Source organism: Pangasianodon hypophthalmus, chromosome 6, assembly GCF_027358585.1.
Source record: "Pangasianodon hypophthalmus isolate fPanHyp1 chromosome 6, fPanHyp1.pri, whole genome shotgun sequence".
NCBI lineage: Eukaryota > Metazoa > Chordata > Actinopteri > Siluriformes > Pangasiidae > Pangasianodon > Pangasianodon hypophthalmus.
The window spans coordinates 17,608,069-17,680,157 of NC_069715.1; the positions used below are offsets into that span (position 1 = coordinate 17,608,069).

General features: G+C 38.3%; 2 protein-coding genes across 4 annotated transcripts; both read left to right on the forward strand.

Annotated features, from left to right (window-relative positions):
• The first annotated feature begins 378 nt into the window (after window positions 1-378).
• sec11a (SEC11 homolog A, signal peptidase complex subunit) lies at window positions 379-11,614 on the forward strand. 2 transcript variants are annotated; one of them, XM_026935550.3, is made up of 6 exons: window positions 405-706; window positions 1,145-1,254; window positions 4,250-4,399; window positions 10,889-11,008; window positions 11,085-11,142; window positions 11,238-11,614. In XM_026935550.3, exons 1-6 carry the CDS (start codon window positions 656-658, stop codon window positions 11,286-11,288), a joined length of 540 nt encoding a protein of 179 aa, XP_026791351.1. In that variant the 5' UTR covers window positions 405-655; the 3' UTR covers window positions 11,289-11,614. The 2 variants fall into 2 exon arrangements, with proteins under 2 accessions (XP_053091016.1, XP_026791351.1); XM_053235041.1 differs by lacking the exon at window positions 4,250-4,399 and having other exon boundaries at window positions 379-706.
• A 39,059-nt stretch (window positions 11,615-50,673) lies between these two features.
• On the forward strand, window positions 50,674-70,970 carry kti12 (KTI12 chromatin associated homolog). Of its 2 annotated transcripts, XM_026935202.3 has the most exons (9): window positions 50,683-51,002; window positions 66,779-66,830; window positions 66,971-67,023; window positions 67,225-67,280; window positions 67,389-67,468; window positions 67,746-67,905; window positions 68,536-68,598; window positions 68,785-68,853; window positions 70,460-70,970. In XM_026935202.3, the coding sequence occupies exons 1-9, from the start codon at window positions 50,852-50,854 to the stop codon at window positions 70,601-70,603; spliced, it is 828 nt and encodes a 275-aa protein (XP_026791003.1). In that variant the 5' UTR covers window positions 50,683-50,851; the 3' UTR covers window positions 70,604-70,970. The 2 variants fall into 2 exon arrangements, with proteins under 2 accessions (XP_053091037.1, XP_026791003.1); XM_053235062.1 differs by lacking the exon at window positions 68,536-68,598 and having other exon boundaries at window positions 50,674-51,002.
• The last annotated feature ends 1,119 nt before the right edge of the window (window positions 70,971-72,089 follow it).

A 72,089-nucleotide genomic window follows, 5' to 3' on the forward strand; every position in this document is an offset into this window, starting at 1 on the left:
GGAACTGTAGAAGTTCAGGAATTGAATTATATTGTTATTTCCGTTGGCATAGTGGGTAGCATTCAAATAAAAACCTCCGGTCACGCCCATTTCCGCCCATTTCCGGCCTAGAATATAGATAGGACTATCTAGAGCACTACATAGATAGAAACAATGGCATTGCCATACTGGTTGTAAAATTTCTCTTTACCAATTAAAAAAAGATTTATAAGGAGTCAAAAAAGGTAAACCACGGACTATTATTTCAGCCGTCTCCTCCGGATGCTGCGAAACAGGAAGTTGTCATCCGTTCCTAGGAAATATGCTGCATATGACTTGCCTCGTAAGTGGTAATTCGCAGGTTGGAATGACGTCATTTTCGACCTCAGCGAATTCGACATACGAAGTGCATAAAAAGCAAAAGGGCAAGGAACTCGTAGCTGAGAGGACTATCGTGAGTCGACGAGAAGGAATTTCAAGTTGATAGGGAGTTTTCTTCACTGGTTCAAGGTTGAGAATTACAAGTTGCAACCGCGAGTGGAGCGCAGTAATAGTAGTAGTATAATTTTGCTGTTTTCTGAGAGGCAGTCAATAATTGAACTAATAAGCTTTGATTAAATATATACATACATATATATATATATATATATATATATATATATATTTGTTTGATAAAATGCTGTCTTTAGACTTTCTCGACGATGTTCGGCGAATGAATAAGCGCCAGGTGGGTACGATTCGCTAGCGGAGCAGCATATTGATACACTGAATCACTTGGAACACGTCAGCTCAACAAATAAGCGCCTAAATCTAAACTCTTGTGTATAATGCACGCATTTTGTTGCTTCTCTCAATGAGATACGTCAAATCGACTAATTGGATTTATTTAAATAATTGGTGGTTACAGTTGCAAAAGTTGCAAAAGATAAGACATTATCACAAACCTCGCTTGAAGTAGGAAATTAGCTTACTGACTATTTACCGGACAAGTGGATTATTATGGCTGATAGTCTGGTTTAACGTAATTGTTTGCTTCATATAGAGTTTAACATATAACTATGTGCCATATGTGGAATGCCTAAGGATTAGCTGATGCTTTTTGTCGTCAGCCAGCGCAAAAATGTTCACAAGAGTGCTATAACTGAGAAATTGATGTGCCTTTCAGCTGTACTACCAGGTGCTGAATTTTGGCATGATCGTGTCTTCGGCCTTAATGATTTGGAAAGGCCTGATGGTTGTGACTGGAAGCGAAAGCCCAATTGTTGTTGTTCTCAGGTAAGGGCATTTTAACTCCTTTGAATACTTTTGATGACTGTGGTCTAGTCTATATTGCTCCCGCAACAAAATGGCCATGTCTATGACTGAATAAGGTGTATTCAAATATGTTTCAGTCGTTAAAGAGTAATTACACCCCAAAACGTTTTCAGTTAACAACTGAAAGGAATTGTGTTTGTAAGAATAAATCCAGAGGTGGGCAAATCATTAATTTGTTAGCTAGCACACCTGGCCAACGAGAGTTCCAGTGTCCTGCCCAATCCAATATTTTGGTTGCCTGGAAACCTAATCGGTTAAAATAAAAAGTGGTAGCTGGATGTAATGTAATAACGTTAGTTATAAGTACATTAGTGCTAGTTAAGTGCATTGATGCAGCAGACTAAGGAAACGAATGAGTGTGATCTTGTAGCACATCATGTTTGCGCCATTGGCCAGTGTTAGGTTAATGCATGTTGTGCTAGCAGGAGAGTTACACAGTATATGACAGCTTTACGCTGGACCGTACACTAGAGATCAAACCACAGACAATGTTTGTAGCAGTGGTGCAACAGCTCTAGTAGTGGTGGTTCAAAATTCATTCTGTTTAAATCTGGAATCAAATCCACACAGCATGAGTAGTTTACAAATGTTAGGATATTTAGATATCCTAACTGACTATTTACTGGACAGTTGGTTTATTATGGCTGATAGTCTGGCTTAATGTAATTGTTTGCTTTATATAGAGATTAACATATAACTATGTGCCATATGTGGAATGCCTAAGGATTAGCAGATGGCAGTCGTGGCCTCATGGTTAGAGGCTCGGACTTGTAACCCGAAGTTCTGATAGTTACATCTAGATACACTAGAAAACATTCCCTACACAATTACAGCCACCTCCACCAGCCTGGACTCTTGACACAAGGCAGGTTGGGTCCTTGGATTCATGCTGTTGGCGCCAAATTCTGACCCAACCATCTTCCTCAGCCGAAATCGAGATTCCTCAGACTAGGCTATGTTTTTCCAGTCTTAAACTGTCCAGTTTTGGTGAGCTTGTGCCCACTGCATCCTCATCTTTCTGTTCTCGGCTGACAGAAGTGGAACCGGATGTGGTTTTCTGCTATTACAGCTCATCCACCTCAAGGTTCAACATGCTGCGCATTCTGAGATGCTTAAACTATAGAGACAGTTGTGCATGAAAATCCCAGGAGATAAGTAGTTATAGAATTACTCATACCAGCCCTTCTGGCACCAACAATCGCACCATGGTCAAAATCAGAGATCACATTTTTTCCCCATTCTGATGGTTGATGTGAACCAAAGCTGCTGGCCCATATCTGCATGATTTTATACCGTGCACTGCTGCCACATGATTGGCTGTGTAGATGATTGCATGAATGAATAGGTGTACAGATGTTCCTAATAAAGTGTTCAGTGAGTGTACAGTCATGGTAAAATGAAAGTACACCCTCGTTCAAATCTATTTTTATTTGTTTTTAATTGTGTGGTCCTCACCAACTTCTATAAACAAACAAACAACCTCAGGTGACAAAAAAAAGATTTCAGTATGTAGTGATGCTTTCCAAAAGTAATCCAACAAAAAAACAAGGTGGTAAAAACTGTACAGTGCACCCTGTAATTCAGTAACATGTACAACCACCTTTAGCAACAATACCTTGAAGTGAGATACAATAGTATATTTTACTGCAGGATCACTTTAAAAACAAGCCATTTAAAATGGTTAAATACCACATTTGTTGTTTCGAGATGGTATGAATGCTAATAACAAATCATTATAAAACTGGACCGGAGTAGGCCTTAAAGTAAACAACATGGCTGAAGGCTGATTTTGGCAGTTTTACATAGAGTGAGATCAAGGTCTCTTTCTGAAAGAAAAGGGCTTGGTTGAGAGTGAACAATCGCTGCAGTGGGAGCATGTGTCTTATTAATTATATTAATATAAATTGTATTATTAATATAAAAAACATTATTACTATTATTTATTAATAATATTAAGATTGTTCTGCCAAAAATTTAAGTGATGATTGATAGCAAATTTATTTGGCAAACTAATTGAAAATTACATGTTTTTAATTGAATTCGCATATGCAGCTTTTTCTGTAGTTTTGGGATTTGGGGGAGGGTTGGAGGGGGATCGTCCCCACCTTCAATTTTTTTTTTTATTTATTTATTTTTTTTTTTAATTCATATTTTGCAAATTCAAGTAATGAGAATCAAATCAAAATTAATTTTTCAAAAAGTTTACTTCTGATTCATGCTCATTTCGCTTTAATTTTTTTTTTGCGATTTTTGCGATTTTTTTCTATTTGAATTTTCTCATGCAGTTTTTTTGCTTCTGGAACCTTTCTTCTGCTTTTAGAATCTATTTTTTGCTTCTAGAATTTTGGCACTTTTTTTTAATTATTTTTTTTATACAGGGGTGGGTCTTAAAAGGAGGTGTTTACGTTTGGTCAACTGATTTTGGAGTGGGAGATACTCTGAACATTAGCCATTCCCACCAAATTAAAGGTGGAGCTGCCACTGACATAGTGAAATGAAAGGAGCCAAGTGCTCAGCAGCAGAGAAACTGTTGTAGTTGCATTAAAAAGCTGACGAAAACATATTGGTAGCTACTGAATTGTTTGTAGATGCATTCATGCATATTTCTAACTAGGTGAAGACTCTGAATTTGGTTTCTTATTCACCTGCTTCTTATTCTGATTTTCTGTTTCAACTTTGTGCCTAATTTCTATACCATTATCTCCTCATTATGAAAATGTCTCAAAGATCTGACAGTTGAAACTAAATATAACATACTTTCAAAATACTCAACATGAAGAATTTTTTCATATTGTGAGCCCCACCACAGGGGTGTAATTACTCCTTAAACCCGAAATTAAGTATTAACACATGGATTTAATAAAAATCCCACAGAGGCTGTAATGAGGTTACAATAAGGGACCAAAGTGAGATGTAGTTGTTGTGGAAAAAATACTATATTCTCATTGTGATTCAGTGGCAGTATGGAGCCTGCATTTTACAGAGGAGACCTCCTATTCCTCACAAATCGAGTTGAAGATCCAATCAGAGTGGGAGAAATTGTGGTGTTCAGAATCGAAGGCAGAGAGATCCCCATTGTGCACAGAGTGCTCAAAATTCATGAGAAGTAAGTAAAGTCTTTGATGCTAATTTTCCTGTCTTTGAGTCAAAAACATATGCAGTGCAAAGGTGTCAATGTCTTTGCTTTTGCTGTATCATTTAGAAGTTTTACCTTTGCTATGCCATATTTGATCCAAATCTTTTGCCAGAACATGATGGCACACACTTCTGATGTATGGACCTAGTAATGTGAGTTTTGGACTGTGATGCTACGCACCTCAGAAAAATAATAATAATAATAAAAAATATAGCTGCAAGCAGCGACTGGTGGGTTCAAGCACCAAGGGTGTGGTAACGGTTGCAGGACATGATAATGTGGTATTAGTGAAGACAACTCATGGTTAATGTCATCTAAAATCAATAAAAATGTGTGTTATATGAGTGTCATTTCCTGTTACTGATAGTAGGGGCTATGTTAAAGGCATGAGGAACAGTATATTAATGCCTCTGAAAAATCAGCTCAATTGTATGATGCACTGTGAAATAATTAAGAAATACTTTGTGTAAACAGTGTCATGTGTTAATAAATTGTGTTGCCATGACATTGCAATTTAACATTTAATCAATAATATAGAATTTTTGTGTTTTCAGTGCTGTCAGTTTGCACTCACAATTGCAGTGTGTGTGAGATATTTTATGATTATTTTTGGTGGAGAACCTCGTGTTCTATGTCCAGTTGGCAGCACTATGATCATGTGTCAGTATGGGTGTTTATACATTGCATATATGAACTTTGAGCTACACCTGACAACACATTGCCATGGCATCACTGTTCAAAATATCATAATTTCTTTTGCAATTAAACATCATAAATATCTTAACATCATGCCATCCAAATGAGATATTAATGTAATTCACCCTTTTTAAAGAGTATTAAAAATTTTGAATTATAAGCCCCACTTCTTGTTGCTAGGTTGTGGTGTTATAACAATAAATCAGGAATCTCATGTGTATGTAACTATTTCCCCTCATTTAACATACTGTACATGGTAAGAATCTGATGAAACATCTAGAAGGAGTATTGAAAATAGGGCTGTTTTTTTTTTTGTTTTGTTTTGTTTTCAACTTAATGAATGATTCTAGATTACGATTTAAATTTTTTTTTTTCTTACATAATGCAATTGAAAATTATGCTATTTATTTATTTATTTTTAATTATTAGAAGGGACTGCGGAAAATGTAGATGTGCAAAAATAGTAACAGCACCATCTATAGCAAATAGTACAAACAATGGTTCTTTTATAAATAAAGGATATTTAACAAAAGGATATTTTAAAAAAGAAATCATTGTTTACACTATTTGCTTTAGATGGCGTTGTTACTATTTTTTGCACAACTTAGTGAAACCTTCTTTCTCGACAGAGTAAATGGGGTCCATGTCTTTTGTGACATGAAATGCCACCGCAACTGAGAACTCAACTTGGTATTCCTCTCAAATTTAAATTCCTGCACCAGCATCAGAAATAAACAAAGTAAAACTTCTTACCTTTGAATGAGTTATACTGTATATACAAGTATTAGCTTTAGAATAATCAACATAGACATATTCATTTGTTAAATCTAAAACACTCATATACAGTTCGCTGTTTGAGAAAGAAAATGTCACTCATCCGAGTTAGCTGCCTAGCTTGTTGCTAACAAAATACAAACATGGGGGATTCAGTTTTCCTACTTCGTCTGTCGAACGTGCCAAGGTCGAAAATGATGTAATTCTGACTGGCAAATTACCGCTTAGGATGTTATGCAGCGTTGTATTTTACAATAACATGTTTGTCTGTCTTTTCAAGCTTGTACCAATTCCATATCTTTGAAGTGGTATTTGAATCTTTCTTTGCTATGAGCTCAGTCCTCATTGAAGTGTTGCTTGATTGTATAAGCATTTGGGAGAAGCGCAGGATGTAGGAGGCATTTATCAGGTTAAGAAGGCTGTGTTTTTCCTTCGTATTGGTTTAAACTTTTAAAGCAGATACAGTCAGGTGCATAAGTATTTGGACAATGACACAATTTTCGTAATTTTGCCTCTGTACACCACCACAATGGATTTGAAATGAAGCAATCAAGATGTGATTGAGCCACGAAAGATCTGGAACCAAGATTAACCTCTACCAAAGTGATGGAAAGGCCAAAGTGTGGAAAAAGAAAAGATCTGCTCATGATTCAAAACATAAAAGCTCTTTGGACAAGCACAGGCGGTACTGTCATGGCTTGGGCTTGCATAGCTGCTTCTGGAATAGGCTCTCTAATCTTTACTGATGATGTAACTCATGATGATAGCAGAGGAATGAATTACGAAGTCTACAGAAACGTTCTCTCTGCCAGTTTACAGAGAAATACACTGAATCTAATTAAGAGGGTTCACTTAGAATCAGGAAGAAGTCTGTGTTCACGCTGCCACCACAACCTCTGAACCGGCCAGGGAAGAGAGTGCCAAAGAAACACACAAAGTCAGTGTTTGAGTAGCAAAGCTCTTCAAAGATTACAGAGGCTGACAGGGAGTATTTATAGTTATCTATATGCAATATGTGCAGAAGCAAAGGCGTCAGCAGAGAACAAAAGTGACTTGCTATGCTATGTACACTCTGTGAAAGGTTGACGTCTTTCACAGAGTGTACATAGCATAGCAAGTACTTCCATTTTCAGGGACTCAAACGTATTTGGACAATTGACTGACAAGAAGTTAATTGACCAAGTGCGGTCCATTCCCTCGTTACTTCAAGACAAATGAAGCAGATAAAAGGTCTGGAGTTGATCTACAATCAAGAGACGCATTCCTGAATGTAAATACAGAGGGTTTACAACAAGGTGCAAACCACTGGTAACATTCAAGAACAGGAAAGCCAGATTAGACTTTGCCAGAAAACATCTAAAAAAGCCTCCCATGTTCTGGAATAAGATTCTTTGGACTGATGAAACCAAGATTAAATTGTACCAGAATGATGGGAAAAGAAAAGTATGGCGAAAGAAAGGAACAGCTCATGATCCAAAGTATACCACATCATGTGTCAAACATGGTGGAGGAAGTGTTATGGCATGGGCATGTATGGCTGCCAATGGAACGGGCTCACTGGTGTTTATTGATGATGTGACTGCTGACAGAAGTAGCAAGATGAATTCTGAGGTGTATAGGGCTATACTCCCTGCTCACATTCAGCAAAATGCTACAAAACTGATAGGACGCCACTTCACAGTGCAGGTGGATAATGACCCTAAACATACTGCGAAAGCAACTTTTTGAAGGCAAAGAAATGGAATATTCTTCAATGGCCAAGTCAGTTGCCTGATCTCAACCCAATAGAGCATGCTTTTCACTTACTGAGGACAAGACTGAAGGCAGAAAGACCCACTAACAAGCAGCAACTGAAGGTGGCAAAGCATCTCTAGGAAGGAAACTCAGAATTTGAGTTTTGAGAACATGGGCTCCAGACTTCAGGTAGTCATTGACAGCAAAGGATTTTCATCCAAGTATTAAAATTATGGTTATATTTACAATTGTCACTTTGTCCAAATACCTTTTAGCCCCTGAAAATTGAGGTACTTTGTTGAAAATGGCTGTAATTCCTAAATGGTAAATGCCATATTTTTTGTGGAACCTCTTAAAATAAAGCTGAAAGTCTACACTTCAGTCACATCATGATTGTTTTATTTCAAATCCATTGTGGTGGTGTATAAAGGCAAAATCACAAAAACTCTGTCATTGTCCAAATACCTGACTGTACATTACAGCAGAGGGAAATTCTTTTCTTCACATATCCCAGCTTGTTAGGAAGCTGGGGACAGAGCACCCTCAGCCATGATACCAGCACCCCTGAAGCAGAGAGGGTTAAAGGCCTTGCTCAAGGGCCCAACCATGGCAGCTTGGCGGTGCTGGGGCTTGAATCCCTGACTTTCTGATCAGTAACCCAGAGGTAAAGTACCCTCAGTTAGCTGGTAATGAGTTCTGAGTGCATTATTCTGCATAAATGTATGGTTATGTACACTGTTTATAAGAAAGTTAAGGCCTTTTAGTCTGACATTAGCCTTCATGTATTAGTGATTGTGAGTGTATGGGAAAGTTATAATAACGAAACGGAGACAGAAGTTTCTTATTGTATTTCTTTATTTTCTTACAGCACTTACGGTGGCTAGTTATATTCTTTGCTTAGCTGACTTCATAGTAGCTTTAAATGTTATAAGCAATAAATACTTCATGAACCATTAGTCAAGTCTCAAGCCATCATTTGAATAGTCAATGCTACACAAAGTGTGGAGAAAGGAGGAATCTGCTCATGATCCAAAATATACAAGGTTATTGATCAAGCACATTGGAGGTAGTGCCATGAGTTGGGCTTGCATGGCTGCTTCTGGAACAGGCTCACTAATCTTTATTGATGACATAACTCAGGATGGTAGCAGCAGAATGAATTCAGCAATTTACAGAAACATTGTCTGCCAATTTACAGAGGAATGCATCCAATCTAATTGGATCATTAGATCCTTCATCAAGCAGCAAGAGAATGACGCAAAACACATTGCTAAGACAACAAAGGACTTCATCAGGGGAAAAAAGTTGTAAGTTTTAGACTGACCAAGTCAGTCACCAGACCTTAACCCAATTGAGCATGCATTTCACCTCCTGAAGAGGAGACTGAAGGGAGAAACCCCCCAGAACAAACAACAACTGAAAGAAGCTGCCGTACAAGCCTGGAAAAGAATCTCAAATGGAAAAAAATGGTGATGTCGGCTTGATGCAGTTATTGCAAGCAAGGGATATGCAACCAAATATTAAATGTCTATCTGTTCCAATACTTTTTCTCACCAAAGGTGCCATGTTCTAAGTTGTTTAACACATCTAGATGTAAATATCAAGAAATGAAAGCTGAAATTTTGATCTACCATCTCATTCTCATTTTCTGATCTCAAACCCAAATGTCTTCACTGTATAGCAGAAACAAAAGAATTGGCCATGCTGTCCTAGTACTTTCAGAGGGTCTGTATATCCACAGCAACTGCTTCTGGCACAGGTGTGGTTGTAGCCCATACCATCCAACAGGTCAGCAGGTCATCCAGATCGATCCAGGGCCACGGTCACTATGACTGTTGTCTTTTATACCAGAATAATTCTTTGTCAAATGCAAAGGGTGGAAGGATAAATCTGGAGACAGGATCTTCCTTTCCTTGAAATTCCTTGAATTTTCTTTGACAATGTCCATTGTTAAAAGCACTCTTCAAATAAAATTAAATTGAATGTTTTGTTTTGTTCTTGTCACATAACTTATCTCCCTTCTTGTCTAACTAAATGTATGAAGGCCTACCCAATATATAACAAATAATATTTTTAGGTTATTTATGCAATATCATATTCAGAGAGGCTTAGCTCATTGTATGGTAAATGGACTTTGACATGACACCTTGTACCACTTACATCTCTTTACACACATTCTATCCACTTAACTTATTGCATGATATCAGGTCAGAACACAGTGGTACAGAAAAACTCACAAATAATAAGAATCAGCATAATGAGTATAAAACAGATTTTAAGCGTAAGAGAAAGTAAAGAAAAATTAAATAATTCCACACTACCCAAGAACTGTGCATGTCTGGCAAGGAAATTAGTCCTGGCATTAACTTTTCCTAGCACATTCAGTGCCGTACTTACTCCACTTGGACTATTGTCCAAGACCTAGCCAAAATTAACAGAGGTTCTAGGTGAAATAATCCCATAAACAATAATTTATACATATTTATACATATTTATACATACATAACATATTTATATATCTGTTCATGAACAACTTTCCAATTCAATATCAAATTCTCAAAGTCAGGCCTATATTTGTTATACTAGTTTTATTTTTCCCACCCAAAAGTAATTTGTTTAATGTTCTCCAGAGTTTTTATCGGATCATTTTTGTATGCTTTTAGCTTATAAGTATTATACGTAGTTTTTGCTTCCTTAATACTTCTCTGCACTGAATTTTGAAAATTTTTAAAAGTATTGTTCTCTTTAAGATAGACAGTGCCCTATTCCTTAAACCAATATCTTCTATAATGGTATGCTTAATCCTAGGACTGGACCTTTGTTTAACTATATATGCTTAAGTGGGGCTACTCTATTCACAACTGAACGAAACATCTAAATATATTCTCATCCCTTGTCAACAGAGAGTATGCTTAATATGTTTTGCCAATTTATTAGTTTATTAGTGTTTAGGTGTTCTTTAAATGTTTCTACATTATAGTCCTTGAGTACTATGGTGCATACTGTGGTGCATACTTAAGAAAACTATGGTGCATACTTAAGAAAATACTATGAATACTATGGTGCATACTTAAGAAAATACATCTGTAGAGCTTCCTGGCACAAAATGTGATGTAGTGGTCACTAGCACCATAGTGAACTATGTGAACATTACATCTAATTAATGTATTGATAAATACTTTCTCCATTGATTTTTTTTTTTAATTAACAGGGTTTTTTATTAAACCACATTTCAATTGTATTTGTGTTCTTTAGGGAAAATGGGGACATCAAGTTCCTGACAAAAGGTGATAATAACTCTGTGGATGACAGAGGTCTATACAAGAGGGGACAGCATTGGTTGGAGAAGAAGGATGTGGTTGGCAGAGCAAGAGGGTAGGCTTGTTATTTATTTCATACAAACATTCTTATATGTGGAATTCAACCATTATTAATCATTTTCCCTCTTTAGGTTTGTGCCTTACATAGGAATTGTTACAATTTTGATGAATGACTACCCTAAGTTTAAGGTGGGCATATCTTTGATACATTTAATTCAGGGTGAATTTTTATATATCTTTTAAGTTGACATTGCATTCTAAAAATGTATTTTGTTTTTATACAGTATGCTGTTCTGTGCATGCTGGGACTCTTTGTTTTGGTACACAGGGAGTAATCCCCCTCCACCAAGGACGACGTGATAAAGCAAGGCAGTTCCAACCTCCCCAAGCCAGTGTTTGCTAGTGTGTTAAATCTGCTTATGCAAAAAAAAAAAAAAAATTAAAAAAAAGTTACAGTCGATAATTGCTGTTAAAGCTTACAATAACAACACTGGTAATATTTGTTTTTGTTCGTCTTGCTATAGCCTTCCAAAAATCTTTTTTTTAGGTTTTCTTTGTTCTTTCTGATGTGCTTTCATCATATGCTCCAGTCTCACACCTGTTTCTACAGCTCAGACTTTTCTATTGAATTAAAATAAATAAATAAAAACAACTTCTCTTATTTGGTGTTCATCTTTTTTTCAGGATTTTGCAATAACAGAGCTAGCATTTCTATATCTTTTGGAATAAAATAAAACTTTGCCCACTGTCATTATGACCTTTGTATTCACAAAAGAAAAGAAAAATGATTAAAGAAAATAAAGCCAGACTTCAATTTTACTTGGGTTGTGGATATAATTCTTGCATTACATTAACATAGGGCTAACATTAAATATAAAATTGCATTTCACAATTGTTTTGGACAGTTTTGTCCAATTTTGAAAAGGGGTGGCAGCAATAGAGAAAAAGTGTTGCATACAAGCCAAAAGGTGGTCATGTCTTCTTTAGTTACTGCATATAAACATTTCAAGCAATTCACATTCAGGTGGCACTGGCCACTAGTAGTAGCAATTGGTTAATTAAATTAAAAGAGTCATTTTCAAGGAAACTTTACTGTGTTTGTGTTTCTTTGTAACATGGATGCTATAAAAAAAATTAATTAAAAAAAACACTTGTTAGCATTTTTATTCCTATACAGCTTAGCATTAATTAATTAATTTAAAACATTTCAGAAAAAAGTAATACCTCCAAGCTGTTGCACGGCATGGATTCCACCAAACATTCTTGCCTATGTTGACACAATTGCCTTGTATAATAGCTGCATATTAGTCAGCTGCACTTCCATGCTGCAAATCTTCCATTCTACCGCATACCGAAGCTGCTCTATTGGATTCAGATCAGGTGACTGGGGAGTCCATGAACTCATTGTCATGTTTGTGGAACCAGCTTGAGGTGACATGTTTTGTGTCATGGCACATTATCATGCTGGAAGTAGCCATTATAAGATATAAGTATTATAACTAAATTGTGGCCATAAAGAGATGCACAGAGACAGCAGCAATACTCTAATAGGCTATTAACCGGTGCTTATTTGGTATTAACGGACCCAATATATGCCAAGGAATCATTCCCTAAACCAGGGGTACTCAAATATGAATCTTAGCAGTCCACTTACCAAATTTCCACATAACTGAAGGTCCAAAGAGGACAAATAAGTGAACAAATTCCATGCATCCCAAAAAGTATAAGATCAGGCTGATGTACTACAAGTTCCCAAACTCTAGAACTATGTACAAAAAAACACTTAATTTAGTGGGAGAAATAATCTCTTGTTTCTGTTACCAAAGGTTTAAGCTTGGGATCAAAACATGAAATGGCCAGGCGGAGACACTGTTGTAAGCGTTCATTTGTGAGCTTGCTGAGGTATGAATTCTCCACCACGTTCATAGTTGAAAATGCAGATTTGAATTTTTATTGAAGCAAACATAGTAAGAATGTGAATGGCCACCTTCTGCAGGAAACGAACATTTGGATCATGGTTTGGAACATTACAGAATCACAGTGAGCTTCCTGCAGAGCAAAGTCTTGAAGTTCAATCTGCTCTGTTTGCAGAGAAGCAATATCGGCCCATTGTGTATTCTTTGTGTATGTGGATCAGGGTGGTGATATTTCAAGTGCTGCTCCAATCCCCTCTCTCTCTCAATCATTGACACTGCTCCATCAATAGTAATTGATACTACTTGTTTCAAATCTATACCTCTCTCACTCGGCACCTGCATTAAGGCTACATAAAGGTCCTCCCCTCTTCTGTGGCCATGGAGGTTTATCAGCCCTAAACATCTTCACAAAATCACTTCATCTTTATCATAAAATCGAACAAATACAATCAGCTGTGCATTGAAATGAACCTTATCTTTGTTATATTATGGCTAAGTTGTTTTAATAAGTCAGTTCTTCAGCCAATTCTTCCATTCTTCTTGAATCTGAACAGGGAATTTGACTTATTTTCATTTTCATTTCATCTTTTTGTTTTCCATCAAGTATGGCAAAAGAGTGGTTTTCACTGTCAATTTTCGTTTTCTTAGTACTGAGCCATTTTGAACACGCCATTTTACATTTTGAACGTGATATTAGCCTACTGTTGCCAATTAGCTAAACAGCTTTTAACTTTCAATTCAATTCAATTTTATTTGTCTAGCACTTTTAACAATTTTCACAAAGCAGCTTTACAGAAATATTTAAATTCAGGATATAAATTTGAAATGTATAAATTTATCCCTAATGAGAAAGCCAGAGGCAATGGTGGCAAGGAAAAACTCCCTGAGACAATATGAGGAAGAACCCTTGAGGAGAACCAGACTCAAAAGGGAACCCATCCTCATCTGGGTGACACCATATAGTGCAATTATAAATAATATCCTTTTATAACTGTGTACTATGTAAGGTTTTACAATTTAGACTGAACTGGCCACATATTCCACCAAAATATGTAGTGGAAAACTAGCAGATCAGCTCCGAATGGGGAAATTTTGCAAACTTAATATTTCAACAGTTGATGTTAATGTATTTATTAATTGTGCATGGGATATTACCTCTGTGGCCACTGGCAATAATATCCTAAATATAATGAAAACACTATATAAAGAGCCCAGTAACAAGACCAACAGTTTAAGACAGTAAATTATAAGCACAGAGACACAAGACACTTGCCTTTAAAATCAGACAAGACTTTATTACACAGAAACTAATCTAACACATAAACACACATGCACACACACAAATGTCAACAAAGAAGGGTTTTGAACAGAGAATGAAAGAAATTTCAAGTTTCTAGCACTGTATGCTGTTTCTCAGACCATGACCTGAACGAACCATCAACTTATCAATTTAAACTTCTTCTTGTTCTTCAGAAGGGCTTTAAACTTTGTATTAAATGCACAAATTGTCTGGAGGGGTTTCCCGGCGATGTGGACTCACCAGGGGTCTGGTCAGCTTTTGAGTGGCATCTTGGGAAGCCAATCAAGATTATGAATGGAGCAAAGACTCACCCGGTGGAGTTTCGTAGGCGAGTGGCAGAACAGTGGGTGGTTCACTTTGGTGCAAAGGCTGGAGTCGGAGGCTTTACAGGACCCAGTCTTGTTGCGGAGTCTCAGAGCAAGCATGATTTCCTCATGATGTTGAGGGGCAAGAACTTCTGAAGCTCTTGGTTGACGAGAACTGCTAAGTGACTCTAATCCAACCCCAAAAATGTTCCCTCCAATCAAACATTGTCTTAAGGTGGGGTGTAAGCCATATTCTCCGCCTATGACATTAATCATTCAATTGTTTCTGCAGTCATGTGGTTTCAAACTTTTTCATGATCAAACTTTATATCCCAAATATTAACATATGCCAATTAACACATGACATTCTATCTAAATTTCCTTGCTCTCATTTTCAGGAAATCAATCAAGGAACACATACATACCAACCAAGACGTATGTTGGTTGTTGTTAATGTACTGATTAACCATAATGCATTTATGGTTGAGAGTCCTTGGGTGTTATCCTGTGATCCAGCAATCTGGTCTTGGCCAATAGTCTAAATCAGTAGGTTTGACAGAGTTCCTCTTGGGCTGAGTGGGTTCATCTTCCGGTCAGGGAGGCATCCAGTGTCTAATATCCTTTACACATTCCTTAACTTTATTAAGCTGATGTCTCTTATCTGGCTTTGCTGAAACGTACAACTGTGTGTCATCAGCTTAACAGTGGAAGCTAATACCATGTTTACGAATAATTTTATCCAGAGATAGCATTTACCCAGAGTTAGCATCTAAGTTATTAAATAGTTACTTTTTACAGTACTTAACTATGTAAAACTATTAAACTAACCACGTCTCAGTTATGTTTGTTGTCATGGACACTTCTTCAGGCTCTGTGATTGGATGAAATGAAAGTACAGCATGCAAAGTTTCACAGGGATCGTGAGGAGTTTTTTTTTATTTTTCGCTTTGAGATTTTGTACTCGGTCTGTCATAAGATGCATTTAGGTCCGGACCCGGACCAGAATTCACCTCTTGAGTACCACTGGCCCAATACCAGCGTGAACTGTGGACACAAGGCAGGTTGGGTCCATGGATTCATGCTGGTGATGCCAAATTCTGACCATACTATCTTCTCTTGACGCTTTTCCAATCTTCAACTGTCCAGTTTCAGTAAGCCTGCACCCACTGTAGCCCCAGATTCCTGTTCTTGGCTGACAGGCATGGAAGCCAATGTGGTCTTCCAGCACTGTAGCCCATCTGCTCCAAGGTTTGATGTCTTGTGTGTTCTGAGATGTACACAGCTATTATAAAGTCATTTCACTGTGGCATTTTTAAGAAAGATGAATTCAAACATCAGAAAATGCTCACTATTAATGTGAAAGTTCCTTTTTTTAGAGACTGATAAGCTAAATTCCTTTAAATAGAAAAAATAATAGTCTTTTGTTGTAAAGTACCTCCTTTAGGATGCATTATTATGATGAAGCAATTTCACTGTGGTGATTTTTAGGAAATATGAATTCAAACTTAAGAAAAAACTCAATCATATTGTGAAATTTCCTGTTTTTAAAAAAGCTAAATTCCAATAAGTAGAAAGAATAAAATATAGCTGCATGCAGCAATTAAGGGGGCAAAGAAATTTCGGTCCCCACCCTTGGGGAGAAAAAAGGGGGAAAATTTTTAAAAGGGGCTGTTTATCGTCTTCAAAAAGTAGTTGATGTGCAACTCCAATGGTAGGCATCAAGTTGGGGCTTAGGCTTCTTCTAAAGCATTTATCAAGGGTCCCCAGACACTGTGAAATTGTTTTTTTGATTTAAGCTTGTTAGTGCATAGTTGTTCCATTTGTATGATGAAAAGCATCTTAATTAACCATCACTTTAAACTAAGGGTCCAGAGTCTTCCAATTTAAGAGTATTATCTATATGTCTGCAATCATTACAACCACTAGGGCCTGTTTTTGTGTAAAGCGCAGGGTGGTTGCCATATCAGAGCAACCCAAAAATTGTTAAATCATGATTTGGTTGAATATTTTTTCATACACTTTTGAAAATCATTTGAAAATATTAGACCATAAATCATGCAGCATAGGGCAGAACAAAAATAAATGTGAGACAGTTAATAACATGTTATTAGCATACAGTCGGGTCCATAAATATTTGGACAGTGACAAAATTTTCTTACTTTTGCCTCTGTACACCACAATGGATCTGAAATGAAGCAATTGAAATGTGATTGAGGGTAGATTTTCAACTTGAATTCAAGGGGTTTAACAAAAATATTGCATTAATCCTTTAGGAATTACAGAATTTTTTTACATAGTCCCTCTATTTTCACAGGCTGAAAAGTAATTGGACAAACTAGCATAATTATAAATATAAGGATTATTTTTAATACTTGGATGCAAATCCTTTGCAGTCAATGACTGCCTAAAGTCTGGAACCCATAGACATCAAATGCTGAGTTTCCTCCCTTGAGATGCTTTGCCAGGCTTTTACTGCAACTGGTTTCATTTGCTGCTTGTTTGTGGATCTTTCTGCCTTCAGTTTTGTCTTCAGTAAATGAAAAGCATGCTCATTTGGGTTGAGGTCAGGTGACTGGCCATTGAAGAACATTCCATTTCTGTGCCTTAAGACGCTCTTGGATTGCTTTCACGTTTTGGGTCATTATCCGTCTGTACTGTGAAGCCCAGTCCTATCAGTTTTGCAGCATTTGACTGAATTTGAGCAGAAAGTATGACTCTATACACTTCAGAATTCATCGTGCTACTTCTGTTAGCAGTCACATCATAAAAAAAAAAACATTCTATCTGGTCAAATGGTTTTTGGGCATCCAAAAAGATGATTGCTGCCATAGTGTTCTTTTGCTAAAATGATGCCACCATTGCCATCAACGGTTGTAGACATTTACCTCGTAACATATGAGTGAAAATAAAAGCTAGACAGCCCAACAGAATAAGATAAATAAATAAATAAATAAATAAGCCATAATGTGGAAGAACCAACAATTCTGATGTTGTATCCAAACACAGATCACCAGAAAACACACCCTCCAATCCCACTCCAGTTAGCTTCCTGAAAAGCATTGAAATCCACAATCTAAATAGAAGTGCAAAACAGATGATGATTATGCTCAACTCTGCACTTAAGCACTTAGCAGTAAAAGAATATATAAGCACACCATGTCTACAATACATTCAACATGAACAAACAATAAACAAAGGTTTAAAGCAATAGCCGACCTTACGACACATAAGGCTCTTGATAATGTCCTACTCAGCTCATTACAGCTTACTGTCCACAAACTTCATGGCTTCTCCATGGCTTGTGAAGATCTTCCACTGTCTGCTGTGTTGGATATAGAGCTTTGCAGGAAAGCGAAGTGTGTGTGCCATCTTCAGCTTCACCAAACTCATGCCATTGTTCCATCATGTCAGCATAGTCAGTGTAGTCCAGAAAGATGTACACTTTGTGTTCATTATATTTCGAATTATGCTCTCACCAGAAACTGCAGTATCAGTTCCTTTTCCTGATGAAATATACTCCGGCAATAATTGTGTGAGTCATCCCTCCCTCTGGTGGTTTCAGTTGAAGAATGCAATGCACACAATCAATGATCAGTGGATCCTGAAATTGTGCTTTGCTCAAGAGTTTTGGAACAGAGCAGTGACAAATTCAGTTGGTCTCCCCTTTTCTTCCCCTTCTGGAATGCCGACTAATATTGTTTTGGTGAGATCGGGCTTATAAATCAGTAACTTTCAGTCTAAGCGATATATTTGATTTCTGCATTTCAGCCAAAGTTGCTTCTAGTTAGCTAATTCTAACTTTGTGGTCATCCGTTTGCCATTCAATAGTTTCCATTTTCTCTAACAGGACTTGTTGAGGTGCTCATAGAGACTGGATGGACTGCTCAAATTTGTTAAACCCATCGTTGATAGTTTGTAAGATCTCATATCTTCTCTCAAATAAGCGGTAGCTCCTCATCACCCAAATGTAGGCTAACATTGTGGTTAACGTCATTAGCCGACTCTAGGTGCTCTGGTTCTGCATTCAAGAAATGGTTTTCTGAACTTAGTTCTGCCTTTATAGATGACCACACCCAAAACTCAACAGACCTCCTTAGGACTTTCTCCTGAATGGGCCTGAATCAGCCCATTCTCCTGAATGGGCCTATCAAATTTTATTTAAGTGCATACAAAGAATCATAGGTAATAACTGTTTGAGTGAATTAGACTCTGCCCCATTAGAGGCAGGTTAATGGTTAGAGGCAGGTCTTAAATCTCAATATGTTTTACTCAAAAGTAGGTTTTACATACTATGCAAATTAGCAAAAATGTAAGTAGGCAGACTTAAGTGGTTCAAATTTTAAAAATGGGTAAAATTAACCAAGGAATCAGTAGAAACAAGAATTTTGTCTCTAGACCTCACGGTACTCAAGATATGGCTTAAAAAAATTAAAATGGGGCACTTTGCTGCGCTATAGCACCACCATTAGGCCAATAGGGCTCTTCTTTCTTTCCTGAGTAGAGGGACTGAGTACTACATACTGGTCAATGTCTGTGGCATGTACAGTTTGGTCTACATGTCCTCCCATACCTTTTTTCCTTTCATTCCTGTGAGGAAAAAAAACAGACTTCAAATGGCCGCTACGTGGGAACCGCGCAACCGATCAAAAAGTTGTATACAAGCATACCTTTCCCAACCAAATGGAACAATTGGGCATTGGTCCAAAAATGCTGAGTGGTGCTTGCCCATGCAAAATTCACCACCAACAAGCAGCTGCACATGCCGGTCAGTAGGGGTAGCTAAATGTGTGTAGGTGTTTGTTGAAGCATAACTAATTTGACCTATATTGGTAGCCGTAATTGTTATATTTTCTTGAGTTTTTAATATAATAGGCATTATTCCAGTCCGTTCACGTGACCTCACTAGAATACCAATAATGCAATTTGCCTCAGTCAGCCAAGCCTTTCAATATGTCACGTCTATGTTGCCATAGTTTTTTGATTGCACTTATTTTGGGGGTTGATCTCACACAGCTGACGTCACTAGAATACCCATAAACTCAATTCTCCTTAGTCAGCCAAGTGTTTTGATATGTCATGTCTATGTTGTGGTAGTTTTGTGATTTCTCTTTTTTTTTTTTTAAATTATGCTTTAAACGACAGATACAGAGCAATACAACAGACGTTATAAAGCCAGGGTAACAAAGGATAAAAGAAAAGAAAAGAAATTTTTTTTTTACAATCATAGACATGCATGAACTTTATATTACTTAAAGATTTTGAAGATAGAACACAAACGGACAGTTTTGATTGCCTTTCTATTAAAGTAATTTTCCAACTCTTTATAAAACACTGTAAAACAGGGTTTTTTGTTAGAAAAATTACACGTATAATGTGAAAATTAACCAACAAAATAAATAGATTAATAACAAAAACTTTGTTTTTCACATTATCATAATTAAAATATCCAAAAACTACATTTTCAAAATGCAAATTAAAATTAAAGAGTATCTTTTCTTAAAGGCATCATACCATAACGTTTTAACATAACTACAGTGCCAGAAGATGTGGGGTACAGTTTCCAAGTGCAAAGAGCAAAAAGAGCAATTAACATCAATATCCTTCTTAAACATACTGAGAAAATGTTTAACAGGATAGAATTCATGAATTATTTTGAAAGAGATTTCTTTTATCTTGTTTGTAACAAAAAACTTGTGAGGTAATTCAATTCAATTCAATTTCATTTGTATAGCGCTTTTAACAATGGACATTGTCACAAAGCAGCTTTACAGAAATAAATGGATTCACAAAGAAATATATTGTAAATATGTGAATTTATCCCTAATGAGAAAGCCAGAGGCGACGGTGGCAAGGAAAAACTCCCTGAGATGATATGAGGAAGAAACCTTGAGAGGAACCAGGCTCAAAAGGGAACCCATCCTCATCTGGGCGTAACGGATAGTGCAATTATAATTAAATCCCTTCTATTATTGTGTACTATATGGAGGTAATAACCAAATACTTTCCCACTTAGGTTTTCTAACAAATTTAATTCAATAAGCAATAGAGCAAGACTTGGTAACAACCTGTTACCATTTCCTGTGTGGGAAATTTTCCCATTAGGGTCTAAGGGCCGGAATAATGCCATTTTCCAGACATTTCCAGCAAAAATTCCAAAACCCGATGTGTATATGCCAGGTCTTGTACCTAAGATGTATGCACATTTTTGGCCACATGCGTGAAAAGTACACATGGGAACACTGACTGTCACAGACTAACTGTGACCCAGGACTTTTATTTTGAAGGGACTGAGTATGGGCTTGTACGCACACAAACCACCATTGTGCACAAACTAAATGCCGGCAAAGATATACTATCCTTACATATTTTTGTGTTTGTAGCCCTGGTTTGGTGTTGTCACCCCATTAACTATCCCACATTGCTAGTTTCATTGTTTGTAGGTGTATTGCTGTTGCTTGTTTAAATGTTTAATTGATTCATTCTGTTTCTATAATGTAACTCAAAAACAGCACACGAATACCTTATACATCATGCATTTATTTGATTTAATTCAGTAAAGAAGTTAACTTCATTATATCTCAAACCGCTGTACATACCTCCTGGTTCCCTTCTCACTTGTGCAATTGGAAAGCAGCCATATTTAAAGCTAGCATTTGCAAGTGAGAAGTGTGGAAGCAAAATTGTGCTTAAGTAATTGGGCCTGTACTCTGGCATAGCCAAGTTACATAGTGGACCTATTGTAAGACATTGGAGTTACCTCCTTTTTATTATATTTTGAATTATCTTTGGACTGTTACCTCTGTATGTACACATTTTTGCATGCCTTGGAGTACCACATTTTTGAACCTTGGGGAATAAACCACTCTGAACTGTGCATTTTCGTACCCTGTCGTCTCATTAACACCAATGGCCGCAGGTTCACCCTAACAAGTGGTGTCAGAAGTTTTTCTTTCCTTTTGCTGCCATGACACCTAAAACAAGGAATCAGCCTGAGGAATGCACAGTGCAGGAAGAGGACCAAGGTGCATTATGAGGAACTCATGGAGAGAGTGGGCCATTTGTCGACATTTCTGCTGCTGGAGGAGATGCTGCACTCACAACTCTCGCAAGGATGTTCCAGTCGTTCATGCAATACCAGCAAGAGCGGGATGAGAGCCAGGAAAGAGAGACAGCACAACGAGAGCAGCACTACAAAGTTCTCAGCCACCAGGTCACCCAACTACAGTTGGATATGGAGCATAGCCGAATTAAAAATACAGCTTCAGACGGTGCACTGTCAAGAGTGTTGGACCAGGAGCCACGTTTGGCTAGGCTTGAGGACACTGATGATATTGAACATTTCTTGACCACATTTGAAAGACTGGCTTGTGTCTACCAGTGGCCGAGGGGAGACTGGTCTATGAGTCTCATACCACTACTCACAGGCAAAGCCAAGAGTGCTTTTGTGGCCATGAACCCTTCCCAAACACAAGACTATGACCAACTTAAGCAAGCCATACTGAGGAAATATGAAATCAGTCCTGAAACATACCGGGTGAGGTTTTGTTCCCTGAGCACCCCAACGGATGAGTCACCACGGGAACTCTACACACAGCTTAAGGACTTGTTCTGTAAGTGGGTCCAGTTCAGCCAAAATAGTAAAGACCACGTTGTGGAGATAATCGTGCTGGAGCAATATCTGAGGGTACTGTACCCAGAAATACGGACATGAGTCAAGGAACACAATCCAACCACTGCGGCACAAGATGCTGACCTAGTAGAGGCCTACATTGCTGAAGGAGAAGCTTCCAATATGCAGGCCTACTACCATCATTTAGGGGTAAGTCTGAGGGGTCTGGGGTGAGCTCAACCTCTCAAAGTCATGTTAAGATCCTGAAGCCTACACTCCCAAAATCTGCATCCCCTGTTTCCACCTTACCACTCAAAGCTAAGCAAGAAGTTGTGTGTTTTAACTGTGGAGAGCCGGGACATACTAGGCCAAACTGTCCACTTAAAAAGCCCAAGATTGCTAGTCTTTGTTATGTCCCAAGGCCAGTTCAGGCAGCATCTTTCACACATGACACAGAGCCAGTGATCACAGTTCTGTTGAATGGTAAACCACTATCAGCTCTGGTTGACACAGATTGTGCTCGAACTTTGGTCCAAGCCAGATATGTTCCCAGAGATAGCTGGAGTGAGGATGAAACTGTGACTGTTGTTGTGTGCATGGTGATAACACTGAGTTACCTACAGGTGAAGTTTATATTGAGGTGCATAACCAGCCATACTTGATGAAAGTTGGAGTAGTCCAGAATTTGCCATATCCTGTTTTGTTAGGCACAGATTTGCCAGTGTTGGCTGAGTTGGTACTGGAAACAGCATGGTGTGGTGTAGTGACTAGAGCACAGACTAAGCAGAAGGTGCAATCTACATGTCCATCAGAAACTGTTGGAGCTTTGCAGATGTTGCCTTTTTACTCAGAGGACGTGCTAGGAGAATCCAGACCTACTGAGGAGGTCAGGCTGCAGCAGCATAGAGAGTTGGTGGGGAAGTTAATGGAGACCTTGGAACCAGATGATTTGCAGGCAGAGGAACCTGAACTGAGTGAGAGACAGCAATCTAGCAAAGCTCCAGCAAGAAGATTCCACCTTAGCTGATTATTAAGCTTGCGAGTCAGAAGGAAAGTGGCACCACTTTCCTAGATGAGACATTTGCGTTGAAAAATGGGCTTCTATAGAGAGAGTAAGGAAGAGGGAACACAGTTAGTTGTACCCAACATGCAGAGGGAGGAGGTGTTAGCACTAGGACACTCCATCCCATGGGCAGGCCATTTAGAGTTTATGACATTGATGTGGATTGCTAAGAGGTTTTATTGGCCAAGAATGTACAGCAATGTTAAAGAGTATTGTAGGTCATGCCCTGAATGTCAACTAGCTGTTGGACGCATACCTGCTTATGCTCCACTTATACCACTGCCCGTTGTTGACACACCTTTTGAAAGGATAGGAGTGGATATTGTTGGCCCTCTGAAGAGAAGTCAGGCAGGAAATAGATTCATTTTAGTCATATGTGACTATGCAACAAGGTACCCTGAGGCATACCCACTTAGAGAAGTCACTGTTAAGCAAATATCCACAGCACTCATAAAATTCTTCTCACAAGTAGGCATATCTCAAGAAGTCCTCACAGACCAAGGTCCCAACTTTATAAGCCGCACATTACAACAGGTATATCAGTTGTTAGGGATTAAGAGAGTGTGAACCACCCCTTACCACCCACAGTCTGAAGGTTTAGTTGAATGGTTTAACCAAACCCTGAAGGTAATGCTCAAGAAATTTGTCTCTGAAGCAGGAAAAGACTGGGACAAGTGGCTGCCTTTCCTCTTCTTTGCCTATCGAGAGGTACCACAGGCTTCAAAAGGGTTTTCGCCTTTTGAGCTTTTTTATGGCCACCATGTGCTAGGACCCTTGGACGTGTTGAAAGAAAGCTGGGAAGACATAATCAAGCCCAATAAGCAAAACATCCTCAACTGCATCCTCAAGATGAGAGAGCAACTTCAAAAGACTCACTGCTCTTGCACAAAAGAATCTACTACAGTCTCAAGCCCAGCAGAAAACCTGGTATGACAAGGCAGCTCGAATACGCAGCTTCCAGCCTGGTGAGGAGATTCTGTTACTGCTACCAACGTCAGAGAACAAGCTGGTCGCAAAGTGGCAGGGCCCCTATCAAGTCCGGCAGAAAATAAGTCCAGTGACCACCCTAACACTGACAAAAGTAATAGCACACCTGTGCCAATGGAGCCGCATGTTTTGAGGTATGTTTTGTGACGGTGATGCAAATGGTGCAGGATTAGTTATGCTCCAAGAAAGAAATAAAGAAAAAAGAAGAAGAACTAGAACTTATATTTCCTGAAGAAATATAAAATTTCCTGAGTGGTGCTTGCCCATGAAAAATTCCACACCGACAGGCAGCTGCACATGCCAGTCGGTAGGGGGAGCTACATGTTTGTACACATTTGTTGAAGCATAATTAATTTGACCTATATCGGTAGCCTTAATGATAGTATTTTACTTTTTAATTGTTTTAATAATAAGCTTTATGGCAGTCTGTTCGTGTGCACATGACATTACTAGAATACCCATAATGCAGTTATCCTTATTGAGCTGAGTGTTTTAATGTATCACGTCTTTGTTGCAGTAGTTTTGTGATTCTACTTATTTTGGGAGTTATCATGCAAGTGACATCACAAAAATACTCATAATGCTATCCTCCTCATTCAGTCAAGCTTTTTGATATGTCACATGTCTATGTTGCAGTAGTTTAGTGATTCCGCTTATTTTGGGGGATAACGTTCATGTGATGTGCAGGTGACATCACTAAAATACCCACAACACAATTCTCCTCTTGAGTTGAGTATTTTGATATGTCACATTTCTACGTTGCAGTAGTTTTGTAATACCACTTATTTTGGGAGTTATAGTGCACGTCACGTGGCGTCACTAGCATACCCATAATGCAGTTCCCCTCACTGAACCAAGTGTATTTAATTCAGTTGAATTGAATTCAATTTAATTCAACTGTTCACTTTAGGACTGCATTTCCTATGAACAGTTTTGCACTTGAGTCACATGACGTGCATGTGATGTCACTAGAATACCCATAACACAAATCTCCTCACTGAGCCAAGCGTTTTGATATGTCATATGCCTATGTGGTGGTAGTTTTGTGATTCCACTTATTTTGAGGGTTAACATGCAGGTGACATCAATGAAATGTCCATAATGCAATTCTCCTCATTGTGCTGATCATTTTGATATATGACATGGCTGCATTAGTTTGGTGATGCTAAGTTTATGGCTCGTTGGATCCTGCTTCTCATCTCTCACTGAGTGTGTAGGGGGTAAATTTAATTGTGAATTTCAAGACACATACGTGGGAATGGTGAGAAAAGTAATCACACACCTCCTGATAATTCCAAGTGATTTGAGGTTGATCCATGTCTGTGAGTCAAATGGTGCAGGACTAGCTAGGTGCTGACTATGGGGATAGTAAATCTAAACAGTGTAAGGGGACCAAGCCAATGGGGCAAGAGAATACAGGGTTTTTTCCAAAGTAATAAACAGGTTTTATTCACAAAGAATAATACAATACAACAAGTAAAAAGTAAATAGACCAACTGAAATAACTTAAATTAGGTCTATAAACTGAGGTAAACCAAATGGAATGAAACTAAACATAAAGCACAACTGAAGCAAGATAGCAGAACTAAACTGACTTAACACAAAAACTGACCTAACACAACTGACAAAACAGGGCCCATTTATACACGCAGACATTTCCACAATTAATAAGGAGGGGGTAGACATTAAACATAACAAAATCATTACAAACATTTATACATAACTGGCTAGCCAAAATGACAAAACAGACAATATACAAATGTACAATTTAATACAATTTAATACAAATTTACAATATACAGTTTAAGGCAGGAATAAATAAAATTAAATAAACAAATGAACATATAAACATGTCCTCAGCCGATGATGTTAGCAGGCTTGGTAGGGTCTGTGGAACAGAAATTCTCATCCTGTGTTGCAGTCTGGCAATTTGCCCGTGGGGCTACACATTGGAAGCCACCAGACACTCCTGCTGACATGCCCATCATAGCATCCTTTTCCCTGCAACCACAGTAACTTAAACAAACTCAGAAAAAAATTAAAATCAATAGGTAAACAGAAACATAAAATTTAGACATAACAAAATATAAGTGTAACAAACTAAATGGTGTGCTAGACCTGCTAACATGGAACAAAAACATTCCTAAATAAGAAAATATTGCTAAATAAAATGAAAGTTAATGTTAACCAAACTCACAAGTGTTGTGTTTATTGCTATGGGATATGGAATGACCATAAACCAGATGAGTGAATATATAAGGAAATACTAAACAAAGGATATTCAATGGATAGATGTTCACTTTTTAATGTGATGGTGTAGCTCCCACCATCACACTCCTCCCTTCGGGCATCTAGCTGGTTTCCCAGTCACTTCTGGATGGTGAACCGGAAAGGCTGCATGGCTAGGTAACATTGTGTGATCCTCCCATTGGTGTCTTGCATCTTCTCCAGCCAGTGTAGAGATTTATGGTCAGTTTCCAAGGTGAACTCCCTCCCTAGCAGTTAATGTTTCAAGGAATCCAGGGCCCGCATCACCACTAGGCACTCTTTTTCCACCACAGAGTAACGGTAGTACCAGACCTCTCTTGGAAAAAACTTGTGACTGAGAAATGCAGCTGGGTGCCAGTCATCAATAGGATCCTGCAGGAGCATGGCCCCTACCTCCATCTCTGAAGCATCCGTCTGCAAGACAAAAGGTTCTTCAAAATCAGGATTGTAAGGGACAGAGTTCTCACTTAGGGTCATCTGGATGTCATGGAAAGACATGCCATTCTTTTTTTAGTCCACTGGAGTTGGTTTGGACACTTGGGACCCACCAAGTGTCCATCAGGATTGCTGCTCTACTGGAGAAGTGTGGGATGAACCTGCGATAAAAACCAACCATGTCAAGAAATGCTCTTAACCATTTCCTGGTTTGAGGTAAAGAACAGTCTCTGATTGCCTGGACCTTTTCTACCTGGGGCCTTATCTCCCCATTGCCTATTACAAAACCCAGGTACTCAGTCTGTGTTTCCATTGCAGCGGTTCTTCCTCAAAATCCCAGGTTTTGGCACCAGTGTAACGCCTTCCCAGATTCCGGTGGGTAATGAGGAAGCTGGAGGCAGGCTTGGGATAACTCAAGGGTGAGCTTTATTTTCTTTACTTACTTTTGCTTTTTGCTACTCAAATTTAGCCATGCACACACACATGCAGCTCTGTGCTGGTTGGCTGTCTCTCCTGAGGAGCTCGTCTCTCCCCTTTTTATCCTCGCCACAGCTCACTGCAACACAGAGCATTCATTAGTACAATTCCCCGCAGGTGTGCAACCCTTACCACTCATCTTCTCTGGCTCCACTCTCCATTCGCGAACTGATGCTCGAGCATGCCCCCGCTTCAACATAGGCATTCCCTCATCTTCAACACTTAAGATATTACATTGACAGGCTCAGACTTCTCCTGGCCTCCCTCCCAAATTGCTTTGAGTAAGGTCAAAGGTCCCCTAACTTCATGACCAAACAACAACTCAAATGGGGAGAAGCCTGTCGATGCCTGTGGCAATTCTCTATATACAAAATGTAGATAGGATAGCCATTGATCCCAGTCTTTACCTGTGTCACTGATGAACTTACAGAGCATATGTTTGAGCATTTTGTTTGAATCTTTCAAGTCCATCTGTCTGTGTATGGAGTTGTACGTAGGCTTTTGATCCCATGCAGCTTGTAGACCTGCTTCAACAGTGTGGACATAAAGTTTGTGCCCTGATCACTCAAGATTTCAAGTGGAAACCCCACTCTTGAGAAAAGCTGCACTAAACAGGATGCCACATATTTTGCTTCTGGATACCTTGTAGCATAGTGTAGGATTCTAAGTGAACAGCCAGCAACAAAACCACAGAAACCTAGACCAAACTTTACGCAAGAGCTCCACTCAATTTTCCCACAGGAGCCATAAAACAATGGAACCACACTTGCAGACCCTAAGGAAACCAAGTTAATGTCTGCTAATTTCAGCTATCCTGTGAACAATAGGGCAAACATTAGAACATCCCTGACCAGAGGTCCCTCAACCATAAATCTGATAACCTAAGGGGTGACTCACCCAGGGAGACCTCAAGAAAGAGTTAATACAGGTTGAGGACTGTAATGAGACCATTGTTGTTGATTATTAGCAGTGTGTTAACAATGACCAATATATGTCTTGTTTGGTATGTGTGTGTTCTTGAATGATTTTCTGAGAGATGAGAGTGAGGAAATTTGAGTAAAATATTGTTAAATGTACGTGTTGATAGTTGGGACTAAAAGTTAGAGCCACACTCCATAAAAAAGGCACAAAATTACAATTAGACAAAGACAATGAGTAAAGTTGTCAACTTTGGGAGTCTACTCAAGTCCATTGAGAGGAGTCGGGGAGTCAAGTCATCCATTAAGAGTCACCAAGAGATCCAGAAGTTTTTGCCCCTCAACATCAGGAGGAGATCACACTTGCTCCAAGACTCCGACATCAAGACTGGTTCCTGCAAAACCTCAGACTCCCATCTTTGCAGCACCAGTAACCACTGTTTCACTCATCAACTCTCTTTTGCATCCTGCCTACAAGACTCCGCTGGGTACGCCTTCACTCCATTTGCCATCCTGACTGGTCTCCTGAGATGCCACTCAAAAGCCGACCAGACCGTTGGCAATGAGGGAATCCCCATTCAAAGAGATAACACAAACGCAAATACATTTCCTCCAGATTCAAAGTTTAAAGCCCTGCAAAAGAAAGAAAAGAAGGTTAAATTGATTTGTTGATGGTTCATTCAGGTCATGGTCTGAGAAATAGCATTCAGAGCTAGAAACTCGGGATTTCATTCATTATCTGTTCAATTATCTGTTCTTCATTGACCTTTGTGTTTGCGCGTGCTTATGGTGTTGATGTGTTAGATTAGTTTTGTGTTTTAGAATAGTTTAATAAAGACTTGTCTGATTTTAAAGGCAAGTGTCTTATGTATCTGTGCTTATAATTCACTGCCTTAAACTGCCTTAAATCTTGTTACTGTGCTCTTAATATTGTTTCACTATATTTAAGATATTATCGCCAGTGGCCAGGGAGGTAATATACCATGCACAATTAATAAATACACTAATTTCAGCTTATTGCTGGATGAATAGTTGATTAGCTATTAAAATCTTAAGTTTGCAAAATTTACCCCTCTGAGCTGATCTGCAAGTTTCCCCTACATATTTTGGTGAATGATGCAGGCAGCTTAATCTCAATAGCTAATTTCCTGCATATTTTGGTGGAGAATGCGGGCAGCTTAATATAAATAGTTAATTTCCTACAATAGTCTGTGATGACTACCCTGAACCAGTTACCTGCTTGACTCCTCTCCACTGGTCCAACAGTATCCATACCTAGCCTCTCAATGGGCATGCTGACATTTGGCAATGGCTGGAGGGGGACCCTACTAGGACATCTGGCAGAGACCTTTTGACACTAAGGGCAACTTCTGCAGAACAGGGCTACATCTGCTTTCAAACTGGGCCAGTAAAAGCATCTTTTGATTCAATTGATGGTTTTGTGTTTCCCCAGGTGGCCAGCCCAAGGAATAGCATGGCCTCAAGTCTCAAGACAGTTTCTCAGACACTCTGTGTTTGTTGCTGTACTGCTCTCTGCTGGTGGTAGAGAATGTCTTTCTGCAGCAAATGCTTTTCTTTATCACTGTTTGTCTGATTGCCTGTTTCACCTTCCTTTGCCTTTCCCATATGAGGAACTAGACAGGCATCATTCTGCTGTAACTCAATAATATCAGATGGAAGTTTCAAGCTTACAGGTAAGTCGCATTCAGCTTCAAAGCTTTTAGTTGCTCTTCTTGCTCTTCTTTAGTTGTGCCCTGGTAACAACTGCATTGCAGTTCTGTACTGGTTTCAGCAGATCAATGAGTATGGAAAGCTCATGCCCCAAGACTATGGGAAAAGGTAAGATATCTGCCAACCCAGTGTTCAAACAGTAAGTCTGGCCTTGCACTGAAATATACATATCTGCTGTGGGAATTAATTTTTCATCCCCATGTACACAACAAACAGGTAACAGGCTGAACAAACTTGCTGTTTATCAGGGTCTGATCTCTTCCCATGTCTGTAAGGGAACTCAGTTCCTTTCCTCCAACTTCAACAGTTGTCCTTTGAACCTGTGGTTCAAAGGACAACTGTTGAGCTTGAACCACGGGTTCTTTGAGCCTCACATACAGCTCTTTGGGAGTCTCTGATGGAAAAATTCCCCTCACACGGAACCTCTGCCTGTAAGTACCTTGTCAAACTTTCTCAAAATAGCAGTTTTAACTCTATTATAGTCAAGGGATTCATCAATGTCCATAATAATAATAAGTATAGGCAATTATAATAGTGATGCTTGCATTGCATTGCAAAAATTTCCCATTATTGTCTGTGGGGCCGCAATAAGGCCAATTTACAGCGAAAATTCCAAAACGCAACATTTATATCCTATGTCTTCTCCCTAAGACGTATGAGACATAGTGAGTATGTCCAAGGCCTTAGCCACAGCCTTAGAATCTACCATTGAATATGCCTTTCAAGTTTTGTGCATAGCCATCTAACATATCATGTGTTATAGCTGTTTGAGTAAATTAAGCCCCGCCTTGGAATTATTGATTTGTAGGTAGGGTGACATGATTTAGAAATATTAACTGATTTTTATTCAATATTGATGGATAGACTCTCCTGAGTGACTTGACACCACAATTTGAAAGATCTGGCAAAAGTACTAGGAATAGTTTTCAATAAGTGAAAAAAATTAATACCACAAACCAAAAATTTTTAACCCTATGAAAGGCCTGCTTAAATTTTTTTAATTGTTTTTTAAGTGACCAGGTCATCATTAACAATACTCCTACCAATTATGATAAAGCAGTGATGGGCACGTTCAAAACACTGCTTCATGAAGCTTCAAAACCTTTACGAATCATTTCTTTCGAATCAGTGATTCGGAGCATATAGCAAACTGGCCAAATCATGTGATTTCAGCAAACGAGGATTCATTACGTCATACTGTTTCGAAACGTTTTGAAATTTTGATGGTTCACTGCTAGGGAGTGTTGATCTCAAGGTGAACCAATGAACCAGTGTTTAACATATAATTTTAACTATTCTCGACTCAGTTTTATTATGTAGATTTATAAACCTTAAATGACTCAATAGTGTTTGTACTGATACATGGTTTAAATGCTAAAACGCTGGAACAACTTCTTTTCTTAAATAAAAATTCCTAATGACTGAATTGTCTTACTTTATTTTACTTTACTGTCTTACTTTGTTCTTGTCACACAGTCACATCATTTCCCTTTCACACACAGGCCTATATAGTTTAACACAAAATGTGTAAAAATCTTGTTGAGATTCTAACTGACTAATAACACTTTCTCTTTGACTGCTAGTTTGTATAGACAGCTTTAATGACAAACCCATGTATGTGTGTATAATTATAATAATTATAATATGTATGTATAATTAAAAAGGGAGAGTGATAGTTAATTGTGTCTAAATGGCCTGATTAGCCACGCCTGTAACTAAAAACACACAACACAAGCACTAATATTTAATGGTATTTTTTTATTTGTAAATTTTAAAACATTACTTTTATGAAAACATTTGCAATTGTTTTGTAAAAGGTGTCATTATGCTTGGACTGAGTTCTCGTTGCATTTACGTTCTCACTAGCATGTGGCACCACCATGTGGTGTTTGAAGTGCTTTGAAACAGTGAATCATTTTGCGAAATGTTTGAGTCCTTGGTGGCCATGTTTGTAGGCCGCATGGTGTTATGGGTATTGTAGTTGGATGCTGCTTCCGGCATTGATATGACACCCTGATATTCATGTTTTGTTGTTTTATTTGTAAGCAGATAAATAATAATAATAATAATAATAATAATAAATATAGCTGCAAGCAGCGATGATGGGCCCAAGCACTAAAGTGCCATCGCCACCCAGTGGGTGTATGAAAACAGTGCATAGTGAAGCGAGTGCTGTAGAGTAACTTGTTTTGTGCTGATGTGTTACGTTCAGCCCAGGTCTAACGCTTTACAACAGCTTCCATGTCCAAACATACAGCTAATATTCGGTGAGATAATGCATGAAGAAGATAAGAGATATATGTTGTTATCCTTATTAATTGTAGTGAAGTAATGTATAGTGGGCACATGTATTTTAGGGGGTGCAACATAGCTGTGTTTATGTGCCTTTCTCCTAGATTGTGATTTGATTTGATTTGAATTATAATGTAACATCTATGCAAAGATTAAGTGTAACTATAGCTATATAGTAGATGTCTTTTCAAAAAAATATTGCTTTTCAAAAAATCCACATTAAATCCAAAATGACCTACTTCCTGTAGGGCGGAGCTAATGACTGTCATTTTGAAAGCTGTCAGGCTTGGTGAGAACAATATATGTAACGAGTTTGGTGACTGTAGGTAAAACCCCACCACTTTAGTCAAAAGGGGGCACTACAGGGCCCCCCATCCATGCCCATGTCTTAGCTTTGGCCTATGCCTAACGGTCGACAGCTCTGACGTGTGTGCCGACTTTCATGAAGCATGGTAAGAGCCTCCAAAATACCCGAAAAGAGTATTAATGGTTGATGCGTTACCATGCCAACACTATTTAAGATATCAAAAATTATAAATATAAGAGGATTATTGGTGGTCCTATGACTATGACTCAAAATAGCTACATCCATGTGATCAGCCCCCAGTACCAACATACAACCCAAATTTCATTTAAATCACTCAATGCAATCAGAAGATATGAGACACTTCCTGTTTCCCTTTTTTCACCATAAATTTATTGCCTCACCATGGTGAAACCGTTCAAGATATCAAAAATCCCTTCACAATTTAGCATCCTCAATGTCTTGGCTTGTCTTAACTATACTGTTTCTTTCTTTTTAAATCAATAATTTTGCGCTATCGTTTTCATCTGTTGTATTTTTCACGTTCTCTTCTACCATATTTTCATTTTTTTTCTCTCGAAGAGCGCTTTTGTATTTTGTTAAAACAGCGAGCGGAGGCCATCCACACCGGATCCACGTTGTCTAAAATAATATCAACAAATCTTTGACTAAGGTGCATTAAACAACATGTCAAACATTCAGCTTGTTCAGTGTGTTGAGTGCAGGATGTTTAGTCATTCTTCCTCCATCGTTAGTAATAGCTTTATTTGTGATAAATGCATGATAGTTAGGTCTCTGACAGAGAAGATTGAAGTATTAGAAGTGCGCATCCAGACTCTAGAGAGGGTTAGTGAGAGTGAGAGCAGCGTAGTTTCTCTAGGGGGAAAGTCTGGATGCCTTTGGTGGAGTTAGTAATCCCCCAACTCCGGCATTAGAGCCCTCACAGCAGGGCGAATGGGTGATGACTCGGCGGCATAATTGCAAAGCCAAAGCTAACGCTAAGGCCCACGGGAGCACCACTCCTCTCCGCTTCACGTGTCCAAGAGATTTGCTCTCCTCAGTGAAGCACCTGCTGAGAAATCTGAAAGAGCTCTGGTTATAGGTGACTCTGTCTTGTGGCACGTGAACTTAGCTAGGCCTTTAGGGGCACCAGCAGCTTTAGTTAGGTGTATAGGGGAGCCAGGGCACCAGACATAGCAGGTAATCTTAGGGTCTTAGGCAAGCACAGGTTCTCAAAGATAGTTATTCATGTAGGAGCTAATGATATACGCCTTCGTCAGTCTGAGGTTACTAAGAGTAACATGGTAGAGGTGCGTAAATTAGCGAAGGTGATGTCCGATGCAGTAGCATGCTCTGGCCCCATCCCAATGTGGCGTGGCGATGTAGCTTACAGCAGGTTATGGTCGCTGAACTGCTGGATGTCCAGGTGGTGCTCTGAAAACAATGTGGGCTTTATAGATAATTGAACTATCTTTGAGGGCAAGGCTGGACTTTTAGGGCGGGACGGTGTCCATCCCACTCGGGAAGGTGCTGCTCTCATTTCTGGCAGCATAGCACATAGTCTCAGGCCTAGTTAATCGGTGACAATCCAGGGTCAAGGCCAGGGAGCAGACAAACAGGCAAAACTGACCGTCTGCTAGCTGTCACTTAAGTGACACTTAAGTTCCACCGTATTGAGACTGTGTCTGTTCCCCGAGCTAAACAAAATTATAGACATACTCAGACAGTTTGTTTTAGTAACTTAATTAACATAAAATTAAATCAAACTAAATGCATAGCCAGCACCATTGATCTGAAGCTAGGACTGTTGAATATTAGATCTCTTACATCTAAAGCGCTTATTGTTAATGAAACCATTACTGATCAGGAGTTTGATGTACTGTGTTTAACAGAAACGTGGATTAAACCAAACATGTTTGTAGCATTAAATGAAGCTAGTCCTCCCGGATACAGTTACATACATCAGCCCCGTCTAACTGGCAAAGGAGGAGGCGTCGCAGTCATCTATAATGATAATCTAGGCATCACACAAAAACCTAGTCATAAATTCATCACATTTGAAGTTCTTTATACAAACATAACATACGTAGCCACTAAAAATAAGTCTACCCAGGTGATTCCAGTAATTATTATTTACAGACCCCAGGGCCATATTCGGAATGCCTATGTGAATTTGCGGATTTCATCTCTAACCTGGTTGTTTCTTTAGACAAAGCATTAATTGTTGGAGACTTTAATATTAATTTTGATAATCCAGATGACCCTCTAAGAACAGCAGTTGTGTCCATTCTTGATTCAGTAGGGCTTAATCAGGATGTATTAGGACCCACCCATAGTGGTGGTCACACTCTTTATTTAATACTAACATTCGGATTAAATATAGAAAATATAGTTTCATTTCCACAGTCTGAACCTATCTCAGATCATTACCTCATCTCATTTAAAATGTGTCTTAATCATAATATATGCACCTTGCCATGTCACCGTGTCAAACATACTTTCACGTCAACAACAGTTTTATCAGTAATCTCCCAGATTTACTAACCATGATTGGATCACCGTCTGATCCCAAAGAACTTGACCAGGCAACTGAATGCTTAGAATCAACGTTCAGCAACTCGCTAGATAAGGTAGCTTCACTTAAAAGAAAAATAATTAGGGAGAAAAAGCTAGCACGCTGATATGATGTAGATTCTTATTTAATACTGTAGCAAAATTAACTAGGAATAAGACCACAATAGAAACACACACACAATCATTATATAGCAGCGATGACTTCATGAATTTTTTTTAAAGGTAAATTGAAAATATCAGGCAAAAAATTCAGACTATTAATTTAAAACTGGACAGTTTTATAACTAACCCTGTAGATGATAATATAATAATATCAGATCAACAATTACAATGTTTTACTCCCCTTGAAGAGACTGAACTAATTTTACTAATTTCATCATCAAAATCATCAACCTGTATACTAGATCCTTTACCTACATTTCTTCAAACAGATAATTCCTGAAAGATATCTTTTAAAGATAATCAATTCTTCCCTTAGCATTGGCTATGTACCTAAATCTTTTAAATTCGCAGTTATCAATCCCTTGATTAAAAAACCTGACCTTGACTCCTGTCAGCTGTCTAACTATAGACCAATATCTCCAAGGGCCTAGAAAAGGTTGTAGCACAACAGCTATGCTCATACTTACATAGGAATTACATTCATGAAATATATCAGTCAGGATTTAGGCCTCATCATAGCACAGAGACAGCACTGGTTAAAGTGGTAAATGACTTACTACTGGCCTCTGATCAGGGTTGTGTCTCCTTGCTTGTGCTGCTTGACCTTAGTGCAGCTTTTGATACCATTGATCATGCTATTCTCCTTGATAGACTGGAAAATGTAGTAGGCATTAAAGGGAACCGCCCTTTCCTGGCTCAGGTCTTATATGACTGATCGTTATCAGTTTGTAAACGTAAATGGAGACTTCTCTTCTCACACTAAGGTAAAGTTTGGTGTCCCGCAAGGCTCTGTTTTAGGCCCACTGCTCTTTTCTTTATATATGTTACTTCTGGGCAAAATTATTCGTAAACATGGTATTGGCTTCCATTGTTACGCTGATGACACACAGTTGTATGTTTCATCAAAGCCAGATGACAGACACCAGCTTAATAAAGTTGAGGAACGTGTAAAAGACATTAGAAACTGGATGCTTATTAACTTTCTCTTACTTAATTCTTACAAGACAGAAGTACTTGTACTAGGACCACGTGCAGTTAGAAGTAAGCTTTCTGATTACATAATAACTCTGGATGGCCTTTCTGTTTCATCATATGCAGCAGTAAAAGACCTTGGTGTGATTATTGAATTTAGTCTTTCTTTTGAAGCTCATGTAGATAATATAACTAGGATTGCTTTCTTTCATCTCATCTCATCTTTCATCTTTCATCAAATATTGCTAAAATAAGAAATATATTGTCACTACACGATGCAGAAAAATTAGTTCATGCTTTTGTTACGTCTAGGTTGGATTATTGTAATGCCTTACTGTCTGGATGCTCCAGTAGATGCATAAACAAGCTCCAGTTAGTCCAGAATGCAGCAGCAAGAGTCCTTACTAGAATCAGAAGATATGACCACATCACCCCTATCTTATCCACACTGCATTGGCTCCCAATCAAATTTCGTATTGATTATAAAATACTACTATTGACCTATAAAGCACTAAATGGTCTCACGCCACAGTACCTGAGCGAACTTTTGGTCTTTTATGATCTGCCACGCCTATTAGATCAAAAGGTGCAGGCTATTTGTTGATACCTGGAATAGTGCGTGCTACAGCTTGGGGTAGAGCTTTCTCTTACAAAGCCCCACAGTTATGGAACAGCCTTCCACTTAGTATTCGGGGCTCAGACACAGTCTGATTGTTTAAGTCTAGGCTGAAAACATATTTGTTTAGTCAAGCCTTTTGTGAATAGTTTTTTCTTAGGTACAGGGGCAGGTCTGGAGAGTACACAGGCATAGAGTGTTGTGGTGAACTGGGATGTTTGGATGCTGTCGCCCTCCCCACTCTCATGCGTTCATTCAGGTTTATCGACGGTGGAGTGGCTGGCTGCCTTATGTCCCAGGCTGCCCTCATGTCTGTGTTAGCTTCTGGCTCTCCCTTTTAGTTATGCTGTCATAGCTAGTCTTGCCAGAGTCCCTGCTTGCACTCTGCACGGAAAGTACATTGTCCTTAACCATTAGAGGACAAAAGCTTACCTAACAATCTCTCCCTCTCTCTACCTCTCTCTGTCAAGCTACACATGCTACTTCTGAGATGCCAGTGATCCTGACCCCTTCTGCTCCCCGAACCTGCCTGACCCATCCTGATGCCCGACTGCTGATTGGAGTTCTCATCGGTTGAGTTCACTCGCTGCTGCTGGGGGTGGCCCCATATGGACGGCCTGAAGAACCATTTGGATTGCTGGGGATGGTGCCACGTGGGGCACCTGGGGCAGTTGTCACGAGCACCTTTGTACTCAGGACTCCATCAGTGGACAGTGGATAGATTTTAACCAACCGGACTTCTTACAAAAACTGTGATGAATTTACTGGTTGCACAATTGCACTATTTGTCCATATAGTACACAATAATAGAAGGGATTTATTTATAATTGCACTATCCGTTGCACCCATATGAGGATAGGTTCCCTTTTGAGCCCGGTTCCTCTCAAGGTTTCTTCCTCATATTGTCTCAGGGAGTTTTTCCTTGCCACCGTCACCTCTGACTTGCTCATTAGGGATAAATTCACATATTTACAATATATTTTTTGTGAATCCATTTATTTCTGTAAAGCTGCTTTGTGACAATGTCCATTGTTAAAAGTGCTATACAAATAAAATTGAATTGAATTGAATTGGCATAATGTTGACCAAGTTTGGTGACAATCACATGAATCCCCTAGGAGGACTATTTAAAAGTGTATATACTGAGTTTTGTACATATATGTACAAGTATGTACGATATATGCACCAAGTTTATGCACCATGTAAAAGGGGGCACTGCAGAGCCATAACACCCCCCACCCCCACCACCATCACCACGCCCATGTGCTACCCTTTGCCTGGGCCTAATGGCCAACGATTCTGACGTGTCTACCAAATTTCATGAGTTTCTGAGTATGTTAAGGGCCCCCAAAGCCCCTGAAACCTTGAAAAATAAAAATAAAAATAATATTCTTTAGAAAAACAATAGGAACCTGCACACTTTCAGTGCTTGGGCCCTAATAATAATAATAATAATAATAATGGCACACACATTCACAAGAGGGGGAGGCATTGACAGAAGGGATGTAAAACAGGGCACAGTCACACACCGAACACTTCCCTTTAATACAGTATTTTAATGAACTTGACATTGTCTGTCTTTTTTATTACATTAATTTAAATAATCTCAGTACTTTTACCAAAAAAGCATTAGCACTTCATTATCTAGCCTATTATATAAGACATGCAACATTCTAGAACACTAAAAACCAACCAATAGGAACAATTAAAATAACAGTCAGTTCTCAGTCGCTCACCAGGTTTGGCGAAACTGGCTGGGATGACATCTGGCCAAGTCCCTATTCTGACTTTTCGCCTGCAGAGCCACATCGCGACTTTGTGCCAGCTTCGTGCCAGCACTACTTGACTACCTGAGTTTTTCCTGAAGGGAACATCAAAAGGATACCACCTTATTGGGAGGGGCAAGATGGCACATTGAATGACAGCAAAGTTCTGAGTTCTATTGGATAAGTCCCAAATTACTTTATAGTTAGCCTTTCCCATGCTAAACAGTCTTGCCAGACTTCATCCACCTTTACTAAATCATGCCAGCTAAAGAAAAGAAAGCCAAAGATTTGTTATCGACTGAAAATAAGAAAATTAAAATAAAAATGAACATGACTGTGCTGTGATGATGGAGGTGATGGAAGCAGGTAGTAAGCAACTCTTGATACCGATATTCCACTGGTTACTCTCAGTAAGGTTCATACCACGGAAAAAGTTCATCCAGAGCAGGAAGATGACAAGGTTTCCAATGCTGTCATTTTGAAAGCTATCCACCCACTCAGCAAGCAATTTAATAAGCAAGAAGAAAAGCTAGAAGAACAAAATAAAACAAAACTGTAACATAATCTGAGAGATCAAGGGAGAATTGAAAACAAATATGGCTGAGCTGAACTTGCAAGTCTCAAAACTCAGTGAAGAAAACAAAGAGCTAAGAGTGAGGTCTGCATAATGTAAATACTACAAAAGGTGTTGGAACCTACACATAAAAGGCTGGAAAGAAAAACAAAATTAACAAAATGAAGGCACTAGAAGGGAGGTAAGGTGTACCATGTACCATGGAAGAGGCTGTAGGTCCAATTTATCAAACTGGTAATTAATTTATCAAATTGGTAATTAATTAATTAATTAATTAAACAGTTTTATTAATTCATTGATTACTTAATTAATTAATTAATATTTTTAAAAACTGTTTCTTTCTAAATTGTCCAGCTCTGGTAAGCTGTGAGTTTCCAGCTAGTTCATGTTCTTTGAACACAAGAGGACTTAACTACAGTGTAAACATAAAAGTATTTTTTTTGTTTTGTAAAGGGCAAAAGGCACATTCTTTTTTTTTATTTTTATTTTTTGCAAGAGACTTACTCAAATGAAGAATATGGTGCTTTTTGGAAAAACGCAATGGGAATATGCTTTTCTGTTCAGTCATGGCTCAAACCATTCAGCAGGGATCACTATGCGTCCAGGTATTCATATTTTAATATTAAATATTATAATATTTAATTAATATTATTTTTAATATTATTATTATTATTTAATATTATTTATAAATATTATTTATTATAATATTTATTTAATATTATAATATTTTAATAGGTATTAATATTTGTCCAGGTAAAGTTGTCACCTATAAGAGTGACATAAAAAGACACTGGCTAAGTTTACATGGACATCAAATACCATTTAATTCTATATTCAGGTTGCAGCCATATTCCAAATACAAAGTTTATATGCATACAGGCTTTGGAATATTCCTGTGTACATGGTTGTTGTGAGTATGAGTTGCCAGTCCTAAACACTTAGCCTACAGCTAAGCATCTGTTACCACCCACAATTCCTTGTGGACATAGCATGTGCATATATCTCCTTTCAGTGGATTTTCTGAATAAGGTGTTTACATGCAACAAATTTATGATTAAAACAGGCATATTCCAGGGGTGGGAACTGGAATTGGGGAATCATAATATTGTCTTAATCTTAATCAGGCAATCGGATTGCGGCATTTACATGACTCAGTACTAATCATAATATTGCCAAATTCTGATTAATATTGGAATATTGATGTACATGTAAATGTAGCCTCTGTTGTACAGCAGTGATAAATGTATAAGGCATATTTTTAATTTTGGTGAATGTTTATGGGTATAGCAACAGGGGTCAAAAGAAGTTACTGTTAACAAATACCACTGATGTCATTAAGCTTCTTAAAGCAAAATATTTAACAGAATTTTTTTGGTTAAGAAGAAAGAAAGTGAAGTGACATGTGGCCAAGTATGGTGACCCATACTCAGAATTTGTGCTCTGCATTTAACCCACCCAAGTGCACACACACACACCCAGAGCAGTGGGCAGCCTTTTTTTTTTTTTTTTTTCCCAGCACCCAGGGAGCAGTTGGGGGTTCAGTGCCTTGCTCAAGGGTCTCACCCAGTTGTGGTATTGAGGGTGGAAGAGAGCGCTGGTCATTCACTCCCCCCACCTACCATCCCTGCCAGACCTGAGACTCAAACCCAAGACCTTTGGGAGGAGAGTTTAACATAACTCCTGACAACTGACTGGACAGGTGCCATCTCACCATCACCATTTCAATAATATGTTACATGATTTTTGCCAGTTAAATGCATTCATAGATATCTGGAGAGTAAAACATCCCAAAGATAGACATTGCTCATGGATTAAAACTTTTGGCTCTTGTAGATCTACAATAGATTATTGGCTTGCAGCTAAAGAATGATTTAAATTTTTGCATTTGATGTAACCATCTCTGAAGCTCTGTTGACACCATTGTCTTATTTCTTTATTGCTGAAACAAGTAACACAGGCTACATGGAAAAAAGACTATTGGAAATTATTAGATTCAGAACTTTTAAAAGATAAGGAGTACTGCAGAAAAATAAGAATCTTACTTGATAAAATTAAACATGACAGCAGTTAACTACCTATGGGAATAAATGGGAATATTTCAAATCTAAAATAAGAGAATTTTCAAGAGTTTAGTAGAAGAAAGAGTAAAAAACTTAATCAGTTGGTGATGACATTAATTCAAGAAATAAATGGTTGTTGTAGGGGTGTGTAGACAGGGGTGTGTAGACCTTTTTATATCCATTGTACATGTATTAGGAATTTTTCTTGGTGTTTGGTCACAACACTATACCTTAAACACAACACAATTACCATCTTAATATACAAATATTGCACATAATATACAAATATTGCACCTTAAGCGGAAATGGTAGACATTACACTGGAGGTAGAAATAGCAGCTGGATGCAGTTCAGAGTACATTAAACAGAGTGGAACAATTGTGATATATAATAATAGCAATGGTATATAGTTCGTAAAAAACATTTAGTGCAGATTGCTTGTTACTGGCAGGTCAGCAATCAACTTGCTTGTTATTGCCCGGCCAGCCTGGTTAATAACAGAAATTGCCAGTGGAAAGAAGCTGTTTCAATGGCATGCAATTTTGTTATCAGGGAGCAGAATCGCTTCTCCTGAAGGTAGTTTTTGGAATAGGTAATTAGCGGGGTGGGAGGTGTCACTGATGATTTTTCCCGCTTGCCTCTTTGTTCTGGCAATGTACAGGTCTTCAATTGATGACAGACTGCAGCAGATTTTCTCAGTGGTCTTGATAGTCCGTTGCAGCTTCCTCTTTTCTCTGGAGGAGGCTGCACCAAACCAGATAGTGATGGCAGATGTAAGGATGCTTTCTATAGTGGCAGTGTAGAATTGCACCAGTAAATCCAGGGGTAGATGGAACTTTGCCAACTGCCATAAGAAATACATCCGTTGCTGAGCTTTCTTATTGAAGGATGATTTATGGATCTCCCATTTGAGATCCTGTGTGATTGTAGTTCAAAGAAACTTGAACAAAATGACAGTGCTCACTGATTAATTATTAAGGATGAGCGAGGAGGGGGAAGATGTACGTTTCCTGAAGTCGATGTGCATCTCTGTGGTTTTAAGAGCATTGAGCTTGAGGTTGTTCCAGGTACACCAGAAGGCTAGTTGTTGAGCCTCCTGGTGGTACTTTGACTCGTCACTCTTGGTGATGAGACGAATCACAGTAATGTCATCTGCAAATTTGATCAATTTCACAGATGCATCATTGGAAACATAGTCATTTGTTTAGAGTGATTATAAGAGGGGTGAGAGGACACAGCCTTGATTACCTTTGCCATAGCTGTTTGTAGATTGCCTGACTTTTACCTACGTACTGTTTACGAGTTCACTTTTTGGATTTGTCTGCCTGCTTCTTTAATAACAGCCTTAACTGCAATTAAGTCTGTCTCCACTTGCCCTACATGACAGAAACACAGTCAGGGTTTTTTAAACGTAGATGAATACATTACAATATCAGACTTCATATCAAAATTCTAGACCTCCTGGAATATAGACATTTAGTTGAAGATGAAGGCTTTATTTTATATCTATTTTATATACTCACACCTTCCACTTTATTAGGAACATCTGCCCCCCTACATTCATGCAGTTGTCTAATCAGCCAATCATGTGGCAGCAGCACAATGTGTAAAATCATGCAGATACAGGTCAGGAGCTTCAGTTAATGTTCACATCAAACATCAAAATGGGGGAAAAATTGTGATTTCTGTGACTTTAACAGTGGCATAGTTGTTTGTACCAGATGGGCTGGTTTGAGTATTTCCAAAACTGCTGATCTCCTGGATCTCCTGGAGAATGGTGCAAAAAACAAAAAAACCATCCTGTGTATGGAGGGTCTGCAGGCTGAAATACCTTGATCATGAGAGAAATCAGAGGAGAATGACCAGACTTGTCTGAGCTGACAGGAAGTCTATAGTAACTCAAATAAGCACTTTTTACAACTGTGGTGAGCAGAAAAGTACCATAGAATGCACAACACATCAAACCTTGATGTGGATGGGCTACAACAGCAGAAGACCAGATCAGGTTCCACTCCTGTCAGCCAAGAGCAAGAATCTGAGGCTATCATGGGCACAGACTCACCGAAACTGAAGAGTTGACTGGAAAAAGACCAGACAGTTTGTGTGAGCCTGTACCTATGATATATGTCAAGGAGATCCAGCTATTCCATATTTGTTCACTCTAGTAGCTGAATTATCAGCAATTTATGTGAAACACAATAAGAAGATGAAACACTTGAATGTGATGGGTAATGAATTAGGCATAGGTCAGCTCACAGATGATACAACCCTTTTTCTGAAAATGCAGATTAGATCCCTGTTGCAATAAAATGGTGTCTTGCTTTTCTGAAGCGTCTGGGTTAGATTTAAATTTAACAAAGTGTGCGCTGATGGCAAGACATAATCGTCCAGAAGTATCATTATGTAATATACCAGTTAAAAATGTAATAAAAATATTTAGAATCACAATAATGAAGGATCTATATTTAAGAGAAAAGGTTAACATTGACATAAATTTGATGAAGTCAATTAGTATTGAACATTTGGCTACAAAGAGACGTTTCTATTTTTAGAAGTATTCTTCTACACAAAACAGAAGCACCAATCAAGAATTGTCTATCCAGCATACAGTACTCATTAAGTATATCTGGGGAAATGGTTTAGAAAATTAATCAAAATTATTATAATTTCATCTGGAAAAACAAACAGCATTATATTAGGAAGGGTGATAGTTAGTGAGTGAATTACTTTACACTTCTGTTGTACCAAGATTGTTCAGTTTGTCAATTTATGCTATTCATCTTTAAAAAGAAGAAACAGTCAAAATTTGTCTTACCCAAAGTTAAAGAAGTGCATTTTAAAATTATTAATGGCATATATCCATGCAATGAGGCCTTAAAACAAAGATTTAATCTAGATCTTAATGCTTGCACCTTCTGTGAACTAGATATAGAATCATTAGAAAGATTTTTATCTTTGTTTAAAGACAAAATACAAAATACCTGACTTGGAATATAAATTTCATAAAATATGGATTTTTTATACAAAATTCTAAGACTTGTTTATTAATATAATCTTGGCTAGATTTATATACATAAATGTAGAATGTCCAAAAACTCTCCCAATTTCTTAGCGTTCAAAAATGATTTGGTTTTTTATCAAATCCCTAAAGTGTATGTGTGGTAAAAATGCCCTTAAATTGTGTTCATTATTGCAAGTGTACTTTGAAAATAATGCCTTGCAGTTTTCTTTTATTTAGATTTTTATCTATTATTTTGTAACAAATCTCAATGTTGGGCAAGGAGGAGGTGGGAACTGAGTGAACTTAAACATAATGTTTAATCTTTAACATAAACATAACATAAAACACGCACGCATCTCTCTTTCCCCCGGCGTCTCCAACCACTCCTTTATCCCTCTCTCCTACTGATTAGCCAACTCAGTGCCAGGCATGTGTCCTCACAGCCTGGCCCCTCCCTCCTGCTTGTCACATATTTTTTATTATTATTATTATTATTATTATTTTCACTTGTTCTTTTTTTTTCGTTTCTCTTTCTCAAGTTTTATTTTTGCATTGCATATATTTGTATCTTCTGGTTGCTCTGTGTCCTTAATTTCCTTCTGTAAGAATTCTAAAGAATTGTAAATGCTTTTTCATCCATCTGTTTTCTGTACCACTTATCCTACACAGGGTCATGGGGAGCCTGTAGCTATCCCAGGGGACTCAGGTCACATGGCAGGGGACACCAACACCAACCCATCACAGGGCACAGTTGTGCACACACACTCACACACCCATTACGGACAATTTAGAGATGCCATTCAGCCTACAGCACATGTCTTTGGACTGGGAAAGGAAACTAGAGTACCCAGAGGAAACCCCCTCAAGTTCCCACGAGTCACAACATGCAAAAAATACAGTGTAAGTTTATTTCAAAATGCCACAAAATGTGCTGTAATGTCATAAAATTACACACATGCGTGGTACAAATCAGGTAGCATCATAAAGCATAGTCAAATGTGTGGGCATGCGCGTTGCAGATTGAACAAGGGACACGGATTTCTTAACCACAGCCTTCTTCAAGGAACATGAGTAGACTAGTGAGCTGAACCAAATGCATGATGGAACTGTTATGTAACCAATGACGTTAGAGATTATCAAGGTTTCCACATTGACCTCACGTCAACATCAACAAGCTGATTTAACTGAGAACACAGATATGTGTGTTAAACGGGGATTTGGCCAAACCTTTCCTGTGTTCTCTGAGCTCTGTGTGGTCAGCAGAGAAAGGAGGCAATCTGTTTGAACTAATTAATTGACTTTGATATTGGATTGCTGACTGTGGACTTGGTGCCTGGTAGGTCAATTGAGGAGTAGAGTGTAGGAGTGTCGGCTGATGGCCTGTATAGGCCTGGTAGCGATACTCTTTCACTACACCCTATTGACTGCTGTACCAACAAACTCTGACAGGATGGCATGGAGGGAGTCAGACGTTGACAACAACAGTATGGAGTTTAGGGAGCAAGAAGGAAAATGTAGTGATGAGTGGAGGGAATGACGTTCCCTCCACTCCACTATAGGGAGTGGGAGGATGTGATGAGAGGGCGTAGATCCATGAAGGCATCTAGACGTAAGAGAAAGAAAAAGGACATAGATAGCCCAGGTGGAAAGGACAGTGAGAGAAGAGAAGATGAGGAAAAGATCCGAAAACAAGACTGCTTAATGTGGTGGTACAATTTGAGGGAGGGGGAGTAAAGAGAGTCGATCCACTAAAGCTAACAAGAATCATTAAAGGACAAGCTGGAGAAGTGAAGTATGTGAGAGTTTTGGGAGAGGGGAGCTTGCTTATAGGCTGTAATACTGAAGCACAGATGGATAAACCCAAGAAAATGAGTAGTGTTGGAAAGATCAAAGTAGCAAAAGTGGTAAGAATAGGGGAGAAGAGGATTGATGGTTGCAAGGGAGTGATGTTTGGAGTACCTATCACTGTTAGTATGAAGAAACTAGTAGGGAACTTGAGGGTGCAGAATAGCTCAGTAAAAAGTGCTAAAAGAATGACATGGGGAGACAAGAAAATGGAGATGGAAACCATCTTTGGTTGAGTTCGAGACAAACATTATCCCAAGGAGATATAGTATAGATTTATCAGCTAGAGTATAAGAGAGTATATAGCTAAGTCTATGAGGTGCTATAACTGCCAGGAATTTGGACATGTGGCTAAGGTATGTAAAGGAAAGAGAAGAGAAGTGCTAAATATAGTGGGGTCATGAATATGGGAAATGTGGAGAGGGAGTGAAACAATAGTTCTGTAACTGTGGTTGCCTTTTGGGGCTGTGAGGTAATAAGGTGAGAGGTGGGCGTGCAGCAGATAAAAGTGAAGGAAAAAGTTTCCTTTGCTGAAGTAGTTAAGAGGGCTGGACAGAAAAAAACAAATGAAGGACAGAGAATATGACACAGATCGGAATGGGGATTAAACAACAAGAGCAGAGAAAAGTGTGGGGAGAAAAGAAGAAAATGGTGACATTTATAGAGGGGGTGATAAATGACAGAAAAGAAGACAGGAAGACAAAAAAGAAGATGGAGGGTGTGTCACGTTTGTAAGGCGGGGGATTCCCTACAGAGTACTAGGCATAGGGAGGGAACAGGAATTTCTGGTAGTATGGGGTAAGAGGAAAAGGTTATCAGTCATAAATTACTGGGATCTGTGCTTGATCTAACTCTGATTTCCAATAATTTGGCACCAATGTGCGATTGGAAGGTGTATCAAGAAGGAACTATAGGGAGTGACCATTACCCAGTCTTATGTAAAGTCAACATTTCTACATCACAGACCACAGAAGGTGGGGGAGAGAAATGGGTATTTGAGAAGGCTGATTGGGAGAAATTTCAGAAAGAAAGTGATAGATACCTGAACTAGATTGATTATAATATAAATATAGAAATATTTGATAATAAAATAAGGTATAATATCAGCAGCAATAAAATCCATTTGTAAAAGTAAAGGCAAAGTAAAGAGGAAAGCAGTGCCATGGTGGGATGATAAATGCAAAGTAGTAGTGAGAAACAGAAATAAAGCATTTAAGGTAATGAAAAGAACCTATAATTTTCAGCATATGATTCAGCACAAACAAGCTGAGGCAGTAGTAAGGGGAACAATAAGACAGGCAAAACAGGTATATTGGAGGAAGTACTGCAACTCAATTGGGAACACCACTCAGGTAGGAGAGGTGTAGTGGATGATTAAAAAGATGGGTGGGGATAGGAGGGAGTGGAGCTATCCTGTCTTGAGTAGTAGAAATGAGGTTGCAGTAACCAATAAGGAAAAGACTGAGATGATGGTAAATACTTTTGTTACTATACACAGTTCCAATGACTTGTCTGAAGTGGGAAGAAGAAACAGAGAGAAAACTAAATCTGAAAAACCTAGGGGCGCTAAGGAGAAAGGAAAGCACTGAGGACCCCATTTAGCATGGGAGAATTTAGTAAAGCGGTGGCTAAAACTGGGAAGACTGCACCAGCGAAAGATGAACTATGCTACATCATGTTGAAACATTTAAGTACAGAGGGACAGAAGAAGTTGTTGATGTTATTTAATAAAGTGTTTGAAGATTGGAGATTACCAGAGAGCTGAAAGAAAGTGATAATTATCCCGATAAGGAAACCTGGGAAGGATGCCAGTAAGCCAACAACTATAGGCCAATAGCCTTGACATCTCATGTCTGTAAATTGATAGAACAAATGGCCAATCAGAGGCTAATGTATTTCTTGGAGAAAAGAGGTGTGGAGGCTGTATTTCAAAGTGGATTTAGGAGAGGAAGGGGCATTATGGACTCAATGGTATGTCTGGAGGATGAAATCAGAAAAGCTCAAGTAAATAAAGAGATAGTGGCAGCAGTGTGTTATGGAGAGAGGGGCTATGATTAAAATGACATATTATGGGAATTAGAGGGAAATTTTTTAACTAGATAATGGACTTTCTGGGCAGAATATCCATCCAAGTTAAAATAGGGTTAGAAATGTGAAGCAAACATGTTGTAGAGAATGGAACACTTCAGGGAAGTGTTGAACGTCCCAAATTATTTTCTTTGATGACAAATGAAATATTTGCAAATATTCAAATAGATATGGGAAGATCACAGTTTGTGGATGACGGGGCTCTGTGGAAAAGAGGGAGAAATAGATGACATACAACAGGTTGAAATGTGGGTTGATGAAACCCATTTCATCTATTTAAATTTAAATATATATTTTCAGTGGAAAAGACCGAAGTGATGCTTTTCACAAGAAAGAATCTCAGGGAAGGTAATAATCTGAAATTGTACGGAAGTAAATTGGTGACTTTCAAATTGGTAAGCTTTCGTTTCTTGGGACTGCATTTTGACTCTAGATTAGCATGGAGAGAGCATATTTGAAATGTGGAGGATAAGTGTGAAAAAGTGATAAATATTATGAGATGTCTTGTGGCATGTGAAATGGGGATTTGTTACTGAATCACTGAAATATACAGTCAGGTCTGGAAGTATTTGGACAGTGACAGAGTTTTTGTGATTTATACACCACCACAATGGATTTGAAATAAAACAATCAAGATGTGATCGAAGTGTAGACTTTCAGCTTTATTTTAAAAGCTTCCACAAAAATATGGCATTTACCATTTAGGAACTACAGCTATTTTCAACAAAGTACCTCAATTTTCAGGGGCTAAAAGGTATTTGGACAAAGTGACATAATTGTAAATATAACCATAAATTTAATACTTGGATGAAAATCCTTTGCAGTCAATGACTACCTGAAGTCTGGAGCACATGGTCTCAAAACTCAGATTCTGAGTTTCCTCCCTGGAGGTGCTTTGCCAGGCCTTCACTGCAGCCACCTTCAGTTACTGCTTGTTTGTGGGTCTTTCTGCCTTCAGTCTTGTCTTCAGTAAGTGAAAAGCATGCTCTACTGGGTTGAGATCAGGCAACTGACTTGGCCATTGAAGAATATTCCATTTCTTTGCCTTCAAAAAGTTGTGAGTTGCTTTCGCAGTATGTTTAGCGTCATTATCCACCTGCGCTGTGAAGTGGCGTCCTATCAGTTTTGTAGCATTTGGCTGAATGTGAGCAGAAAGTATAGCCCTATACACCTCAGAATTCATCTTGCTACTTCTTTCAGCAGTCACATCATCAATAAACACCAGTGAGCCCGTTCCATTGGCAGCCATACATGCCCATGTCATAACACTGCCTCCACCATGTTTGACACATGATGTGGTATACTTTGGATCATGAGCTGCTCCTTTCTTTTGCCATATTTTTCTCTTCCCATCATTCTGGTACAAGTTAATCTTGGTTTCATCAGTCCAAAGAATCTTATTCCAGAACATGGGAGGCTTTTTTAGATGTTTTCTGGCAAAGTCTAATCTGGCTTTCCTGTTCTTGAATGTTACCAGTGGTTTGCACCTTGTTGTAAACCCTCTGTATTTACATTCATGAAGGCATCTCTTGATTGTAGATTTTGACAATGACATGCCTTCTCCAGAGTATTCTTGATGTTGTTAAGGGGTTTTTCTTCACCAAGGAAAGGATTCTGTGATCCACTACTTTAGCTGTCTTCCGTGGTCTTTCAGGTCTTTCAATGTTATTGAGCGTACCAGTGCTTTCTTTCTTTTTAAGAATGTACCCAACTGTTGATTTGGCCACACCTAAGGTTTTTGCTATCTTTCTCATAGATTTATGTTGTTTTTTCAGCCTAATGATGGCCTCCTTCACTTGCATTGAGATCTCCTTGGACTTAATATTGGTAGCTCCAGTCGACTCCAGTCAACTCCAGACCTTTTATCTGCTTCATTTGTCTTGAAGTAACAAGGGAATGGACTGCACCTGGTCAGTTAACTTCTTGTCAGTCAATTGTCCAAATATGTTTGAGCCCCTGAAAATGGAAGTACTTTGCTTAAAAATGGCTGTAATTCCTAAATGGTAAATGCCATATTTTTGTGGAACCTCTTAAAATAAAGCTGAAAGTCTACACTTCAATCACATCTTGATTGTTTTATTTCAAATAGATTGTGGTGGTGTATAGAAGCAAAATCACAAAAACTCCATAATTGTCTAAATACTTCCAGACCTGACTGTATTATATGTAGCTCTATTAAGATCAGTGCTAGACTTGTGACATGGGAGTGTGGTATTTGGACCGGCAGCAAAATCTGTGCTTGCGAGGCTGTATGTAATATAGGCTCAGGTATTGAGAACATGTTTAGGGGCAGTGAGAACATCACTAGTGAGTGCGCTTCAGGTTGAGACAGGACAAAACAGCTGCTCGTAAATTACTTGATCAGAAACAGCTGCTCGTAAATTACTTGATAAATTTGTGGGGGCATGGAGATAGTCATCCAACAGGCCAGCTGGGAAAGGGAGAGAGCACAAAATAGAGTTGGTATTGTGGAAAGTAAGGGAAGAAACAGAAAAGAGGAGACAATCATGAATAGGACAGTATAGGCGTTAACTAACTCTTATAGCCAGAAGATGGCAGTAGTTCAACAGAAACCCGAAGAAGAAGAAGAAGAAGAAGACCCACCCATTTCTTAGCCAAAAAACATATTGCCCGAAATGCCCTTAATTATAATATGTGGCTTTCCTTGCAGCGGCAAAAGTCGCCGAGCTCACGAATTAAGAGATTACTTCGGCGAAAATACGGATAAACAAGTTGACATAATTGGAGATGAAATGCAGGGTATTGATAAGAACTCGGTGTATGCAGGTGAGTTGCAGTTAAACGCCGTCAGCTTAGCTAATTATGTAAATACTTAGTTTTAATATTTAACAAAGATATTTGAGTCATAATGGTTAGAAGATTTTGTTGTGTTATATACTGCCATATGGTTTAAAAAAATGGGGAAAAAATTACAATGGACAAAAGTTTTTGAGATAACGGAAGAGAGCTATGTTCCGTATATTATAATGACATTTCCCGCCTTTCAAGTGGGATACGCGATTTCTTACAGGCTGTCGTGATTGGTTGGGCTGTTTAAAATCTACCTAGTAACTAAAATGTATTTTCATTTATATAATTTGCTCCAGTAGTTTCAAAGAAATTATAATTTAGAACGCTAATTTGCGCCAGTAATTTCAACGAAAGATCCGCTGTCTCATATTTTAGCATGTGGCGTCAGTATTCCCGAACAGTGCGTCTCTTTACGCAATTGGGACAGTGTTAAATCAAATTATATTTTAATATTTCTTTGATATCTAACATGTCTTGTGTTAGCTGTGTAACACTTCTATTTAATACATGCCTCGAATGTATTATTATGCCTAGATTATATGGAGAAGTAGGCTTGTGTGATATAAAGGGCGATTTATACTTCTGCGTTACCGCGTGTTTGCGTTGCGAGGCAGAGAGGGGGCTCGTGGGTAAACGTGGCATGCGGAGACGTGCTAGAGTGCAGTACTCCCACAAGCTTCGGTGCTATACGTCGGGCGAATGTTGGCTGGGAGTCGTGTGTGATTGCGTACCCGGAAACGGTTTGATAAGACGTTGTGGCATTTCTTCTGCGGGTTTAATCAAACTCGGATTGTCATTGTTTAAATCAGAGTTAGAGTCGATTTGCACGCTAGCACGTCGGACACGCGTGTTTGTATTTGGAAGTGACGTCAGTCACAATCGACGGCCAAGAAGGAAAACATGCAGACAATTGTGCCAGTGCTTCACTCCTGCATGGAGGGCGCTTAGCAGAGCAATGTGGCGAAAAGATCATTCTTTCAGTTCAAAAAACAAGATGAGTGACAGTCGCAAACAAAGTAGCATTTGGATGCATTTTAATAACATAGACAACATAAAGGCAGAATGTAGAATTTGCAAGGTAAAAATATATCGAGCAGGGTCTACTAACAACTTTCAGAGGCATATGAGAACTGTACAACCAAATTTGCGCAAAGTAATTTATTTTTTATTTGTTATATGGCACACCGTGGTTCGTTTTTGAGTGTGATTTGTTTGGAATGGTTTGTGTTTTGGATAGTTCAATATAAATAAAATGTTCAATACACATGTCTAATAATGTTTGATGTTTTTAGATTATTGAAGGATTTTTATACCAAACATAATGTAAAATTATGGTTTTCTGGAAATTATAAGGTTTAGTATAATTACACAAAAGTATTGCTAATCATAGATCAAAACATTGATAAAATTTGGCTGAATTTTAAAAGCCTGTGCAAGGCTTCGGAAATGCAAAGCGAATTGCGACTGTATTTGAATTTTGGCAGGCTCCATACACGTCGCCGAGGAAGTGAAATAGCAAACAAAAAGGGTAATTGCTATTGTTATTGCGATATGGCAGGGCTATACTTTGTAAGACATGGTAAATACAATTGCAAATGGACTTTGCTTTTCCATTTGAAATTTGGCAGACATTGTACGTTCATGTAAACAAAAATGTAAATGGTAATACACAGACTTTGCTTTTCCATTTGAAATTTGGCAGACATTGTATGTTTGTGTAAACAAAAATGCAAATGGTAATACACATCATATCGCCATGTATGAAGCAAAAATGAGACACGGGGGACAACTCAGTTATGTTCATTTATACTTGCTGTTCAGTGTGAGTTTATCATAGAGGAGAAATTTTTATTAAAGACACCAGTATGTCTTAAATATAAAATTCTCGCACTGAAGAGTGAGTATGAATGAACACAAGCGAGTCAACGCTGTGTTTTATTTACAGAAAACAACAATATTAAAACAATATTGTGTTAATATAAATATATGAAGTGTGTGGCTTTATAACGGCTTTAATTTAGGCCTGTTTAATCCTGTAAGATTGTACACGTAACTTTCTATTTTTTCTAATAGACTTCCAATAAAGGGGCAGTGTAGGTGATATAAACCACAGCAAGAAAATAAAAATAAAAACTAAAGCATCTGTCAATCAGTGATTGATAGAATTGTGTATTTAAATACTAGTTAAATTGAAGTGCTTCAATACAAGAGCAGCTTATAATGCTGAATTACAGATGAGTTAAAACACTTCAGAAATGCTTGCAGTGAGAATTAAATTGGTTTATAATTAATTACGCAAGGTTTCTTTTCCCACCAGCACTTTTCAGAACAAAATTATGTCCTTGTTATGTTCTATTTATTGTTTCTATAGTGAAACATGGACCTCGTGTTTTGGCTCTTTTTCGCTGTATTGTTCATATGACAGCACCTCTTAGGACACGCTCATGTTACATGCAAGTATGAATACTTCACACTGTGTGAGCGTCTGTGCACGATGTCCTGACGTGCTTGCATAAGTAAAAAAAATCAGCCGTGACGTTCAGATGATCGTGTTTTGCAAGCGTTAGACGAATTATACGAATGAGTGTTTTTACTGCAAGCCTGAAGCAGTGCTATGTCATCGAGACACATTTGAAAGCAGATCATTCATAGAATATTCTTCTGGCTTTGGTAGCCCTTTGGAGAAGACGGGAGAAAATGCACATTCTTGTTATGTCACGTATAACTCTTTAGTTGCACTTTGTAGGGGTCAGCATAAACTGGGTCATAGTTAAATTTGAGTGAACTTTGAGTGCAGCACCAGAGTTTTTCCATAGAGATGAATAAGTGCAGATTGGTTTTGTCATGGATCATCTGTAAGTAAGATAAGCATTTTTACCATGCAGTTGAAGTATTGCTATGTCATCAGGTTTAGTGACTGCCACTGTACAGCACATGAGAGCTCACATCTCATAGTATTGAAACGCTGTTTAAAATCAGTACCCTGTCTGCTGCATTTGATGAAGTCACACTCGCATCTAAAACAATTCAGAAACAATTCAGGTGTGGACAGTGTTGAAAACAGGAATTACAATTGGGGGGATGAGGACATTATACTAAATAAAATCATGACTGTTTTTGTGCCAGGCACAATCTACCAGCAATCTTGCAATATTATTATTGTTGCCATGTTAACAATACTGGAAAATGTATTAAATAATAATAAATTAATAAATAATAAATCCTGATTTACTTTTTTTCCTCTTACTGCAATAAAGCCAGCAAGCTACTCCATTGATTCTTAAGTCGATATCAACTATAATTATGGTGTAGTGAGATAGGCTGCTGTTCTTGACAACATCTTGTACGTGAGCATCAAGGCCATGAATGTGATGCAGGCGGCTACAGGAAGCCAGTGGAGGGAGATAAAGAGGAGCGTGACAGGGGTCCTTTTGGGCTAGTTGAATACAAGGCGTGCTGCTGCATTCTGAATCATCTGAAGGGGTTTGATGGAGCTGGCTGGGAGGCCTTGGGGTAGTCTGTTGCAGTAGTCCAGTTTTGAGATAAGAGCCTGGACTAGTAGCTGTGTGGCATGATCAGTGAGATAGGGTCTGATTTTCTTGATGTTATGCAGAATGAACCTACACGTCTGTGCAGTTGTTGAAATGTAGTCTGTAAAGTGGTCATCAAAAGGCACCCCACGGTTTCTGGCTGTACTGGTTGGGTTGAGTGTGGTTGAGGCTAGCTGTACTTTGAGGTTGTGGTTGATTCTAAAGTGAAAACAATCAAGCATAGATACTGTATTTTAAAAATGTTAAATAAAATGTCCATGACCTGTATTAATGTCTTCATTATTTAAACTTGCAATAAATGGAAATGTGATTGACAGGCTCAGTAAGTCATAATTGAGCATCATCAATTTTTAAAAGTTACTTAAAACCTTGGTTTTCAACCATTTTTATGGGTAGAGGCTTGTGAGAAGTAATATCTTCCTTACACGATATTACTTTGCCACGATATCCAGTTACGTTACACTGATTATATTAGATAACATCAGAGTACACTAGTGTTAGAGAGTAAAGGGTTAATGTTTAGGTGCTCTGCATTGTAGTTATTGTAGTTTGGGGTGGGGGTTTTGGCTGCAAGTGTTTGTGTGAGCTGCAGAGACACTTGCTTTAGTATGCTGTAGTGAAAATCTTTCTTTTGTTTTTGTCCGTGGATGTAAAACCTACTGGAATAAATGCCACCCTTTCAGCAGCACTCTCTTATGACTTATCATTGTGAAGGGAAATATGGAAATTACCCTAGAGTGGCAGAAAATTTAGTGCATTCTGGCTCTTGAGCTCTCAGAGAACAGGCAAGCCTCCCAGCTACAGTCTGGAGGCGGAAATCAGGAAACATAACACTAGTACAAATTATCACTCAAACAGTATGTCTAAAGAGCAGCCTTTTTTCCCCCTAATAAAATGGCAGGTGAGCCAATCAACATGTGAATTTGCAATGATTTGTGCAGATGTTTTGAACTCCCTGATATTAACAGACACTTCCTGGAAGCCCCTTCCAAAATGGCTCCCAACTCACTGCATCTTTTGATCATTTCTTAAAATGGCTTACTTTTAACTTTGCAGTTTTTACTAACAGTAATATGCCTGTTAATTTGCTGTCCTTCTTTATGCAGTCTTGTAGTTTTTGTACCATTTTTTACATTGTAGCACTTTGATTTGCCTATTGAAAAGTGATCACATACAACACGTGCAGTTACATTCCAACGCACGAGCAGGCACACACATGCACACACGTGCGCAGATCGAAATGTCCAATCATTCAAAACATCCACTACCATTTCTGTTTGCTTGTAATTTGTGTTGTAACTATTGAACTGATTGCGTTTGCTGTCTCTCAGATCAAAAGCAAGCTACTAATACAGAACTCCAAACCTTCAGATAACTTTCTTTTCAAGTTGAAGCAAGAGGAAAGTGGCAATCCTTTGCCTCTAGACTGTTGTAACAGCAGCCTGTTGCTGCCGAAGTCTTTCATACAAACTTCCATAGGAGCAGGGTGCGTAACCAGTCTTAAACAAATAGCGTTTTCGACCAATGGAACTTTGTAACTTTTTCTGTAGTTGTTACAGGCCGTTTTTAAAGCCTCTACACTGATCAGCTATAACATTATGACCACTGACAGGTAAAGTGAGTAATATTTATTATCTCATTACAATAGCACCTGTCAAGAGTTGAGATATATTAGGCAGCAAGTGACCAGTCGGTTCTCGAAGTTGATGTGTTGGAAACAGGAAAAATGGGCAAGCGTAAGAATTAGAGAGACTTTGACAGAGGCCAAATTGTGATGGCTAGATGACTGGGGTCAGAGCATCTTTAAAACTGCAGGCCTTGTGGGGTGTTCCCGGTATGCAGTGGTTAGTACCTACCAAAAGTGGTCCAAGGAAGGACAACCGGTGAACTAGCGACAGGGTCATGGGCGCCCAAGGCTCACTGATGCGCGTCGGGAGTGAAGGCTAGTCCGTCTGGTCTGGTCCCACAGAAGAGCTATTGTAGCACAAATTGCTGAACAGTTAAAGCTGGCTATGACAGAAACGTGTCAGAGCACACAGTGCATTGCAGCTTGCTGCATATGGGGCTCTTAGCCACAGACCTGTCAGAGTGCCCATGCTGACCTCTGTCCACTGCCAGAAGTGCCTACAATTGACAGGCGAGCATCAGAACTGGACCACAGAGCAATGGAAGAAGGTGGCCTGGTCCGATAAATCACATATTTTTTTACATCATGTGGAAGGCTGGGTGCGTGTGCATCGTTTACCTGGGGAAGAGATGGCACCAGCATGCACTATGGGATGAACGCACACGGAGGCAGTGTGATGCTCTGGGCAATGTTCTGCTGGGAAACTTTGGGTCCTGGCATTCATGTGGATGCTATTTTGACACATACCACCTACCTAAACATTGTTGCAGACCAGGTACACCCCTTCATGGCAACAGTATTCCCTAGTGGAAATGAAACTAATGCAGATCCATGTCTGAAATTTTGCACACTATTTACTGTGAATAGTTCCAATTTTTTCAGAAAGTAAGATTTCCTTCAGAGATGGTCAGTTGGAAGACTTTTGTTGATTTCACATGGATTGACCCTGTGTTGTTAAGTATGTACAAGATGATACCTACATATTGTAACACCTTTCTATTTACATATGGTAATGGTTAGCTACATATGTTTATGCTAGTGCACAGCTGACAGGCAGTGGGCTGTCGACTAACATTATCAACTGGAACATAAGGGGATTTTATCCACCCAGCAAGCATACAGAGGTGCTCTGCTACCTTCAGTTTTTGAAAACAGATGTGGCTTTCTTAACCGAGACTCAGTCAGGTCCATAAATTATTATTATTATTTTTGCTGTCTACTAGAGTATATTGGAGTTTAAATTAAATAATGAATATGAGCTCAATATGCAGTGTTCAGCTTTAATTTGAGGGTGTTTAAATCCAAATCAGGTGAACATTGTAGGAATTACAACCATTTTCATACACCCATCCCCAATTTTAGGTGCTCAGTAGTAATTGGACAAACTAACAATGATAAATTAAAATGCCATTTTTAATATGTGGTTCAAAATCCTTTGTAGTCAATGAGTGCCTGAAGTCTGGAACCCATAGACATCACCAGACACTAGGTTTCTTCCCTAGTGATGCTCTACCAGGCTGTTACTGCAGTCTTTAGTTCCTGTTTGTCTTGGGGTGTTTGGTCTTCAGTTTTGCCTTCAGCAAATGAAATGCAGCTCAGTTGGATTCAGGTCAGATTGTTGGCTTAGCCATTGCAGAACATTTCACGATTTTGCCTTAAGGTCTTGGGTTGCTTTCGAAGTATGCTTCAGGTCATTGTCCATCTGCACTGTGAAGCACTGTGCAATGAGCTTTGAAGCATTTGGCTGAAACTGAGCAGATAATATAGCCTTATACATTTCAGAATTCATCCTGCTGATTTTGTGAGCAGTTACATCAATAAATACAAGGTAATCAGTTCCACTGGTAGCCATACAGACCCACGCCATAACGCTGCCTCCAGTATGCTTCACAGATGCGGTGCTGTTTCGGATCATGACCAGTTCCTTCCTGTCTCCCATACTCTTCCCATCATTCTGGTTCAAGTTGATCTTTGTCCCAAATGTCCATAGGATGTTGTTCCAGAACTGAACGGATTCTTTTTTTTTTTTTTTTTTTTTTTTTCTTTTAAATAGATGTTTTTGGCAAACTCTAATCTGGGCTTCTTTTTTTGAGGCTTACTAATGGTTTAAATCTTGTGGTAAACCCTGCCTATTTACTCTGGTGAAGTTGCCTCTTGATTGTTGACTTGCACTGATATGCACCTCCTGGAAGGTGTTCTTGATCTGTCCAAATGTTGTAAAGGGATTTTTCTTCATCAGGGAGAGAATTCTTCTGTCATCCACCACAATTGTTTTCTGCAGTCTCCTGGGCCTTTTGGTGTTTCTGAGCTCACCTATGCATTTTTTCCCCCCAGCAGCCAATTGTCCAATTACTTTTGGTCCCTTAAAAAGGGGAGTACTACCTAAGTGCTGTAATTCCTACACCGTTCACTTAATTTGGATGTAAATACCCTCAAATTAAAGGGGAAAGTCTGCACTTTGAGCTCATATTCAGTAACTTATATTATGAATGAGCTCATATTATCTAACTGATACTGGGGTAGACTGCTAAAATAATATCTTTGTCAGTGTCCAAATATTTATAGATCTGACTGTACATGAAGCTCAGATTATGCCAGACTTGGGCAGAACAGTTAGATTAGATTCAACTTTGTCATTGTGCAGCATATGAGTACAGAGCCAATGAAATGCTAGGAAGCTGGGGTCAGCGCACGGGGTCAGCCATGATACGGCACCCACGGAGCAGATGTGGTTAAGGGCCTTGTTCAAGTGTCCAACAGCAGCAGCTTGGCAGTGCTGGGGCTTGAACCCCCGAACTTCCGACCAGTAACCCAGAGCCTTAACCGTTCAGCCATCACTGCTCACTCACACTCCACGAATAAGGCTAGGGGAGTTGTGATTTTGATCCACAAGTCATTGCCATCAACAGCCTCTGACACTATATCTGACCCTAATGGAAGTTTTGTCATTGTGGTTGAAACATTATATGTTCCCCTTCGAAAGTATTGGAAACAGCAAGGCCAGTTCTGTTGTTTTTTGCTCTACACTGAAGGAATTTGGTTTTGAGATCAAAAAGATGAATGAGATGATGGATCAGAATTTCAGCTTTCATTTCCTGATATTTACATCTAGATGTGTTGACCATCTTAGAACATGGCACCTTTTGTTTGAACCCACTCATGTGGAACATGTGACTGAAGATGCTTCTTGCTGCCCAGGCGTGCCCTCTTAGAATGATTGTTTAAAAAATTAATAGCGGTGAATGTCTACTTTTGGGTTGAGCCCTGAATTTCACCTGGGTAGACTACATTTGTTGTTAAAAAGGATAAACCAACATGAAGACCAGAGAGCTGTCTATGGGAGAAAAGCAAGCCATTTTGAAGCTAAGAAAAGAGGGAAATTCACTCAGAGCATTGGGCATAGCCAACAGTTTGGACTGTCTTGAAAAAAGAAACCACTCGTGTACTAACAACCAGACATCAAACAGGTAGTCACAGGAAAACAACCGCAGGTGATGCTGAACATTGTGAGAGCTGTGAAGAAAAACCAAAAACAATATTCAGTGACTTCAACAACCTCCACAGGGCAGGAGTGAAGGTATCACCTTTTGAAGAATACATCGATAGCAGAAACATAGAGGCCATACCACAAGATGCAAACCACTCATCAGCAATAAGAATTGGAAGGCCAGATTGGAATTCTCAAAGAAATACAGAGATGATCCAAAACATACAAGCTCATTGATCAAGCACAGTGGAGGCAGTGTCAAGGCTTGGGCTTGCATGTCTGCTTCTGGAATGGGCTCGCTAATCTTTATTGATGTAATTCATGATGGTAGCAGCAGAATGAATTAAGAATTCTAGAGAACTGGATTTTTCCAATAATAGGTCCCACTGTTCCTAATGGAGGCTTATCTCCCTTTTATTGTCTGATGCATCTTCCATTACTTCTGTTAACACAGACATAGATAGTTTGTTAGAAACCATCTCAAGAAAGATAATGTCCCCTTCTCTGTTATGGGAAAATTTTAAAGCATATCTCAGAGAACAGATTAGATTATTCACTTTTCATCACAAGTCATGTGTGGCCTGCTCATCAGAATTTTTAACATTTATATCAGAATCTGACAAGGCCTATGCTATTGATCTGAACAGTGATCTGTATAAACGTTGGATGATGTATCAAACAGAATTTGACCTGTTCTCCACAGGACAGAGGGGCCTTATTCAAGTCAAAACACATTTTATGAGCATGGAAAAAAGCTGTGCATGCCCATCTAACTAATCATCTGGACATTAACAATCAATTTAGTGATTTTTGTTCTAACCTGTATATATTCAAAAGCCCCCAAGATCAATGTTTAATGGACTCTTTGACAGATTTCATATTCCATCACTAGATAAAGAAACAAAGATTTCCCTACATAATCTTATTGCTTTGGATGAGATAAATAATGAAATTACATGTATGTAGAATGGGAAATGCCTTTATTTAAATATAATTTGCTGTATAGTTGTTTTTTTATTTTTTTTATTTATTTATTTTTATTATTATTATTTTTTTTAAATAAAACACCCAAACCCACTCCTTTACTAGCAGCTGTATTTGTAGAAGGCCTACAGCCATCAAGCCTCCCTCCCACCTTTTTTCAGGGATCCTTAACTGCTCTTCTTACCATACTGTATGTATTACAGTATAAACCGGGTAAAATTGTGATTCAACCCCGTTTTACCTGCTCTTATTGCCATTTGACAAGTTTTGGGGGCAAGAGTAGCCTGTTAAGGCGGAACGGTATCCATCCCACTCAGAAAGGTGCTGCTCTCATTTCTTGCAGCATAGCTCATAGCCTCAGAACTGGCCTAGTTAATCAGTGACAAGCTAGGGCCAGGGAGTGAACAATCAGGCCAAACCAACCATCTGCTAGCTGCATTGAATCATCACTCAAGTTCCACCATATTGAGACTGTGTCTGTTCCCTGAGCTAATCAAAAATGTAGAAAAACTCAAATTTTGTTTTAGTACCCTAATTAACATTAAATTAGATCATATTGAAGGTTTTAGATGCATAGCTAGCACCTTTGATCAGAATCCAAGACCGTTAAATATTAGACGCCTTGCACATAAAGCACTTACTGTTAATGAAACTATTACTGATCAGGAGTTTAATATACTCTGTTTAACAGAAAAGTGGCTTCAACCAAATGAGTATGTAGCACTAAATGAAGCTAGTCGTCCTGGATAAGAAGGAGGTGTCAGTCATTTATAATCAAATTCTAGGCGTCACACATAAATTCGATGCATTTCAAGTTCTTTATACCAGCGTAACACACATAGCCACAAAAAATAAGTCTACCCAGTAGATTCCACTAATTATTATTTTCAGAGCCATATTCTGAAATTCTTCGTGAATTTGCTAATCTCAAACATGGTTGTTTCTGCAGACAATTTATCCTGGTTGGTTTATCCTTTTTAACAAACTAATTGTTGCAGACTGTAACATTCATTTTGATAAGTCACAAGACCTGCTAAGAACAGCCTTTGTGTCCATTCTAGTTTCAGAATGGGTTAATCAGAATGTAATAGGACCCACTCATAATGGGGGACACACTTTTGATTTAATACTAACATTCGGATTAAATATAGAAAATATAGTCACGCTTCCACAGGCTGAAGCAATCTCAGATTACCTCATCTAAATTAAAACGTGTCTTAGTTAAAATATACCCCCTCCTTCAATTCTATGTTTTTATTTATCAGGGCCTAAATAATAATTATGTGGTCCTCACCAACTTCAAAGGCAAAGGCATGGACAAGCTTCTCTGCATCCAGCTGATTTAAGATTGGGTGAAGTTTATAGCTGTTCTTGAGGTGGGAGTAAGAGATTTTGCATAGATGTTTGATATTGGCATCAAAGGTTAAACAGGAGTCAAATTTTACACACAGATTGGAGACTAATGCAGAAAGAGGAAGCTCTTCTGTTTTGTAATTGTTTAAAAAGTGAAGGTTGTTTTCCAAATTGTTTGGAACATTTCTTGTTGAAATTAAGTGTTACGGTTTTGCATATTATGCTAATTAGCAAAAAAAATCCATCATGGAGGAAATCAGTGGCCAGGGATTTGATGAATTTGTCTAAAGCCAAGGAATAAAAAGCAAAAAGAATTTTTATGTATGCCTTAACGGTTCTTAAGATAGATGACTTTGAGAGCAGAAATATAGAGGCCATACCTCAAAATCATCAGCAGTAAGAATCAGAAGGCCAGATTGGAATTTGCAAAGAAATAGAGAGTCACAAAAGTTCTGGAACTAAGATTAACCTCTACCAAAATGATAGGAAAGCCAAAATGTTGTGAAAGAAAGGATCTGCTCATGAACCAAAACAGTCGAGCTCATCGGCCAAGCACGGAGGAGGTAGTGTCATGGCTTGGGCTTGCACATGTCTGTTTCTGGAATTGGCTCACTAATCTTTATTGATGATAGCTCATGGTGGTAGCAGCAGAATGAATTCAGAAATCTACAGAAACATTCTGACTGCCAATTTACAGAGAAATGCATACAATCTAATTGGGTGGAACTTCATCATGCAGCAAGACAGTGACCCAAAACACACTGTCAACACAACAAATGACTTCATCATTGGAAAAACTGGAAGACTGGCAAATCACCAGACCTTAAACCAATTGAGCATGTAAGGGAGAAACCCCACCAAAACAAACAACTGAAAGAAGTTGTGGTACAAGCCTGGAAAAGCATCACAAAAGAAGAATGGATCAATTTGGTGATGTCAGTGGGTCGCTAGCAGTTACTGCAACCAAGGATTAAGTGTTTATTTACTTTAGGACTATCTGTTCCACTACTCTAGTTCACCTAGAAATTAGGCAGTCTGCCACCAAAGGCACCATGTTCTAAGTTGTTTAACACATCTAGATGTAAATTTCGGGAAACGAGCTAAAATTCTGATCTATCGTCTCATTCATCTTGTGATCTCAAACCCAAATGACAAATAAACAAAAACAAAAGAATTGGCCTTTCCATTCTGTTACTTTTGGAGGGGACTGTACTGCTAGCTTTCAAATGATTTTAGTGATGTTAGAAAAAGAGATGGGCATGCATCCCCGTTGCAAAAAAAAACTGGGTAGCCTAGCAACTTGATGGTACTTTTGTAATCTGATTGAGGAATCCATCAAGAATTTTATTAGGAATTGGATTGGCTTTAACTTAAATGTTATCCGCTAATTATTATACCACTAATTATTACTAACTGATTACCACTAATAAACAGGGAGTGCTGTTCAGCTAAAGCCTGGTTTACAGACTATATGGCCAAATGTTTGTGGAAACCTGACCATCACATGCATTTATGTACCTTCTCCAAATTGTTGCCATAAAGTTGGAAGCACACAATTGTATAGGATGTCTTTGTATGTTGTAGCATTCCAGTTTTCCTTCACTGGAAGAGGCCTAGCCCAAACATGTTTCAGCATGACCGTGCCCCTGTGCACAAAGCAAGGTCCCTGAAGATATGGTTTGCCAAGGGTGGAGTGGAAGAACTTGAGTGGCCTGCACAAAGGATGGCATGATGACTGCATCCCAGGCCTTCTTGCCCAACATCAAATCCCCACAGCCACATACCAAAGTCTAGTGGAGGTAATTATAACAGTAAAGGGAGTACTAAATCTGGAATGGGATGTTCAGAAAGCACATGTGGGTGTGATGGTCAGGTGTCCACAAACTTTTGGCCATATAGCAGACTTCTTTGTTAACTACAGTTATCAATTACAGTTGAGGTCAAAAGTTCCCACAAATTCTTTGGTTTTCCAGCATTTTTTTGTGTATTTAAACCCTTTCCAACAATGACTGTATGATTTTGAGATCCATCTTTTCACACTGAGGACAACTGAGGGACTCATATGCAACTATTACAGAAGGTTCAAATGCACACTGTTGCTCCAGAAGGAAAAACAATGCATTAAGAGCCGGGGGGTGAAAACTTTTGAACAGAATGGAGATGTGTACATTTTTCTTATTTTGCCGAAATATCGTATTTTTTCATTTAGTACTGCCCTTCAGAGGCTACAGAAGATAGTTACATGTTTCCCATAAGACAAAATAAGTTAAATTTACCCTGATCTTCAAATTCAAAAGGTTTTCACCCCCCGGCTCTTAATGCATGTTTTTTCCTTCTGGAGCATCTGTGAGCGTTTGAACCTCACAGATGCTCCAGAAGCATCTGTGAGGTTCAAATGCTCATATGAGTCCCTCAGTTGTCCTCAGTGTGAAAAGATGGATCTCAAAGTCATACAGTCATTGTTGGAAAGGGTTCAAATACACAAAAAATGCTGGAAAACCAAAGAATTTGTGGGACCTGAAGGATTTTTCTGAAGAACAGCAGGCAGTTTAACTGTTCAGGACAAACAAGGGACTCTTGAACAACTATCAGTAAACAAAAAAACACAGCTGTGGATCATTCAGGTAACAACACAGTATTAAGAATCAAGGGTATGTAAACTTTTGAACGGGGTCATTTTTATAAATTCAACTATTATTTTCTCTTGTGGACTATATGTAAACATCTTTTATGTGAAAGATCTTATTCAGGTCGGCACTAAATAAACAATAACATGCATTTTGTATGATCCCTCTTATTTTGGTAAAATAATAAACATTTTGCAGATTCTGAAAGGGGTATGTAAACTTTTGACCTCAACTGTATATTGTGTTGTATATGGATATAAAGTGCAGGGCTTTATACCGGCAGTACTTCATTATAATGTAATCCTGCAGGATCGCAAACTTTACTTTCTCTTTCATCTAACAGCCTCCAAATAAAGCCACAGCGTAGAGAGGTAAACCACAGTAGCACAATAAAAATGAAACAAACTAAAGCATATCCACTCTGTGATTGATAGAAGTGTGGATTTAAACAGTAGTTAAAGTGTTTTGATACAAAAGCTGCACATAGCACTGAATACAGATGAGTAAAATCTCTTCAGAAATGTTTTTACTGACAACTGACTTGGCTTATAATTGATCACGCAAGGCTTCATATTTCCAGCACTTTTCAAAACAAAGTTATGCCTATGTTGCCTTCTGTTTATTTTTTCTATGTGAAACACGGATCTTTCCTTTGTTTTCTTGCTGTCTTAATTCTGCTGTGGTTCATGTGTCTGTGCCCCTGGAGGATGCGCTCACATTGCATGCAAGTATGAAGATGTCTGCAAGTGTGTGCACAATTTCTGATGTGCTCGCAGAGATGTGCTCGCAAAAGTGTAAATCAGCCCTAAACTAACACTTTCAAATGGTGTTAGTTCCTTATGGAACTAGATTAGTTCCTTATGGCTTAGTGTTCTGTCAGTGGCAAAATGATCCTAAACAGTGTCCTAGCCTGCACTGGCCAGACATATGTACATATCTCTTAGAAACTGAGTGTTTATACTAGAATGAAATTTAAGCATACAAATCTCTTGATACTTACATCTTTGTTGTTTGTGAGCACGTTTAAGACAATATTTTTGATGAAAGCCAAGGTGCTGCCCAATCAGATGTCATAAACTCATTTGTAAGCTGAAGAATGTTTTAGCTCGCTAAAGGTGTCCATTATAGGCAACTGTTGAGGAAGAACCTGACCTAGATATCTAGTATTAGATAGCTAGTTTTTTTATGTAGATTTTAGGTGACCTATGTAGGTTTTGGGTTAGGTAAATTCAAATTCAATTTAAATCCTGGTAAATTCTAAGTTAGCACATCAACTTCACTGATACGACTGTTAGCTGCTTACCTGAGGTCACTGCAAAGATGTAGCTCCTTGGACCAATTATTCCTCCCAATTGCCTGTAAGCATGAGCATATTCTGTTGGCTTGGAAAGGTGTCAGATTCGACAGTATGCAGTAAAACTAATATGTTCATGAACAATTCTGATACGCAACAGCACAAAAACGACATTAAAAAAAAAATTCTGACTTGCTATACCTTGCTATACCTTTTGGGGGTTTTTTCTGCATCTGGAGACATGGCTGATGTCAAAGTGACATGTCTCACTCAGAGGTCTATAAAATATAGGATTTATGAGGTGAGGAAATGCTTAAGTCCACAGTCAGAAATTCTAAAGAAACACAACCTTAAATAATTTCAATAAGCATATAAAATGGGGGAGCAAAAACATGACTACCATAAACAACAGCAGTTGCCCTGTGCTGCTTCAGTACATTTTGAATGCTTGCAGCCATAACTGCTTGATTGCTCTGGCAAAAAACCTCTGAATGTGCAGTTTAATTTCTGCAGAAGAGTCTGATTAAGTGGACTGGTAATTAGTGGTTAAAGGCCATAGTGTGATCCAGAATGTACCACAGGTGCTCTGAGGGGTTACAGGTTAGTATAGGGATAACAGATTGAGTATGCTCATCTGTGGATTCGTTCTGCTTAAACCTCATATACAATCATGAAAATGTGAAGCAGCTTTACTTCGTGGAGTCTAGACATGCTGTCTGGCCATGCTAGGACATTATATGCCAGTTTGATGCATATCATTGTCCAACCTAACCTTAGTGCATATCCTAAATGTTTGGTGTGTACTAACAAGATTCAAATTTTTCCCCAGACCCACAGAAGGAGAAAAATTTGAGAGGTGCTTTGCGGTCTGAAGTTGAAAGGTGAGTTTATAATAATTTTGTTATAATAATGCACAACTGGCTATTTACCCAAGTGGCTGCTGTAAACAGATTTTTATTTATATGACACTTCTAAGAATCATACATCAAATTTATGACCAAGTTTTTTTCCTCTGAAACAGGAAAATCAACAAAGATGATATTGTAATTCTGGATTCCTTGAATTACATTAAAGGTGAATTATATGCATATTTTCAAAATACTAAATAACTTTCCATGGTGTTATTTGCTGATAGAATTTTGGGAAAAGGTACTAAAGACATTCACTTTCTGCCCTGTCTTATTTTATTGTGACTCTTATAAAGTATTTGTTATTATATTAAATATTCTAAAAACCTATTTCTGGGACTTTCAATGGGTTTAATTGGTTTTCCAGGTTACAGATATGAACTCTTTTGTCTCATCAAGCATGTACAGACACCACACTGTTTGGTATGTGCAATCATGATATAAAACCTCATTCAAAACAATCAGCATCTTTAAGATGATTAAACAAGTTTTAATGTTTCTATGTTCTGTATGCACAATGTCATTATTCAGGTCTACTGTTTGACATCGGCTGCATTGAGCTCTGAGTGGAACAAGGAAAGAGAAGCAGATTATCGATATTCCCAGGAAATGTAAAAATATATTTAACTCTTTCTTGTAGTCTTAGGTTTAAGATTCAAAAACACATTTTCTGCATGGAGGTTCTCAAAGCCATAATGACCACAAACCACCATGTGCATTTTATAAATCTGTCCTGTACTGTTTATGCAGAAAAATTCTAGAATATTTGTAAAAGGTTTTTCAGGAAACAAGCCCTCAATACACATTTGTGAATATTTTCAGCATGTTTGAATTATACATTTTTGCAGTGCCATTGTTCGGTTTAATTATGGACTTTTCCTTTTATAGTCTGAATGCTCTAATTTTGAGATTTGAAGCCCCTGATTCAAGAAATAGGTGGGATAGTCCGCTCTTTACTATTCAGAAAGAGGACAGACTTCCATTTGAAGCTATCTCTGATGCCATTTTGAAAAGGAAAGTGCCACCACCTAACCAGTCTACACAAAGTGTAAGAAAGTTCTTAGTTTTATTATATACTTCAATATATGGATATAACTGCTTGCACCAAACATTTACTGTAGGGGAAATAGGTCTGTTTATACAGGAAGCACTAGAAATGCAATATAGGTGCTTCTCTATAAATTTAATTAATCAGTCTCATTTAATCACTCTCATAAAATCTCTGTCTTTTTAGATTAGAATTTTAATTAGAAATTAAAATTAACCTTTTAAGTAAGTCAGAATTACTAAAATCTCACTTTTAGCTGAGAACAATAATTCTAGTAGGCTGTAAAGATGCCAAAGCAAGCCTAATATGGCTATTATAACAGTCTGCACAAATGTATCATTTTCACAGATGCTTTCAATCCACCAACATAGCTAGCAATGAGCTGCAATCATGCATGAAGCAAAAATACTCAATTTGTTTTTTGTTTTTTTTGTTTTGTTTTGTTTTGTTTTGTTTTAATAAGATAAGTAGCTATTTCACCCAAAAGCAAGATTTGGGAAATTGCAGCATTGCACTGGCAAAGTGAAAGGCACCAGTTTTGTGGTTTACAGTTCAAAAGTAAATAGTGTATAGCTATGATCAGTGAATCATTTAAAATTCAGATTTCTTTTTTTCTTTTGTGTTGTGCAGCAACCACTATCTACCACCAACTTTTTATACGAACTGGACAGAGTTACTCAAGATGTCTTAATGGTAAAGATTTCTTTTTTTAGCTGATAATAGCTCCTTTAGGCCTATGAGTATACATCTAGATTTAATACCTTTTGTACCACAAGATGTACTTGTATACGTTTAGCTTTGCATTATGTGCTTTTATATTCATGATGGATTTTTAGTCACTGTCTAAATCACTGTCTTAAATTTGCATTTATCTCCTAGGCTGTTCTTGACTCACAGAAAACCAGCATTCCTGGGGATGTTATTGCAATTCCAGGAGCTACAGAAAAAATATCCTTTTCATCCCTTATTGTGTTAATTGCGTTATGGCTGTTTTATACCTCTGTTCTGGTCCAGCTGGTTTGAAATTCACAAAAATAATACACATTGGTCTATTGACCATGTATTATGATATGACAAAAATATCTTATTATACTTCATAACATAACATTATATCATAATATTAAGATTTGCTAACAAATTACCAGCAAAGTTGAGAGAATATGAAAAATATAATTAAAGTCAACAAAAATTAACAAATTAAGCAATCATTATTATTACAGGTTTTAATGTCCAGTTTGGATTTAAGGTGTGATTTCAGTATCATTCAGTATCATTGCAATATTTCCCAGCTCTACTAGGCCAATTCAGATAATTTTAAAGTGTTGAATTTCTTTTTTGTATCAAGGTATCAGGTGCCTTTCCTTGTATGCAGAATGCAGTACTTTTTTGGCACCAATCATGCTGATGTTTGTTGTCGTTTTAACAACGCATGGTGAAGTTCAAGTGCTGAATTTTGTGAGGGTATCTCAAAAAGGGCTGCTTTCTTAGTAGTGCATCTTTGCAAGGAACTTATTGTTATGAAAGTGGCATTGAACAGTGGCATTTAGTAGTTATGAAACTTGCCTAAGAATCAACTAAACTTCAATTCTAAAACTGGACTCTCTTTTTCCCCTCCCTCCTTCTCCATCATCCTTACTATTGTGGAGGACAGTGTGCTCATGAGTACCTGAAAGAGTACCTGGCAAATTTCCTGGTCCTTACCTGTGTACTAAATGTGCTTGGTAGCATTTTTAACTGCTTATGCAATTCTTGTATCCAAGAATTAGTGCAGGTTAGCAACAATCTGCAGTGATCACTGGGACAAGCATATTGTGTGTATATTCTTTTTTTCATGGACTGGGGTGAAAATTATATCGTGACTCCCTACTAGTAGCGCTAGACAAGAGAATACATCACTCCATCAGTCAGTGTTGAAGCAGAGCCGGAATCAGCAATTCCATGACTTACCACTAAGAGCACTATTCTGTGAGCAACCACATGGTGATTAGTGCCAAAGAAAAAGAATCAGAAAGAAATCAGAAACATCTCAACAAGGATGCAGCAGTAGGTCGGCTACAAGTGTTTGAAGCTCCAACCAGCAATATAGAAGTTGCCTTGGAAGCTTTCCTGAGAATCGCCAAGGTTTCCACACAGGAAAATGGAGGGTTACCCACTCCAACCCATATGTGCAAGCTAGCGAAGTTCACTAACTTCATGGCTCAGCACTATCAATGCCGAATTATGAGGGCACACACTCAACTGTGCTGCACACAAGAAGGTATCCAGGTGTTGAAACATTGCCCCTGGTGGAAATGAAAGGTGAAATAGAAAATTCTGTTTTGACAGATGTTTGGTGTAGTCAGTGGACCTTAAATATCGTTAATAGGCATAGTAACATGGTTTGAGGAAGATGACATTTATAAATGTATATTTATATATAGTATGGTGTGAAACACAATAAATTATTGCTGCTTCTTCTTAATAGTTTCTAAAGATGCTTTAATAGTTTTTGGAATTCAAATGCCACCTACCAGTATTTACTACAAAAAATTAATTTCCTCAACCTCCTCAACACATTGATGTAACACGAAGCCTTAACATAGCTGAACTGAGGAAACTTCGGCGACAGTTCATCAGTTACACCAAGATGCACCCAACAGAGAACATTGGACAGATAGCCAATATGTTTGTGCAGTACCTCAACAAGAGTGTGCACTGATAGCTGCCTGTAAATTTAACAGCACATTTTAGGGTTTTTTTTCTTCAGTGTTTTAAGAGTTATAATTATTCATTGTTCTGTTTAACATGTTTTTGATTATGAATTTAATAAAACGTGTATATATTTTTAGAGAACTTAGCATGTTACAACTAAATGTGTTTATGTATGTATAAATGTATTTATGCTTGTAGACACCAACTGATAGAATTACTTTTCCACAGTACTAATTTCCAAATTCCATACTAAGTTCCAATTTGATGTCCAATGTGAGAGTCTTACATTCAAAGAATTCTGACTGAAGAATTCATACTAATCCTGGGATTTTATTAAAACCAAAGCTATTAAACCATTATTCCGTGGTGTTAAATTGTTCTAGTTGTTTATGTACTTGTGTTTAAATATTTGTTAGTGTTCTTTACATCAATATCCAAGCACATGAGACCAACGTCTTATTTTGCCTAATTGTATTAGTCATTCTGATGTATTGGGTCATTAGTCATTTTTGTCAGATTTGTGTAATCACTTTTCATAATAAAATTTCCATCTACACCAGTCAGCCATAACATTAAACCACTGACAGGTGAATCACGTTTTCTTACATCATGTGGACAGCCGGGTGCATATGTGTCGCTTACATGGGGAAGAGATGGCACCAGGATGCTCTGGGAAATGTTCTGCTGGGAAACCTTGGGTCTGGCATTCATGTGGCTGTTACTTTGTTCAGGTAGGTGGTACGTGTCATTGTTGCAGACGAAGTACACTCTACATGGTATTCCCTAATGGCAGTGGCCTTTTTCAGCAGGATAATACTCCCTGCCACACTGCAAAAATTGTTCAGGAATCATTTGAGGAACATGACAGAGTTCCAGGTGTTGATTTGGCCTACAAATTCCCTAGATCTCATTCCAATATATTAGGTCGTGAAAACAGGAATGGATATGGTCAGCACCAAGCAAGAAATTCCCCCAAATATTAATGGTCTGGTGTTTACTTCGACTTCCCTGTAGGTTCCAAAGCTGACGACCAGTGAGTGATAGACTGAAACATTACTGAAACATGCCAAATCTTAAAAATATGAGAAGAGTATGCCAGTTTTAATACCACAAACATGTCCACCATCACCGTTCAGTGTCCGTGTCAAAAACTAGATGAAAGCACGAAGCAACACACTCCTGGCAAGCATTTGCATTCAGGAAGTCTTTCCTCACCAGTTCAGTCCAGTGTGAAGAAATCACCACAGTAATTGCAGTTCACAGCTGCAGATAGTATGAGACTCTACTCAGAAGTGGAGAACGCAGGATTCAAAATTCAAATATTTGGCATTTTTGGGCAAATACAAGAATGACCAAGTAAAATTCATTTTTAATTAACATTTTTTGCATGCAGTCAACATTTAAATAAACATAAATAAAATAGTCATAGGCCTATGAATGCAACAAATAGCTGAGAACAAGAAAATATTCTGTTAATGAAACACATTACTTTG

Excerpts from the sequence above, each read along its gene's own strand:
- sec11a (XM_026935550.3), top strand. The coding sequence starts at position 656 with ATGCTGTCTTTAGACTTTCTCGACGATGTTCGGCGAATGAATAAGCGC. Across the intron at positions 1,255-4,249 it reads CCAATTGTTGTTGTTCTCAG|TGGCAGTATGGAGCCTGCAT; the intron begins GTAAGGGCATTT and ends ATTGTGATTCAG. Across the intron at positions 11,009-11,084 it reads GTGGTTGGCAGAGCAAGAGG|GTTTGTGCCTTACATAGGAA; the intron begins GTAGGCTTGTTA and ends TTCCCTCTTTAG.
- kti12 (XM_026935202.3), top strand. The coding sequence starts at position 50,852 with ATGCCCTTAATTATAATATGTGGCTTTCCTTGCAGCGGCAAAAGTCGC. Across the intron at positions 67,281-67,388 it reads TACAGACACCACACTGTTTG|GTCTACTGTTTGACATCGGC; the intron begins GTATGTGCAATC and ends GTCATTATTCAG. Across the intron at positions 67,906-68,535 it reads CTAACCAGTCTACACAAAGT|CAACCACTATCTACCACCAA; the intron begins GTAAGAAAGTTC and ends TGTGTTGTGCAG.